Source organism: Heterocephalus glaber, unplaced genomic scaffold, assembly GCF_053883595.1.
Source record: "Heterocephalus glaber isolate CG9 unplaced genomic scaffold, H.glaber_assembly_v1.0 deba00001666, whole genome shotgun sequence".
In the NCBI taxonomy this organism is placed as follows: Eukaryota; Metazoa; Chordata; class Mammalia; order Rodentia; family Bathyergidae; genus Heterocephalus; species Heterocephalus glaber.
The window spans coordinates 15,737,976-15,810,064 of NW_028258406.1; the positions used below are offsets into that span (position 1 = coordinate 15,737,976).

At 39.5% G+C, this 72,089-nt stretch overlaps 1 protein-coding gene across 4 annotated transcripts; it reads left to right on the plus strand.

Annotated features, from left to right (window-relative positions):
* The first annotated feature begins 11,796 nt into the window (after positions 1-11,796).
* On the plus strand, positions 11,797-31,858 carry Cby2 (chibby family member 2). 4 transcript variants are annotated; one of them, XM_004844209.3, is made up of 3 exons: positions 11,797-11,960; positions 12,257-12,337; positions 30,502-31,858. In XM_004844209.3, the coding sequence occupies exons 1-3, from the start codon at positions 11,889-11,891 to the stop codon at positions 31,675-31,677; spliced, it is 1,329 nt and encodes a 442-aa protein (XP_004844266.1). In that variant the 5' UTR covers positions 11,797-11,888; the 3' UTR covers positions 31,678-31,858. The 4 variants fall into 4 exon arrangements, with proteins under 4 accessions (XP_004844266.1, XP_004844267.1, XP_004844268.1 ...); XM_004844210.3 differs by lacking the exon at positions 12,257-12,337 and having other exon boundaries at positions 11,798-11,960; XM_004844211.3 differs by lacking the exons at positions 11,797-11,960; positions 12,257-12,337 and adding an exon at positions 12,979-13,073.
* The last annotated feature ends 40,231 nt before the right edge of the window (positions 31,859-72,089 follow it).

A 72,089-nucleotide genomic window follows, 5' to 3' on the forward strand; every position in this document is an offset into this window, starting at 1 on the left:
GGGTCTGAGGAGGTTTCTGAGGCTGATAAGGAACCTAACATTCCCTACCCATAGAATACAATTGCAAGTTTGCTGATTGTCTTGAAAGAATTTTCAAGACTAGTCAGTAAGAGACATGAAAAGAGTTTATTAGGCAGAGATTTAGAAGTACACACTCAAAGAAATAGAGCGTGGGCCCACAAGAGAGAGAGGTGCATTATTTCGTGGAGCTGGGAACATGTATTCTTCTCTTGAGGAGTAGAAACCCCAGGAAAAGGTGGCCCACTCCCCAGAAGGGTACTAGTCCATTTTATAGCTATGGCCTAGTTTTTCTTTTTAATAGGCAATTTAAACATTCTTTGGATTCTTTCAATCTGTTCCTTTGTCTTAGGATCAAGGTCCTACTCTTTACTCTCTTAAACCAATTTATGGACTTAGTATTCCTGAGAGTTTTGGGTGTGATAGGTCTGAAAGGAAAGGGGCCTAAATTTAACCAAGGGAATGTGGATTCAGATCTCCCTGGTAACTTTGAGTGGGTTCCAGAAGTTGTAGTGTTCTTAAAGTAGGATTTTTAGTGATGATTTTCTTTGTCTCCTATCTATCTATCTATCTATCTATCTATCTATCTATCTATCTACCTATCTCTCTATCTCTCTATCTATTATTTGTTCTATCCTACCTTGGCCTTACAGTTTTCCCTAAGGAAGGAACATTGCCTGAGCTAAAACTCAAAGTATTTAGCTTTAGATAGAATGTAAAATAAAAGTTAATTTCTAAATAAATTTCTCATGATTTTTATATTTGGTATAAAATTTTCCCAAGAAAAGTTTAGGTTCTTAATCCACTTTGAATAGTCAATTTTATTGAGGCCACAAGAGATGCAAAAATGTATGTTTTTTAGGGAAGTTTTGACCAGCCTACAAAAACAATTTAATATCAATTATTTCAGAGAAGAAAATTAGTACAGTTTTAATTTTTAAATTAATGAGATACTTTGGCTATTTAATGTTATCTTTTTTTTTTTTTTTTTCTTTTGGTGCTGGGGATCGAACTTGGGTCCTTGCACTTGCCAGGCAGGCAGCAGAACCACTGAGCTAAATCCCGGGCCCAATGTTATCATTTTTAAGTTTAGGAACTCAACTTGACCTTTCATCCCTGCATTCCCAGTCAAGGTGTCGATGGGGACCTACTGGATTAGGAAGCCAGGCCAATTTTCATTGACTCCACTTTAGTGGTATTAGTCACTTTTTTGTTAGCTAAAGAGACTTCATCAAAGCAGAATGTGAGTACCAAGTGCTACAAAGGATGTACAAGGTGATCTACTGAGATGCCAGAAGAAAACATTACAATTTCTATTTCTATTTATCCCCCCCCAAAAAAATATTAGAAGGAAACTAAGCTCTATTAGTCTGTAATAGATGGACAGGAACTGACATCTCCATGCGGCTTGAACAGTGGCTCTTTTTTGTTAGTTAAGAGGAGTGTCCTGAGGAGCCTGAAGGCCCCAGTGGGCCCCCTTTTTTTTGCATATTGCAATGAGGGATGGCAGTTTAGCTCTTTCAGGTAAAGTGGATTTATAGATGAAGTTACCTGGTCTAAATTACTTATCACAAAATGAACATATAGCTTATGAAGATCTCTGCAAAGAGCTAGTGGGTAGAATAAGGCAAATGTAAGGGAAGAAGAGTAAAGGCTCTCATTTTCAGTGAAGTTACTAAGAAGTTGTAGAAATGCAAATATGTACTCACTCATGAATTATGGCCCTTATCTAACTGTGTTATGTTGTGAGTTATTATGGTTTGAAAAAGACAATGAAGAAGTCTGCTATCCTTTTCACTGACCTAAAAATCACATATACTATTCAAAGTAATATCTTAAAAAATGTTAATAAGTGTAATGGAAAATGCTGAATAGTTCCTTCTGAGGTTTTTTAGTAATGAAAAAAAGCTGGCATATGTCATGGGGAATACTTGTTCTACCTACTGCAATAAATACTTGTGAAATAGCCAGGTATAGTAGCACACACCATTATCCCAGCACTGGGAACCTGAGGCAGGAGGATTGTAAGTTTGAGCCCAGTCTGGGCCACTCAGCAACTTAGCGACTTAGCAACTATTTCTAAGCAAACAAACAAACAAACAAGTAAGAAATAAATGAATAAAAATTTAAAAGGCTGGCTCAGCACATAGCCTGTGGATTCAATGCCCAGTACCACACACACACACATGCACACACACACGTGAAATAATGCATGAAATAATACAGTGACAAAGTTTTTAATGTCATTAATATTTCTATTCCAAATACCTCCCTGTGACTCCAGACCCTTACAAATGGCTGTCTTCTTGAACCCTACCATTGGATATCTAGTTTTCTCCAATTTAACATGATCAGACCGAATTCTACATCTCCATCTCTGAAGAACTTTCCTAGTGGAACGTGCTTCAGGCTTCTCCATCCCATAAATGTCTACAATGGTTCTAAAGTGCTTGGGTTAGAAACCAGGCAGTATTCTGTCCCCTTTCTCTCTTGCCCTATATTCTAATCTGTCAGCAAATCTCACTGGTTCTATATCAAAACACATCCAGAATCTTTCGTTGCCTTCTTACATTAGTACGTGAGTCCATGTCTGATCTGGACAATTGAAATTTGTCTTTTGATGCCTTGCATGTTATTTCTGTTCTCCATGGGGCCAGAAAAATCTTTTCCAACCTAAGTTAGATCATGCCATGTTCTTCTGAGTATCTTCCAATGGATTCAAATCTGCTTAGAATAAAATCCTCAGTCCTTCCTCTACTCCTCAAGGCTCTCTTAATCCTTTGATCTCTCAGGGCTGTCCTCTGACCTCTGACTTTACCACATTCCTTCCCTCACTCTGGCAAGAGGCATACAAGCCTCCCTGTAGTTCAGCTACTCTCAGTAGGCTCCTGCATCAGGGCCTTTGCCCATACTCTTTCTCAGATCACAGAGTCTTTTGCAAGATAAAGGTAATCCAGCACAGCCAGTTCTCCAACTGAGAGAGGTCTTCCTCACTGCCTATAACAGCCGGGTCTACCACTCTCTGTTTCAATAGCCTGAATTTTCTTTGAAGCACTCAACCCTGACATATAAAGTCAGTCCTCCATATCTACTGGTTTCATATCTGTGGCTTCAAATAACCACAGAACAAAAATATTCAGAAAAAGAAATTGTGTCTATACTGAACATGTATAGACATATTTCCATGCTATTCTCTAAACAATGTGGTCTAATAACTATTTCCATAGCATTTACATTGTATTAGATATTCCTTACATTGTATAAGGAATTTTAAATGATTTAAATTATATTGGAAAATAGGTATAGGCTATATGCAAATATTATTTCATTTTATATTTATTTGGTTTTATATAGGAAATGAGCAGCCATGGATTTTGATATCCTGGATAGTTCCCAGTAGATACAGAGTATCTTAGTTAACTTTCTTCATTGTTGGGCCAAAATACCCCACACTGACCAGTGAAAGGAGGAGAGGTTGAGTTTAGCTTACAATTTGTAGAGGTTTCAGTCTGTAGTTTGCTGGCTCCAAGGCAGGGCCATATGGCAGAGGAGAAACAGTCCATGGTAGAGCAGGCAGGAAGCAGCAAGTCTGCCTTCCTTCTTTCCCTTTTATTCTATTCAGACTACATCCTATTGGTTAGTGCCACTAACACCCAGGGTTGGGCTTCCCTCTTCAGTAATACTATCACTCACAACCATGTTGAACCAGTTGGTAAACTAATCCAGTTATCACATACTCATAATCCAGTATCACACACCTATCATCTAGGTGCTTTCCAAAAGCTGCACCTGTGAGGGAGCACATGAGGCTTTGAGGGGACATCTAAATACAAGCCATAACAACACCAATGGATGACTGTATTTGATTTTTAAAATTTATTTGTCCTCTCTTACAGGAATAGAGCTGAATGAAAACTTAATTTTGTTCATTATTTCCTCAGCACCTAGAAGAGTGGCTGGCTTATACCAAGTACCCAATAAATCCTTTTTTGAAAGATAGAATGGAATTAATATTCATCTTTAGCTAGCAAATGTTGCTGGTAGATACAGAAGAAAACTTCAAAGAAATGAGTATAGAAGTAAATCAAGAAGTGCTTGCTATGTAGCTTCCACTTTGATAATAAAATATACAAAGCACTGCTCTTTTGTAAACCAATTATAGAAAACATGCCAGAAAAGATGTGCTTCCAACTGTAAATAACTTCTTTACTAGAGACAATGTGCTTATAGGACAATGGTTGAAAATAGCATTTGACAAAGTGGCTGGAATTAAAAGAAAATGCTGGGATAGGAATACAAGATAGCATCACTCTTGAAATGTATTCACCCTGAATTTATTTATTCATAGTCATAGAAATTTATTATATAGTTGAGCTATTGCTGCAGAGTAGTTGAAGCCAAAACACACAGTGAGCTGCAGGATATCATGGAAGCAATTAATCTAATTTTGAAAACTGACAGAGCTGTGTAAAATTCGAGGATCTTTGAAGTGTATTGTATCAAAATAGACAATAAACTAGAAAATCTCATGCCACCAAGAGTTTGCAGTTATTTCTTTTTATCAAAGGACAAACATTCCACATTTGCTGACCTTTTCTTGTGGTGACAAGTGGCTGTTAGCAGTTGCCGTCTAGGATCCTTTTTGAAAAAAAAAATACAATTGTTTTTTATTTTTCTTGGTAGAGATAGTGGTTTAACAATGAATAATGGAGTTCCTGCTTAAAATATTTCTAAGATTTTGAGCATTTATTGCCCTAAATATGTAAAAAGCTCATCTATAAAATGTTTTGTATCTATACAGTGAAAAAAGTTGGAAAGATTAAGATTAATTTCTTTCTTTCTTTTTTTTTTTTGTACCAGGGATCAAACATGGGACCTTGTGCTTGCGAGGCAGGTGGCAAAACCACTGAGCTAAATCCCTGGCCAATTTGTAGTATTTTTAAATCTCCTAAAAGAACAGTTTTAAGTAGGTTTTGAATCATTTGTCAAAATCTGTCAGAGTATATAATTTGCATATCATAAAATTCCCCCTTTAAAATGTACACCTCAGGGTTTTTAGTCTATTTACAATGTTGTGGGTCCACTACTACTATCTAATTCCAGAACATTTTCATTTTCTTAACCAATAAGTACTGAAGAATATCTGATTGACAACAGGAAATCCAGTAAGGAAATTCTTGCATTATGGGAGGATAGTATTGAACATTTTGATTTAGAAACTGCAGTTGGTTCTATACTTTTCTTTTTGGACCTGCAGATCTTTGTGAGGTATCCTCTTCAGTTATGGCAGCCACTAAATCCAAAAGTTCAAATCAGCTGAACTTAGAATCTGACTTTTGGCTCACTATGCTAAACTAAGATTTTTCAGAAAGAGAAAATTGTATTTAATTGCATTGTGTTCACTAAAAATATGACTATTGATTCTTTTTATGACAGCAGAAGATTTTTATTGTATTATTAGTAAGATAAAATAATATTACTTTAGAGAAGTTATTTCATCCTTGTTCTTCCTGTTAAAATTTCATCTTTGGGTATATTTTATGAATATGCTATAATAATACATTACAAAAAGCATCAAAATTCAAAATTAGGAAATAAACCTGTAGGGGTTTGTACTCAAAATATTTTATTGGTGAGATTTATTATGAAAATTTTATGATACACTTGTAGATTACCAGTGTTCATATATAATTCCTTGGTGCAGTGTTCTAAGTCATCAAGACTAGGTTTATGCTAGAATCTGATGCATAATTAGTGTTCAGGGGAGCTCAGGGAATTTTTAGTTAACAGAAACTCTGGTTTAGAAACACTAAAAGCAATTTTCTCAAATTCTGCTCTCTAATTAGATTATAATCCTTTTAAGAGCCTGAGATGGTGTCTGATTTCTTCTCTCTTCTTTGCCTCTTTTTCTTGTCTTTATCCTGATGCATAGTGTTTTATTTAGCTTTTTATTAGATGCTCAGGTGTTTATTAGAATTGGTTTCAGTTCTGTAGGGAACAGGGAAAGGGGATGTTACTAGAACCTCTGCAGTTAAGTTCTAGTCTCCTGCGAGCCATGGCAGTACATGGTGAATTACAGGAAAGGTAGAAAAATGAGACTGAGAAGAAGCTGAGCTCTGGGTCTGATCAGTGCTGCTCTGGGTGGCAAAGACGACAGCCCCCAGCTTACCGCACATTGGGAGAAACAAATATAACAAATGACTTGCAGAGAGTTCAGTACATCCTGGGTAAACAAGATGTAACAGTCCAATGAGGAACTGAGTAGATGTTTGCTCCTCCCAGGATGTTTTCAGCTCCCAGGATGTTTCTTGCCCCGGAGAATCACAGCATCACTGGATCATTGAGGTCTCAGTTGTGACCGGAGGCCAAAATGGAATTATGTCTCAGAATTCCATAGCTGGGTTGTAGGCGGGAGAACTAGGCTAACCAAATGATTTTTCCCTAAAATTATGTAGCATTGCTCCCAACAAGTTCACTTGAACTTTTCAACCATTAAGTATTCATTGGCTACTACCATGCGTGAAACCTGGCCAAGACAGTTTTGATCTTTTATTTCTTGTGTTGTCCAATTTTGTCCTCACCACAGCCTTAACTTTTAAGAACTATCATGGCCCTTTACTCACCAGAGAAGCAAGTTTAACAAGGTAAAAGAGGCAGAAGTCACACAGCTCAGTGGGATTGGAAATGAGGTTTCAAAGCAACCATCTGACTTAGAGCATGTGCTTTCCAGCTACCCTTGTGACAGTGTCCAGGAGTGGAGGTGAATGTTCCTTCTGACATGGTCACCCTTTGAGTTTGGTTCTTCCTCAGAGTGAGGCAAGTCTAAGCATGGGTCAATTGTTCTGAGACTTGAACACATTAACTCTCTGAGAGAACTGAGAAACTGGGACCCTTAATTAGATCCTGAAGAAATATTTCAATCAATTTATTTGGCTCCCGTTGGAGATCACATGTCACTTGGTAAGTATGATCATTAATTGTGATATGTCAGTTTGATTTGAGTAAGAGCAGCCTAGAAGATTAGTAAAGTTCTGGGTGTGTATGTGGAGGATTTACACGTAGATTAGCAAACACAGAGGGGAAGACCCACCTTGGATAAGGGAGCACCAACCATTAGGCATGTAGCCTGGACAGAATAAAAAGGGAAAGAAGGAAGTGTTACCTTTTTGGAGGAAAGGTCTTTGCCATTAGCTTTGGACATTGGTCTTCAGTTTCTTGCGATCCAAGAAAGAGGCCATGAGGACTGCAACAGGCAGTAGGGGAAGGGCTGCACAAACTGTTTAGAGCTCACATCTTCCCACAGCTTGCCCCAGGTGCTGGACACAGAGCTATAGGAGGTAATGTTTTCTCTGCTAGTTTTCAATCTTGCTTTGCTTTCATTCTTTTCTATCCCCCAACTCACCCTTTCGGAATGGGAATGCTTTTCCTGTGTCACTATATTTCAGCTGTGTATAACTTTTTTAAAACGGGCTCAAAACTAAGAGTTTGCTTGGAGACTCAGAAGAGTCTTTGGACTTGGACTTTTCCCCAATGCTGGAACTGTTCAGACTGGTGAGTATTAGAGATGGACTAAATGCACTTTACATAGAAGATGGACATGAGTCTTTTAGGGGCCAGGGTGGAATGTTGTAGTACTTAAATCTCAGATGTCCCCTCAAAGACTCATGTGTTTAGATGTGGGACTTTTGGGAGATGATTGCATCACAGGGGCACTATAGTCACCACTGGATTTATCCACTGATGAATCCTTAGCTGGATGTGCTGTTAGGAGGTGGGGTCTGGTTGGAAGAAGTGGGTCACCGGGGGCATGACTTAAAAGGGTGGATCTCCTTCTCTGCTCCTCCTTCGCTTTCTCTGCTTTCTGAACACCGTGATATGAGCCACTTTGCTCCCAGGCTTGTCCACCATGCTTTTTCTGGCTTGGAGCCAGCCAATGATGCAAAGAGTGAGACATCTAAAACCAAAATAAACCTCTCCTGCTTTAAATTGTGATTTTAGGTCTTTTGTCCCAGCAATGAGAAAGTGACTAAGACAGTAAGAATTCCATTATTATTAAGGAACAACTAATGAACCTTCATTCTTAGATCAAGTGAATAAACTAATATTAGGGAAAAGAACTTTGAAGGAATTTCTAGTAGCTCTTGGATTTAAACGGAAAGTTTTATAAGGTTCGTATAGAGCTCTAGAGACACCCACGTTTGAATGTTACTTATGAGAACCATTCCTGCATATGGTCTCTTTTTGATTTTACCAAGAGGGATATACTCTCAGAATTATCTCTGGAGGAGGGCCATCAGCACTACAGTATAGCGCCTTCACCTACAATCCTTTTCTTCAACATTGCTGAAATGTGAACGATTCTTCTATCTTATAACAACTATTCACCTCAGCCAGCTGCCTCTTAAGCTGCCATTCAATTTTTCTAACTTCCTTCTGCTCTCAGACCACCCCAAGAGTTGGTCTTTATTTGTTGCCTGGTAGACTTATCAGCACTCTCTCTTGCACTTTCTGGTTGTTTCTGCTTCTTTGGCAGGTGACAGCTATTGGTTTGTTCAAAGGGTAGCTTGGGCCAAGATCTTACTGTATTTGGGCTGCGCCACAGTACAGCTGCCCTCTGTCTCAAATGGCAAAAGTAGCCAAGGTTCTTAGTCATGTCATGCAATTTGGAAATGACAGACGTCATAGCAACTTAGCATCCAGACCCATATTCCTATTCCTTTCTACACAAATGAGAGGGTGAGGAAGGTCAGAATATAACCTCATGCTCACTTCTGATTCCTGGACCAGAAGCTGTGGTTGTATGACTCTCTGAGGAAGGGCAGGGAGTCCTGGGCTCTCTGACAGGCCTCCTGTTGGTTGATTTTCCCCATGTGACACATCATCAGACAGCTGCAGGCAAGAGAAGCCTGGAGAGGCTCAGATGCATGCTTGCCCTTTCCTTTGTCTCTGCTCTACCTGTGTTCAGATTAGAAATCCAAGAGGCATGTCTACCTCTAGGCTCTGTGAAGTGCTAGCCAATTGCAGATGCTCACAGAATGTGGATGGTTGATAATATTGTTAATCTGAGTAATAACAGGCATTTGGGGTGAGCTGTCAAGGAAGCTTCTCAGCACTAGGATACGGATGTGTGTGTCCTACTGAGGAGGAGGAAACCCAGTTAATGGGCAACTGTAGATACTTGTACTGAGGTGGCCCAGGTTAAAATACTCCTCCCTTTAAAGATAAAAAAGCAAGTCAATCTATCAAGGAGGCAAACAACTGAGCCTCACATAAGATGATACTGCATCTCCAGAGGCACTGAGTTTGTGCCAGCTGCTGGAGGTTTGAGTCAAAGGGAGTGAGACAATTTGAATAATTAGCCCCTTCCAGGCCTCAAGTCTAGGTGACATCCACTAATGTTTCCCTGGTGCTTTGTGCAGCTCTTCTCACTGTATCCCAGTGAAAGTGAAGCGGCTTCTCTGAGATGTATATATGAGGGAAAACAGAGTTCTGTTTTCAGACAGTACAGGAGCTAACCTCTTAAAGAATCTGGAGAAATGGAGAGCAAGTGTTGGTGAGGATATGGAGAATTTGAAACTGTTCTCTTGGTGGGAATGTGAAATAGTGCAACTGCTATGGAAAACAGTATGAAGGGTTCTCAGAAAATTAAAATTTGAATTACTTGTGTGATCTAGAAATTCCACTTATATGTATATATTCAAATTCAAATCAAGATCTCAAGGAGCTATTTTTACACTCATGTTCACTGTAGCTTTAGTCACAATAGTCAAGAGATGGAAATAATCCAAATGTTTATGGAAGAGAGAATGAATAAATAAAATGTGACTATATATGTATAATGATATATTCAGACTTTTAAAAGAAGGAAATCCTGTCATATGCTCCAATGTGGATGAATCCTGAAACTCTAAGACAGACACAAAAGGACAAGTACTCTATAATTCTACTCATATGAGATATGTAATGTGGTCAAAATCATAGAAGCAGAAAATAGAAAGGTGTTTACTAAGGACTGTGGGAAAGAAAGAAGAGGAAATAGTGCTTAATAGAAGTTCTACTTTTGCAAGATGAAAAACTTCTAGAGATTTACTGCACAATAATGTGAATATACTCAACACTATTGAACTATATGTTAAAAATGGTTAAGATGTTATGCATCTGTAGCCACAATTTTAAAATTAAAACAAAAACCCTTGGAAAAATTCCTTTATTAAATGAAAATTCTTTGGTAATGCAATTACTCACCTTCTTAGTTTTCCTATAGGAAATAGGAATTTTTCCATAATGAATTTTCTTTTTCCTTCCTTCCTTCCTTCTTTCCTCCTTTCCTTCCTTCTTTCCTTTCTTCCCTCCCTCCCTCCCTCCCTTCCTTCTTTCTTTCTTTCTTTCTTTCTTTCTTTCTTTCTTTCTTTCTTTCTTTCTTTCTTTCTTTTTTTCTTTCTTTCTTTCTTTTTTTCTTTCTTTCTCCTCCATCAGTACTGGGGATTGAACCCAGGGCTTTTGCACTGATCTACATCTCCAGCCTTTTTATTTTTTATTTTGAGACTAGGTCACCAAGTTGCCCAGGCTCTATTCAAATTTGTAATCCTCCTACCTTATCTTCCCAGAGCTCTGGGATTACAGTCATGTGCCACTACATCTGGTTTGAGTTTTCTTAAAACAAGGCTTGTTTGTAACTTGAGTGTGGAAGATTTTCATTGTCTCTGTATCTTCTGACTTGGATCCACCACTTCCTTCCTAATCTCAAAAGCATTATCATGCAGAATTGGGGCTTTCGGGGTTATAAGAGACTTATGATATACAAGAGGAGTCCCACTAATAGCTCCAAAGATGAATGATTTGATAGAATTAAGATCAAAGGGACTGGGTATTATGGTCTGGATGCAGTTTCTACATGTAGTATAATAAAAAGTATATGTGTTTGGCCTTTGCCCTGGTTCCTGGTACAGAGAGTTCCTAAAACCCTTGGGATAGGTTTTACATAATCATAAGTGTTTTACAGAGCTCTTTTGGAACACACCTCAATTTATGCTAATGAAGTGACTATGGCAGGGCCAGGGACTGTTGCCAGAGGAGCCAACCAGGAGATTGAAGAGTTAAAATTTTCAGCACCCCCAATCCCTGGAAAGGTGGAGGGTTTGAGATTGAGCTAAACTATCAATGGCCAATGATTTAATTAACTATGCCTATGTAGTAAGATCTCCATAAAAGTCTCATAGGAACCCCTGGTCTATAGCTGATCAGTTAGAAGTACAAGAAGCCAGGCCTGTGATTGGCATCTGAAGCCAAGGATGTCTTGTGGGGCTGAGCCTCCAGTTTCTGGGGTCTGATGAACTCCAGGTAGGAACTATCAGAATGGAATTGAACTGTAGTACACACCTCAGATTCCATTTCCTCCCTGGGTCTATGTAGAATTTAGTTGTATCCCATCCCCCTTTTTAAAAAAAGTCCTGGGGATTAAATCCAGGGCTTCTGTCTTGAGCTACATTGCTGGCCTTTAAAAAAAAGTTTTATTCTGAGACAGGGTCTTGCTAAATCACTAAGTTGCTTGAACTTGTAAACCTAACTCAGCCTCCCAGAGTGCTGAGGCTACAAGGTGATTTTCCTTAAGTGATCTAACTTCATGTAGAAGACACCACCTGTGTTCTGGAGGAAGGATAGGAGTCTCAGCCTAGCCTGGCAGTGAAGATGTGAGTGACATGGGGTGACCAAGCAGGGGCTAGTGTTTGGGCCATTATGTGTCGCACTGACCCTGACCAGCCATGTGACCACAGCCAGTGCAAACTGTTCCTGCCTGTTGGATGCTTCGGTCCCACCTATGACACTCAGAGAGAAACTATGAGCACTGAGAAGCACCTTACTGTTTTGTGATGTCACCTCTGGAATGTTCTGAGTGCTTTGGTGATCAACTGCATAGGACCTGTACCTGGCATCTCACATTGGTATGGCTTTTTGTTTGGGATACAAATAGCAGTCTTAGATAAGGAAGTAGGTGAAGCTATTTCTGCTTCAAAGATGTCCATAAGGCTTTTAAGTTAACTATAATTCCTGTGCTAATTTTCTGTTCAGAGATCAATAAAACATCTTATCAGATATCATCTACATATACCTTCACACTCAGATTTCATAATTGACAAGAAGGGATTAAATCAGTGGAAAATCGTCATGTATTCCAGTGAGTAGTTGAGGCTGAGAGGGTGAATTTAGAATCAGAAATCTTATTTTCTCTTTTCCATAGCATTCGAGGCCAAATTTTACAGGAAAAGGAGATACCAGATCTGAAAGCCTAGAAATTCCAATCAATGTGGTTCTACCTCAGGTAGGGATAATCACAGAAGTGTAACTCATGAGTTTTAGCCAGAATAACTTATTTCTTAAAAAACTCCAGCAAAATGTCCTCCAAAAAAGCAGAGAAGCCAGGCCTCACATTCTAGCTGTGGTTGACTGTCCACGGCTGTGCACCTAGGGGAGGGAACCTGGCCTCTCTGGGCTGAGAGCCTCTTGCCTTAAATGCAGGGGTTTGGGTTAGATGAGCTGATGAGACCCTCTAACCCAATGCTTTCTATTTTCTATCATACTCTGAAAGAACCTTCTCAAATGAGGTCCTTTGCTGCTTGGTGTTGATGACCACCCTGGATTTCTGAGGGGCAAGGATTAGAGCTGAGGGCTCAGTCAAATGCATGAAAATGAATCCATGAGAAGAAAAGTTAGTATACTGGCCAAAGCGTACAGAGTCATTTGGGGTTGTCTAGAGAATTCAGCCCTGCTATATGCCAAAGACAGAATGTAACAGAGACAGGTATTTCTTGTAGTAGTTTTTGTTTTCTGTTTTGAGGCTGATGAATTGTTGAAGTCCTGGAAAGTTTGGGATTCTCAGGTCTCCTCCTACAACCAGCCAGTTTCTTGGTAGGGTCCTTTTGATTGGATTGTTTCTGTGCTACTGTGTCACAAAGGGGTGGCCTTGCTTTCTTCAGAGTCACCTAAGGCTCCAGGGAAAGACCATGGCCATTCAACTAGAGGGGGCAAAGTGTAGGATGGAGGAAGCCAGTGAAGAGGTAACTACTAAAGTTTTCAGGTAGGGAAGTGTACAAGGAGGATCTGTCACCAGTGGGCATTAAATCTGTGTAATTATATCAGTGTAGACAAATATATTTGGTGGGAGGCAAAACTATAGGAGAAGTAAACATTCTGGATGTTTGTTTTCACATTATCCTGGTAACTTTGTAATGGATAGCCAGTTTCTTATTTGTTTCGGCCCATAAAGCTTAGCCAGAGTATTAGATAACTTTCTCCTGATCATTTGATAGATGACAACAAGCTGTAGGCACCTTTTCAGGTCTGATTCTTTCTAGTTGAAACACAAATTAAGTTCCATTGGCCACTTCTTCCCCCTTGAAGATGGGTGTTGCTCCTTTGGTACCTTCAGAGTCTTTGATTCCTTCTTAGTCTTTGCAGTTTAAGAGATACCAACTTGGGGATGGGGTGGTAATAGGATTTGAAAGTGGTCATGTGCCAGAAAGATTGGCAAGATTCATCCATCTTCCCCTAGCACAACTCCCCCCCCCCCCCCCCGAACAGCCCAGCAGTCAAGGAGGAGAGAAGATGGTTTAAGACAGCTGGAGCTTGTTCTGGAACTGCTCACTTCCTGTGGTGCTGACCTGGTGCAGCTGCTGGGGTCCTTGAAGGCAGGGGGTGTGGAAGGAGGGGAGATTGACCTGGGAATGTGTGTCTCACATCAACAGATGTAGCCTTTGATATACCTGCCATGGTGGCACAAGGTAGGCACCTGCAGGATGCTCTGGACTGGTCCTTTGGGGAAGGGAGAAGTGTCTATGGGTTGATGATTGGAAACCACCCCTGGGGCTGTGAGAGGGCCTGATGTACTCCTTGTATCCGACCAACTGACATAGTGCACAGCTTGGGAGAAAGGACTGATATGGGAAACAAGGGGAGGAAGAAATATTGACTGAGCACTGATGGCATTGTGTCCAAGTCTGAGGTAGAGATTTCACAGGTATGAGAATTGGGACGTCCATGAGTAAGGGCAGAGCTGGAATTAGAGGCTTGAACTCAGATCAGTGCCCATACCCTCTGCTGGGCATACCACCCTGCTGGGCCAGGTCTCAGCTCTGTGAGTCCTCCCTTGCTTCTAAGGAATAGTACCTCTGTACCCCCAACCTTATCTTTTATCCCCAAGGAACTCCTTATATCTGCCCTGTCCAGCATTCTGAGACCAAGTCCATTCATCTTGGAAGGGAATCACCATAACAACTCCATCCCCAGGAAGTGCCTTGGGTTCCCAGCTCCCAGTCCTTCTAGACATTTGGCTTCTCAATTACACTGCAAATGCCTATGATTTACTATTTATTATCACCCGTAGGTCTGCTCAGGTCTTATCGATTTCCCATTTTTCTTCCTCACATTAAATATTTGTGTTTTCTGATCTATTTCCCTCCAGCACATTAACTTGTAAGCCATCAATGTTATTTCCTGCCCAAGTGAACTAATATCCCAATTCCTCTTGTATGTAATGAGTCTGGTTCTCACAGGCACTCTTACTTCCCCACAAGTGTGTTCTGAGTTTCATTAAAGTACGTTTACTGCTAGGTTATTAACAATCTGCACCAGACTAGAATGAGCTCGACCAGCACCTTCCTTGTCCCTTTGTCCTTCCCCATTACCTTTTCTCTTTCCCCCTTGGTTGTGCTCCTTTAGAAACAGTGAAATTCCATGTACATTAACCAACTCCATACTGATATGAATAACTGTTCAGAGAAAGACTTCAGAAGACTGTGTTAAACAATTAGCTATAACTATCACAGATGATATTGTTTTTAAACTCTGCCTTTAGCATTCTATCAAAATCAATTACATTTACTTTCCTTTTACCTGTTGGCATTTGTTAGAACAACCACTGAGTTTATCATGGTATTGAGGTATGTTAATTTTAAAGCATAATGAAACTCAGCCATGTCATTTCATCTGAAAATTAGAGCACATTTAGCGTTTTCTGCCAGGATTTTGGGGGTTTTAAAAGAACATGTAGATGGCTGAATATTCTCTACTAGTAATTCTCAGTAATGCAGGCAAAGTAGACATTTACAAACTTGGTCAATAGGCTTGGATTCTACTGAGTGTGTTTTGGCATTTCTACTGTATTGTGATAGTCATGCTTTTATAGGGGTGGGGAGAATTTCAGTGCATGTCATTGTCCATTTTCTGTTGTTATAACAAAATATCTGAGATCAGGTAATTTATAAAGAATAGAAGTTTATTTGTTGCATGGTTATGGAGGTTGGGAAGTGCAAAAGCATAGTGCAAGCACCAAGTCAACTTCTGGGGAGGGCAGTGTTTCTGTATCATAGAATGGCAGAGGGCATCATGAGTCAGAGCAAATGAGCCACAGAGAGTTCACTTCCATAAAAAGACACTCCTTCAATAACTTATTACTTCATGAATGGATAAATACATTCATGATGCCAGAGTCTTCATGACCAAATCATCTTCCATTTGTAGGTTCCATGTCCAAATACCATTAACATATGACTTCGGAAGTTAAGTTTCCAACACCTGACATTTAGAGGACACATTCATGCATGTCAGCTAAGCCTGGCTGGTCTCATCCCCAAACTCTTTACATGGGAGGCCACCAACTTCAGTAACTGTACCCCAGAAGATTCTACCCACAGACTCCTGTTTCTTAGATATCATGCAGCACCAGTAAGAGACTGGTGCTATCGTTTCCCTTTTTCTCTTTGGCTCTCTCCTTAGAATTAATTGGCTGCTCATCTCCAATGATCCTCATTAGCTATAAGGTCAGTGATGTGACAAGGGCACACAGTTGTTGGTAATTTAAGCCATTTTTCTTCTGGGACCACTCATCTATAAAGGAGATGGCAGAAAGGGGGTCATTCTAAGGAGATTCCTTCCATGGATGGGATTTCAGGGGTCTGTGAGGACAATGTGTGTGCCCAGGACTCCAACACTTACACTTTGTCCTGTAATAGCACATTCCTTGCTCCTAAGCATAGAGGTTCTTTTTTTTTTTTAACTGTATATCCTTTTATTGGTACATTTTAGGTATACAATATAATGACATTCATCATTGGAAATTTGCACCTTTGCATACTCTCTTGGTTCTTATTTTTTCCCCCCTTCCCCTGCCCTCACTTCAACCCCTCCATCCCTCCCTATTTACAAAGACTTTGTTTTCCTTTTTTTCATTTTCTCATTAATTCCATTCCCTTCTTTCCCTTCCCATACCCCTTCCACTTTGCCCCTTTTATTCCGATTTCACATTATCTATTATACTTTTTAGTCCTTATTTACACTTTCAGTTTCTCACACTAGAGAAACTATTCAGTATTTACACATGTGTGTCCTATTTATTTCACTTAAGAGTATCGCTTCAATGTGCATCCATTTAGCAATAAATGTCTCTAATTTCTTGGTTTTTATGGCTGAGTAGTACTCCATTTTATGAAAAAAACATATTTTCTTTATCCAGTCTCCAGTTGATGGGCATTTGGGCTGTTTCCCAGTTTTAGCTATCACAAACTGTGCTGCTATGAACATGCATGCACATATATCACTGTGGTATGGTTCTTTTAATTCTTTGAGGAAGATACCCAGTAGAGGAATAGCTGGGTCAAATGAGACTTCCAGTCCTAGTTCTTTGAGGTATCTCCACACTGATTTCCACAGTGGTTGCACCAGTCGACGCTCCCACCAGCAGTGGAACAGTGTTCCTCTTTCCCCACAGCCCCGCCAGCATTTCTTATTGGTTGATTTCATGATAGCAGCCATTCTTTCTGGAGTGAGGTAGAATCTCAGCATCGTTTTCATTTGCATCTCTTGACTGACCACTGATGTTGAACATTTTTTTCATATGTTTATTTGCCATTTCTGCTTCTTTGTGTGAGAAATGTCTGTTCATTTCAGATACCCATTTTTGGATTGGACCTTCAAATTTGGGAGGTCTGATTCTTTTAAATTCTTTATAGATTTGACATAGTAGGCCTTTGTCTGAGGGATCACTGGTGAAAATTTTTTCTCACATTGTGTGTTGTCTCTTCACACTGTTGGTGGTTTCTCTTGGTGTTCAGAAGCTTTTTAGTAAGAAGAGATCCCACTTGTTGATTGTTTGTGCTAGTTCACTGGCAACTGAGGTTTTGTTCATAAAATCTTTTCCTACATTAATGTCTTCAAGAGTTCTACCTAACCTCTGTTCCAGCCAATTCGGCGTTTCTGTTTTAATATTTAGATCTTTAATCCATTTGGATTTTACTGTAGTGCATGGTGAGAGATATAGGTCTAGTTTTAGTCTTTGGCAAGTTGAAACCCAATTTCTCCAGCACCATTTATTAAAGAGGCTATCTTTCCTCCAGTGAGGGTGTTTGGCTCCTTTGTCAAAGATGAGGTGCCTGAGTGTGTCTGGAGTTGTTTCTGCATCTTCTAGTCTGTTCCACTGGTCCTCAGGTCTGTTTCTTTGCCAATACCATGCTGTTTTTATCACAGTAGCTTTGTAATATCGTTTCAAGTTGGGGGTTGTCATACCCCCTGCCATGTCTCTGTTGCTTAGAATTGCATTTGCTAATCTGGGTCTCTTCTTGTTCCAAATGAATTTTTGGATTGTTTTCACAAGTTCTATGAAGTATGCTGCTGGGATTTCAATTGGGATTGCATTGACTCTATATAGCAGTTTTGGAAGTATAGCCATTTTCATTATGTTGATCCTTTCTAGCCAGGAACGAGGGATGTCTTTCCATTTTCTGATATTGTTTTCAATCTCTGTTTTCATAGTACTATAGTTTTCAGAGAAGAGGTCTTTGGTTTTTTTCATTAGGTTGATTCCTAGATATTTCAGTTTCTTGGATGCTGTTATGAAAGGCATTGTTTGCCCTATTTCTGTCTCAGTGAGTCTGTTGTTCATGTAGAGGAAAGCTATTGACTTTTGTATGTTGAATTTGTATCCAGCTACTTGACTGAATTTGGTTATTAAGTCTAGAAGACTTTTGGTGTGGAGTTCTTGGGGTCTTCTGTACAGAGTATCATGTCATCTGCAAATAATGACAGTTTGACTTCTTCATTTCCTATCTTTATTCCTTTTATTTCTTTCTCTTGTTTAATTGCTGTGACTAATGTTTCCAAAACTATATTGAACAAGAGTGGTGATGGTGGACATCCTTGTCTTGTTCCTGATTTTAGTGTGAAGGATTTCAGTTTTTGACCATTTAGTATGATATTGGCTTTTGTTTTTTCATAGATGGCTTTTATCAGATTGAGGTAGAGAACATCTATTCTAATTTTTTGTAGGATTTTTATCATAAATGCATGTTGGATTTTGTCAAATGCTTTTTTTGCATCTATTGAGATGATCGTATGGTTTTTTTCCTTGGCTTTATTGATATAGTGTATTACATTGATTGACTTTTGTATGTTGAACCATCCCTGCATCCCTGGGATGAATCCCACTTGATCAGGGTGTATGATCTTCTTGATGATCTTCTGCATTCTATTTGCCAGTATCTTATTAAGGATTTTTGCATCTATGTTCATTAGTGAGATTGGCCTATAGTTCTCTTTTTTGGTGGGGTCTTTCTTTCCTTTGGGGACCAAGGTGGTGCTTACTTCCAGTAATGAATTTGGGAGTATTGCTTCCCTTCCAATTTCATTGAAGAGTTTAAACAGTAGTGGCAGTAGTTCCCCTCTAAATGTCTTGTAGAATTCAGCAGTGAAGCCATCAGGACCCTGGGTTTTCTTAGTTGGTAAGTTTTTAATTACGTTTTCAATTTCATTGATTGATATTATGTTGTTTAGAATTTTTAGGTCTTCTCCTTTGAACTTTGGTAATTCATACATATCTAGGAATCTGTCCATTTCTTCTGTGTTATCCATCTTATTGTTGTGTAGGTTCTCAAAGTAGGTATTGATGATCCTCTGGATTTCTGCTGGGTCTATTGTAATTTCACCCTTTTCATTCCTAATTGCATGGATTTGGGCCTTTTTTTCCCTTTTTCTGATAAGGTTGGCTAAGGGTTTGTCAATTTTATTTATTCTTTTGAAGAACCAAATCAGGTTCATTGATTTTTTTGTGTCATTCTCTTAGTCTCCATTGCATTGATTTCTCCTCTGATCTTTATAATTTCCTCCCTTGTATGAGCCTTGGGGTTGTCCCGCTCTTCTTTTTCTAGAACCTTGAGGTTCAGCCTCAGGTTGTTTAATTGGGCTCTCTCTGTTTTCCTAATATGAGTACTCACTGGTATGAATTTCCCTCATAAGACTGCTTTCATTGTGTCCCTTAGATTCTGATATGTTATATTGTCATTGTTATTTAATTGAAAAAACTGTCTGATTTCTTCTGTAATTTCCTCTGTGACCCATTGGTTATTCAGAAGTGTGTTGTTCAATTTCCATGTGTTTATGAAATGTTTTGAGTTTCTTTTGCTATTGATCTCCAATTTCATCACACTATGGTCTGATAATATACTGGGGATAACGTCAATTCCTTTGCACTTATGTAAACATGTTCTATGCGTGAGTATTTGGTCTATGTCAGAGAACAACCCATGTGCAGTTGAAAAGAATGTGTATTCTGATTTTGTGGAGTGGAACACACTGTAAACATCTGTTAAGTTCATTTGTTCAAGAGTTTGGTTGAGGTCTGGTATTTCATTGCTTGTTTTTTGTGTAGTTCATCTATCTCTTTGTGATAATGGGGTATTGAGGTCCCCCACTACTATTGTATTAGTGCTTATATGATTTTTCATGTCTATTAGTATTTGTTTTATATAGTTGGACACACTAGATATTTATGTTTGTCATTTCTTCCTCTTGGTTTGTTCCCTTTACATGGATATAGTTTGCTTCTTTGTCTCTGTTAATCAGTGCTGGTTTGAAACTCACTTGATCTGCAAAGAAGATAGCTACTCCTGCTTTTTTTTGGGTTCCTCTCATATGGAGTATTGTTTTCCATCCTTTACCTTTCCGTCTATGAGTTTCTTTTTGAATTAAATGTGTTTCTTGTATGCAGCATATCATTGGATCTTGCTTCTTGACCCATTCTTCTGGTCTATTTCTTTTGATTGGTGACTTGAGACCATTAACATTGATGGTTATGACTGATCTGTATTGACTTATCAATGTCATGACTTTTTCTTTTTGTTGGATTCTTCCCCTTTGCATTTAATTTCATCATGCTGGATGAATTCATCCTGTTTGGCTTCCTTGGGTTATGATCCTCATTGTCTATTCCTTAGATATTGTCTAAAATTTTTTGGAGTGCTGGTATGTTATTCATGAAGTTCCTAAGGTGCTGTTTGTCATGAAAGTATCTTATTTCTCCATCAAGTTTGAAAGATAGTTTTGCAGGGTACATCAATCTGAGTTGGAGGCTGTTTTCCTTTAGGGTTTGAAATACATCACTCCAAGCTCTTCTTGTCTGGAGGGTTTGCTTTGAGAAGTCTGCTATGATTCTGATGGGCTTTCCTTTGTATGTGATTTGTTTCTTTTCTCTAACTGCTTGTAGAACTTTGTTCTTCTGTTGGGTTTCTGGAATCTTAACAATTATATGCTTATGTGTACATTTTTTTTGATCAAGGCTAGTTGGAGTCCTATATGCCTCACTTATCTGTGTGCCAAGTTCTTTTCTCCTCCTTGGGAAGTTTTCTGCCATCACTTCTGTGAAGAGTTTTTTATGTCATCTGCACTCTTTCCTGTTTTTTCATTGACTCCAATCAGTCTTATGTTATTCTTCTTTGCATCTTCTAGCAGATGCTGGGTTGATTTCTTGTGTTCCCTTACAATTTTGAAGGAATTTTTCTTTTCCTGGTCACTAATTGCAATCTTATCTTCCATATCTAAAATTCTGTCCTTACATTGGCTCATTCTGCTGTGTAGACTTTTAGTGGAGTTTTTAATCTCCTGGAAATCTGTTTGCATCTGTTTTATGGATTCCATTTGTTTCCTATGTTGGAATTTGTTCATATTCCTCATCTCCTCTTTTTTAATCTGTGTCTTCTCTAGATTTATTAATCATATCTATTGATCATATTGCATTAATCATATCTTGCATTAGTCATATCTATGGGCACAATCTGTGCTGTTATGTGAGAAATTATTTCTGATTTCATTTTTTCCAGATCCTCTTTTGTTGCTAGTTCAGGGAGTCCAGGTGGTTGAGTATCAGAGTATTCCATCTCGTTTCCCTTTGGGGTTGCTCTAGGTGATCTGGAAGTCTGGTTCTGAGACTTATTTACGTGTCTTCTCATTTGAATTGGGGGGGGGGATGCTGCTGGTGTCCATGCTGCTCACCTCCTCTGTGCTGGGAGCAGTGGTAGGTTGGCCTGGAAGCCTCCTACTCTGCACTGGGAGCTGTGACACATTGATCCGGAAGCCTCCTCTGTGCTGGGAGCTGTGGCACGTTGACCTGGAAGCCTCCTACTATGCTCTGGGAGCTGTGACGCATTGACCCAGAAGCCTCATCTGTGCTGGGAGCTGTCACACAGAGCTTCTTGATTGCCTTTCTAACACCTGGTGGGAGATGTGATGGGCCTCAGAGCCAAATGTATTGCCCTCCACAACAACTTCATATTTCACTTGCCACAAAGGAGCCTGCCTTTTTGTTCCACACTTACTGGGTCTCTATCTCTGGTTTCCAGAGATCAGGAATGAGATAATCTTTTTCTTCATGGGACACTTGGGCCGTGTGGCATAGGCTTTACCTCCCAGCTCAGGAGAATTTTTTCAGGGTGTTCCAGGCACAGTTCTCTTGTCAGGGCCAAGGTTATCAGAGCAGATTAGCCCAGCCTGTGGTACCAACCCAGTGATACAAGTGGCTGCATACACAGGCTGAGGGTGTCTGTGATCTTTTTTTAAAAAATTAATTTTATTGGTACATTTTAGATATACAATATAATGACATTCATCATTGGAAATTTGCACCTTTACATAATCTCTCTTGGTTCTTATTTTTCCCCCATTCCTCTTCCCTCACTTCAACCCCTCCATCCCTCCCTATTTACAAAGACTTTGTTTCCATTTTTTCATTTTCTCATATGAGTTCCATTCCCTTCTTTCCTTTCCCTTAGCCCTCCTACTTCCCCTTTGCCCATTTTCTTCCTATTTTACAATATCTATTATACCTTTTAGACCTTATTTACACTTTCAGTTTCTCACACTAAAGAAACTATTTGGTATTTACACCTGTCTGTCCTATTTATTTCACTTAAGAGTATCACCTCAATGTGCATCCATTTAGCAATAAATGTCTCTAATGTCTCATTTTTTATGGCTGAGTAGTACTCTATTTTATTAAAAAACCACATTTTCTTGATCCAGTCTCCAGTTGATGGGCATTTGGGCTGTTTCCAAGTTTTAGCTATTACAAACTGTGCTGCCACGAACATGGGTGCACCTATATCCCTGTGATATGATTCTTTTAATTCTTTGAGGAAGATACCCAGTAGGAGAATAGCTGGGTCAAATGAGACTTCCAGTCCTAGTTCTTTGAGGTATCTCCATATGGGTTTCCACAGTGGTTGCACCAGTCTACACTCCCACCAGCAGTGGAGCAGGGTTCCTCTTTCCTCATAGCCCTGCCAGCATTAGTTATTCGTTGATTTCTTGATAGCAGCCATTCTTTCTGGAGTGAGGTGGAATCTCAGCATTGTTTTCATTTGTATCTCTCAAATGATCAATGATGTTGAACATTTTTTCATATGTTTATTTGCTATTTCTACTTCTTTGTTTGAGAAATGTTCATATCAGATGCCCATTTTTGGATTGAGTCTTTAAATTTTGGAGGTCTGATTTTTTTTAAGGGTGTCTGTGATCTTATGCTTGCGTGTGTTTGCTTGACTCAGATGCTATGTTTTGGAGAGCCCTTTTGTAAAGAAACCTATTTAGCATTTGCAGTAACAGTTTAGGCCAGGAATGGTTGTGTTACCAGTCAAGCTGGCTCTCTGGTCTTCATGGCAGTTTACCTACCACTTGTCCTCTTACAACACTAGGAAGCAAGAAGAATGTCAGAGGGCAACATTCAGAGAAGCAAAGAGACTCTCAAGAGCCCTCAACTGTTGGACTTTTGAGCTCAAAGCTACTGGGAATTTGGGACTTCTACTTTGATTGGATTATGGGTTCAAGATGATGAGATGAACAACTAGCATGCTTTTGTGTTGGGATGGATTCCTTTAAGATGGACCTGGAGCTTTGTGCAGTTCATACGGGAAAACTGCTATTTTAGGTTTTACATCATCCAGTAACAGCACTGCACTGGTGCTATTTTGCATGTTTCAAACGTGAATTGAAATGAGGGTATAACTTCACCCTTTGTGGGAAAAGTGGGCCGTGCTGCCATAGGTGCTACCTTCCAGTTTCAGGAAAACCTTTTCATGGTGACCCAGAGTTTTTTTATTAGCTCAGACCTCGTTCCAGGGCCTCTTTTTGTTCTTTTAAGACAAAAGAAATGGCCACTTGTGTAGAATATCAAAAATAGTAGAATATTTTTTCCTCTAAAAAAAAATTATCAAAGAAACATCAAGTTAATGTAAATTTTTAAAAGATAAAATTATCTAGATTCTTAAAATAGTTTTGTTTTTTTGTTTTGGTACTATGGATTGAACTCGGGTCCTTGCGCTTGTGGGGCAGGTAGCAGAACCACTTAGCTAAACCCCCGGCCCTTTTTAATACTTTTATTTAACATTCTCTCCATCCCAAATCCTACATCAAACTGGCACTGAGGAATTTACATAGATTTAAAATTTTAAATTCTTAGAAGGTTATAGGAAATTCACAGCACTCTGTGGTCAATCAAAGCTTCAACAGTCGATCAGACCTTCTCCTCTACTTTATGGACAACCACATCTCCCTTCTTCTTGGAAGAAGTTCAGGAGTTCTTCAACTCACTTTAGTCTGTTGATGGTTGTTATATGACCATGTGGTCAAAACTTTCCCTTTCAGTCACTTTATTCAGAAATGCAGCTGATAATCTTAAAATTTCATTTAATAGGGAAAGTAACTGACATGCAGAAATGAATCAGTAATGAAACATGATTACCCTACTTAACATTCTTCTGTGGATTCCCAAAGCCTTCAGGATAAAGTCTAGACTCCTTAAACTGACAATCATGGAACTTCAGAAGCTGAGCCTCATCTGTTTTTCTGTTATTTTTTTCCAATCCTTCTCCCTTATTCTAGCTCAGACATGTTAAACTATTCTTAGTTCTCTGGGAAAAACAAATTTTCTTTATTTATAGTGTGCTCTTGATATGTGCCTGGCTAGCTCCTGCTCATACCACAAAGGTGTGCTTAGTTGCCTATATCCACTGGGAGTATTATCATAAAGTAATTAATGTCAACTACATCCTATATGTAGCAATAGTTAACCCATTTTCAGTGCTACATGTGTCACATCAATATTTGCTTTTTATCACTAACTTCTTGGTAAATGTTTATATTCACAACTTCCACCTCTTTATCGTCCAATTATTTCTTAATTCCTTGCAAACTTGCTTCAGCGTTACTCAACTGAAAATCCTTTTTTTGAAAGTTACTAATATCTTTACAATCACTTAGTTCACTGGCAATAGTTTATATAAATTCTAAGCCTCTGTAAGGTCTTTAAAGATGCCAAGATTGCTAATCACCCTTTTTCATCTTCCCTCCCTTTCCTTCTGTATTATGCAGTTTTCTTGGGTGTCTTTTACACTTTTCTTCTGCCACTTCCTTTTTTTTTCTCATTTTTTCTTCTTCTAGGTCTCTTTTCTGACTGTTCTTTCATTACTTCAAAGGTCATTTACTGGGCCAGGGATTTAGCTCAGTGGTTTCACTGCCTGCTGCGCAAGCACAAGGACCAGAGTTCATTCCCCGGTACCAAAAAAAAAAGGTCATTTACTAATGCTACATGTTTTTAAATTAGAGATATTCCTCTGGGTTCATGAGATTCAAAACTCCAGCATTAGGATCCTTCCCACTGCCTCAGCTCAACAAAATCATTTGTATATCCAGTTGATTCTAGCTTCTCAAGGAAAAGGAAGTCCAGTAGAAAGAGTATTATGATCCTTAGGTATGACTTAGGTTTGTATCTTAGTTCTATCACTCATTCTTGAGTAGCATGGCATGGAACATTCGGGCCTCAGTTTTTCACCTTAGCTTCTTCATCAGCAAAATGGAACTAATTCAGGTTTGATGCAAAGATTTGAAAGGAAAGCATGCCTGGCACATGCCGAAGACTGATAAATGTGTGCTGAGTGAGAGATCAGCAGGGCAGGGCAGGGCTGATGTTCAGTGAAAGGCAACCCCAAGTGGCTAGGTAGTCCTGACTCCCGGAGGCTCTGGAACTGAAAGCTCTTAATCCTCAAATGACCTCAGAGGCCCAGAGTCCAGCCCATGTCTTTCTGCGCTAGCTCTCTTGGCCCTGCTTTCTCGCCCACCAGAATACACTACTTTTAGGACTTAGTTTTGCTATTTATTTCTCCCTTTCCTCTCTCAGTCCCAGAAGATCCCACAGCGTCTCTCCGCCTCTGTGACACCACCGCCATTAGCGTTCAGAGGAAATTTAGCATTTTGCTTTTCTCATCTGTTATTCTCTCGGCTTTCTCATTCTGGCCCATGCTCGGCAGCCCCGTGGTGTGCTCAGTCAAAAATAGTAGAATATTGGGCTGGGGATTTAGCTCAGTGGTTCCAGCGCTTGCCTTGCAAGCTCAAGGACCCGAGTTCGATCCCTGGTACCAAAAAAAAAAAAAGTAGAATATTAATAGGTTTATTCGATTCAACCTAATATCTCCTCCAACTTTTTAGAGCGTTTTGGTCAATTCATTCACTGGCAAGGACTCATTAAGCCTCCACGCATGTTACATATGTGGTTCCATGATGTTCACAAGACTAAGTTTGTCAGAAAAATAAGGAACAGTTCACTATCCTTAGGTTATTGCAATTTATTCATATAAATAAATGGAAAGGAGAGGAAAGGATGGATTGTAATGATATCAACACATGTACTCCATGGACAATGTGGAGTGCTAGAATGAGCATGGAATTTGGAGACAAATATCCTGATTTTAAATGGTGGCCCTGTCCTTTTGTTATACCATGTTAGGTAGAACCATCTCATTTCTTTTGGGTAAGATATTGTAGATGACTATGGAAAGTTATCAGCATATTATCTGACAATAAGGTACCTATTTAAATAAATGCATGACTATTAAAATTTTAAAGATGCTTAAGTGTTGTAGTTAAGAAACGAAGTCATAAGGTCCCACTGGGTGTGGCCACCTTCTTGGACCTGTAGGGGAGAAAAGGAGAGAGAGCAGGGCTCAGACAGATGGGAGGATTTGATTCCTAATAAAGAAGTGCAGACCTATTTGTTTAGCAACATTTGTGGATTAGGTAATGTGGCCCTGGAATAGAGAAGGCTCAGCTTTGCTGGGGAAACTTTGTCATTTGAGAGAGAGGACAAGTTACCAACCGTGTTGGTAAAAGAGGTCTGCTAGAGCCCTAATGGGGCCTGTCTACCAACACAGATCCATCAGATCAGAGAAAGTTAGACCAAAAAGGCACACGGAGATAATGTTTCCAATTCTACATTATACAGACTTGGAAAACAAGGCTGCAGAGCAAGAGGATGTGACCAAAGTCACCTGATGGCACACAAGGAAGACAAGGTCTCAAATACTAGGTTGTCCAGAGCTGGGAATCCGCCTCAAGTTAAGGTTCTACTTAGTGCGTTTCTACGGAAGGGACAGTTGAAAGGCCTTGGGTACCTAGTTCAGCACGTGTACATGGAACAAAGGCAGTTGGATGGCACAATTTAAGGGCCATCCTGGATACAAAGAGGAACAGGTGTAAGGCATTGGTGGTTCCTCTTTGAAAGTTAGTTGGATCAAGAAGAGTTATTTCTCTGATGGTAACAAAACAGTTACAGAGAAAGGAACCATGAGACAACTGGGGACATTTGAACACTGACTTAGTGTTTGCTGATTTAAAGGGATCATAGTTAAATTTTAAGGGGGGTGACAATGGTATTGTGGTTCTTTAAAAGGATACATGTTAATGTCTTTAGTGGTTGTGGAATTGAGTAGAAGTCTGGAAGCAAGAAGTGTGGTCTTGATTTGATAATTAGCGAGGCTGGGTGATGAGTAAACTGAAATTTATTAGATTATTCTCTCTCCTTTCATATATGTTGGAAATTTTCTATATTAAGAAGTTAAGGAGGGCTGGGGTTAGCTCAGTGGTGCCTCACCTACCTTACAAGCACAAGGTCCTGAGTTCGATCCCTGGTCCAAAGGGAAAAAAAAAAGAAGTTAAGGAAAAAAATAATCTTGACTCTGAAAGTACTGTAAGTACTTTGAAAAATCTATGCCAGTTTTCCTTGTGTATGTTTTACATTGTAAGTAAGAGTATAAATTGAGTTTCCCTTATTCAAACTTCTTGGAACCAGAAGTGTTTTAGATTTTGTATTTTTTGTATCTTGGACTATTTACATACACATAATGAGATATCTTGGGGATGTAATTTATTTATGCTTCGTATATATGTCTTATACATATGGCCTGAAAACACTCTATGCAATAGCTTTAGTGTACTTTAGTATAGCTTTGATTGAAACCTGTCCTAGGAGGTCAGGTGTGGATTTACCTTCTGTGGCACCATGTCAGTGCTCAAAAACTTTCAGATTTTGGAGCATTTTGGATTTTGGATTTTTATCCTCTTGTGATAATATTTCATAGACCAGTGTTGTGAAGATTAAATAAATTCCGTGGGTAGAATGCTCAGGAGCTAGAATAAAATTAGGATTAAATAATTTGCTTTACTTTTCCTTTTCTTTAGCAGGATTAGGATAGGTACTGTTGACTAAAACCACAGTTTTCCATGGTTGTATCTTCTGGATCCAGATCCTGCTGAGAGGGAGCCTTGCCTGGGTTGTGTGGGGATGGAGAGGTCTCCTTGAGATTCTTTCCTTATAGGACTTGGCTACCTTTCCCAGAAACCCAGTCTCCAGGGACCTTCAATATACAAGGAAATGGTCTGGGTTATCTACAGTGAGGTTCAGTCTGATCACAGATCAGCCAGAGCAGCCAATGTGTTTTTCCAATTGAGAAATATGAAATCTCTGGAGGCTAAATTTATTGAAAATAAATAAGATTCTGCTTGCAGAATGCCCTCACACTCTTGCTATCTGGAAGATTGAGCATATCCTTACAAAGTTAATGGCTTGTGCTTATTGCAAAGTTAATGGCATAGAACTGTATCTTCTATTTATCTAGCTCTTTGAGTCTTAAAGAATTTTAATTAACTTTATACACCATGCAAATTACATTTCTCTATATACACATACATAATGTGGATTGCTTGACTTGTTTCTACTTTCTATCTCTGTAAAATTGTGAAAATAACCCAACAAATGATGAATTGATATCTGCACAGTGTTTTGATATACTTGGATGAAATGCTTTTGACATATTTAGAAATAGCTATCATAATCTTATTTTTATTTAAATTCATGACTGCGATTGTAATCTCTTCTCCAGTGTGTTTTCTACCTGCTCACTTCTTTCTGAATACATCTCATAGTTCTTGCACTAGTGAAATCTGCTTTTCTTCATAATAATACCTTACATATCTAAGGCCCTTGGCAATTTAAAATACATTTTTGACTTCATTATCCCATTCAATCTTCACAGCAGTGGTGAAGCAGGGCATATGTCATTGTTCTTGTTTTACAGGTACATGTTGCTGCCTTTTAATGTTGGAAGGTGCCTTTATGACCATGCAGCCTGACTTTCCCTTTTTCACTAGTCAAACATCTGGTCTCAGAGAGAGTGAGAGAGTCTATTAGTTTCATACTGTCCATCAGTGACAGGATCAGGGTGAGAAGGCTTTGACTTTCAGTCTTGACTTCTTGGTCTTTAACCCTGGTATAACCTGGTGTGGGAACTGTACTTTTACCTAGCTTAGAGCTTTCCTGACCACTTGCTGCCAGAATCACCTGAGGGAGCTGGTTGGAAAGGCAGATTCCTGACCCACACTCCAGATCAGGTAAAATCAGACTCTCAAATGAACGATTCAGAAATGTGCATTTCACTTGGATTAGTCTTCTCCACTGGGAAGTGTGACAGCCACTAGCCTGTTGGGTTTAAACCATGTAGCTCTGATCCTTTTTTTTGACTGTGGTGTTGAGATCACAGCCACTGTCATGAGATCCTCTGTATGAATGCCTTACTGCCTTTTGCTGTCCTCATTCCCTCATTTTGAACCCCAGTCAGTCCATGATAAATCCGGAACGGTGTTCTTCTTTCCAAAATTAACAGCCGGGCTCAACTTTGAACCTCACCCTGTATCAAGGGCTAGGTGAATGTTTAAGGGCAGCTGGCAGGCCAGACTCCAGGGCAGCTGAGAATGCAGGATGAGCTTTAATGGACAATGGGGGAAGGCTGGGATGGCCAACAGGACCTACTGTCTTTTGGACACAGGGATTTGGGTGTGTGTTGGGGTGATTCACGCAGCCGCTCTGCTCATGACAAGGTGGGTACACACCTGTGGGCAGGGTAGCTTGGAACAGCATTTGCTCCTCTTCAAGGGTGAAAGAATGTGTTAGAGCCCATGCTTACGGCTTTTGTACTTTACCTCTTTTAATCCTTAAAATATGAAGCAAGAAAGTACAATTATCCCAATTTAAAATTGTAGATACTGAACCTCTGGTGACTTGCCCAAATTCTTGGCAATGGGTGAGCCCAGAACTCAAAATAATTTAGTTGATTCCAAAATCTATGCCTTTAGCCTCCACCATTTACATCTGAATCTCATTATGTGTAGATTTTATATTTGTGAATTTGCCTGCTCACCTAAATATGTAACCCCAGTATCACAGTCACAGCACTTTTATGGCCATTGTTAGACATGCACAGGGTGGTGCCATGTCTCCAGCTGAGGAGCTCTTTGTTGAGAAAATAGAGTTCTTTTTGGAGTTTACTAGTGCCAAGTTTTGAGATTTTTGTGGTTTTTTTTTGTGTGTGTGATTTCACTGTTTAAGATAGCTTCCATGTGTAGCGCTGCTGAACTGTCTGGTGTTCCTGTATCACAAGAGGGCTGAGATGAGCTTATGGAGGAAACTCATGCTAGATAAGCGTTCAGGTGTGAATGACAGTGATTGATGATGTGTTCAACGTTAATGAATCAATCATACATGTTAATTAAAGTGCCTTTAAACACACACACACACATAAAACAAAGTTATGTATTGATTAGCTGGCAAAAACCTTGTGACCAGAGACTTGCAGGAACCTAATTCAGTGTTCCTGGAGGCTTTATAGAGAAGAGCTAGTTGGAAGAATATGCATTGACCTATTGCTTTGTGAGGACCCCAAGCGGCAAACATGACCACTGTGGCCAGGGCAGACTGCTACATGCACTCACTGGAGCGTCCTGGCCTTTTGGTCCACCACCTCTCAGTTGCTCCACTAACGCTGCTCGCTGTTCTCTCCGCAGAAGGGCACAACTGAGCCCTACTTGAGGGTCCACAACCTGTACAGCACCCCTCCCTGCCCGCGCCAGGCCACTGCGCCCGGGGTGAGCCGCCGGATCATCAGCCAGCACTCCTACCCACTCAACCGCTTCTCCTCCGCACCCTTCGACCCCATGGAGGGCCCCACCTCCCAGGCCGACCTGGAGCTGGACTACAACCCTCCCCGCGTGCAGCTCAGCGATGAGATGTTAGTGTTCCAGGACGGGAGGTGGGTGAATGAGAACTGCCAGCCGCAGTCCCCGTACTTCTCTCCGTCCTCCTCCTTGCACCACAAGCTGCACCACAAGAGGCTGGCCAAGGAGTACCTGCTGCAGGAGGAGAGCAGGTGCCTGCGGGAGGAGAACCGAGCCCTGCGCGAGGAGAACAGGGCGCTCCGCAGGGAGAACAAGATCCTGCAGGTCTTCTGGGAGGAGCACAAGGCCACGCTGGGCTGCAAGGACAGCCAGCCCCCCTCGCCTCTGCTGCGCAAGGAGAGCGCGTCCCAGGAGGCGGTGCAGAAGGAGCCGGCGGCCCCGCCGGCGCAGCGAAGCACGGAGAGCAGCTCACTGAAGCTGCTTCTGGAGGAGAACCGCACGCTGCAGCAGCTGCTGGCTCAGAGCCAGGACTACTGGGCCCGGGTGGAGGACAAGGCGGGCGCCGCGGAGAGCGGCACACCCGGCCCCTCTCCACTCGAGGAGCCCCACAGCCCGGGGCTGCTGCCCGACCAGGGCCCGGGCCTCTCCTCCCCCTTCGAGGAACCCAAAGGTCCCGGGACCCCGCAGGAGGACGCCCAGAAGCTGCTGTGCGCCCGGCGGGAGCTGATGGGCAGCCTCTCGGAGCCATCCAGGGAGGAGGAGGGTAAGGCGAGCCCGGGGCCACTGCAGCTGCTGAGGGAGATGGGCCAGGCGCTGCAGACCCTGCGCGAGGAGAACCGGCTCCTGCAGGAGGAGAACAGGGCCCTGCACGTGCTGCGGGAAGAGCCCCGCGCCTTCCAAGCGGAGAACAAGGCCTTGTGGGAGAACAAAAAGCTGAAGCTGCAGCAGCGGCTGGTCATCGACACTGTGACCGAGGTCACCGCCCGCATGGAGATGCTCATAGAGGAGCTGTACGTCTTCATGCCCACCAAGAACAAGGATCCCAAGAAGCCCAGCAGGGTCTGAAACCTTCATAGCAAAGAAGGACACCGAGTTCAGGCATAGAACATCCACTGGGTGAAAAAGAGTTCCCTGCTTTTGCTTGTCCCCCGCGGCCACGGACCACCAGCTTGCAGGTGACAGCGGGCGTTTGGCCTCCTGAACTCAGAGAAGCAATAAAGGCTGTGGAGCCTGAGGGCAACCAACACTAGTGCGGCTCTTGCTTCTTTTTCCTTGTTTTTAGAGAAATGTTAGGTTCATAACAAAGTTGAGCTGAAAGGACAGAGAACTCCCCAAGGTATTTCTACTCCAGCACAAGCATAGCCCCCTCCACTATCAACATCCCTCATCAGAGTAGTACCTTTGTTAAAATTGTTGAATTTGCATTGATACATCATCATCAGCCAAAGTCCATAGCTTATATTAGGGTTCACTTTTGGTGTACATTGGGTTTAGACAAGTGTATGACATGTCCACAACTGTAGAATGATTTGAACAGGATCATCTCACTGCCCTACAGATCCTGTGTTCCCTTTATTCACATCCACCCCTTCAAATCCCTGGAAATCACTGATCCTTTCACCACCTGCATAGCCCTGCCCTTTCCAGAATGTCATGTAGTTAGAAATGTACAGTTGGTAGCCCTTTCACATTGTCATTTTTCACTTGACTATGCATTTAATTTTCCTCACATCTTTTCTTAGATTGATAGCTCATTTCTTGTTAGTGCCGAATGCTATTCTGTTGTTTGGATGCACCACAGTTTATTTACCCATTTGCTTTCTTAAGGACATGTTGGTGGCTTCCAACTTTTGACAATTAGGAAGCTGACTTCTTTTTCTTCTCTCCTTTCTCCAGCCTCTTATTTCCACCTTCGCCTTTTCATTTCATCCTTTTTCCTTCCTTCTCTTCTTCCCCTTCTACTCTTTTTCCTATCTTTCTTTGTCATCATAACCATCATTTATTTCTAAGAATAGGGAGAGGTCCATGGGAGAAGTCCATGGCTTTACAACTGTGCTACTGTTGGCACTTGGTGCTGCATAACCCTTTGTGGTGGAGACTGTCCTGTGAGTTGTATGGTGTTTTCCAGCATCCATGGCCTCTACAGATGCCAGTAACAGCCAACTGACCTCCAGTTATGACAACCAAATATGTTTCTAGACTTTGTCAAGTGTATTCTGCAGGACAGAAATCTCAACACTGCTGTAGTATTCTCAAAGTGCGTTCCTTGAAATCCTGGTCTTTGAAATGCTCTGAGAAAACAAAGGTTTCCGTGAGGGAAATCCTGCTACACTCTCCACCAGCAGATTCATAATCCTACTTTGATGTAAAGTAATGTGCTTATCTTTGGTGAAACTAGAGTTGTCCAATTCTATTTGAGATTAGACTTCCTCTTTATACTATTTTTGTTCATCATAGAATTTGGGCAGGAGTCTTCTCTGCTCTCCTGACTCTAGGCTCACCTTCTACCACTGGGTTTACTCTTCCCCACCAAACATAAGAGCCAGGGGAAGTGGCTACTACCAAACTCATTGGAAGAAGGTACAGGGACTCAAGATTTGGCATCCTGGTCTTTCATTTTCATTTTGAAGTTGGCCGTACTTCAGAAACATGTCAAAAGGTAGCCTCCAGTGACTATACAAAGGAGTTTGGTTTCCAAACTTTGCCCTATAGTGGAATTATCTGAGGGTTTTTTGTTTTTTTTTTTTAACAATACTGATTCTTACACTGCCTCAGACATTCTGATTTAGTGGTGGGTGTGATTGGACATTGGGATGTTTAGGTGTCCCACAGGTGATTCTAATGTACTGCAGACTCATTGTAGTAGAGCAGTTAAACCTTCTGATTCTCAGTATAGTGATCCATTCACTACTAGTGGATATAAATGCATAGGTATACTGGAGGAAAAGTAACCTATTTTGCTAACAGAAAAACTGATTCTTGTGTAGACATGAGTTTGAGACTGTAATATCCTTATTCCTAGTACCTTGCTAGTGCTAGCTAAATTTCTGAGACTTGAGCACACTCCAGAAGGTGAGCAAAAGGTAGTGACTCATTCCCCTGTGGAGCTCTTTGCACCTTACTTTTCACTTGATGTGACACTTAGTATCCTGGAAGATGACACTATTAATAATTTCTTCTGTTGTAATGGAAATGGGAACTCTGGGTGACTTGCCAGTTAGGAAGCTTGGAAGAGCCAAAAACTGGGAATTCAACAGACTGACTAACTGCAGATCTCAAACTCCTATTAGGTCACATTGCTGATTTCCTAGTCTCTGAATTGGGTTTAAAAATGGTTTGGGAGCCTATTTTCCAGATTTTGGAACTTGTCAAGATTTACCCAAAATAGAACGCTAATCTGAAAGGAAGAAGAGCCATATGATAGTATTTCATCTTACCAGTCAGTAACTGCACATCTAATCTGTACACGGGGTGGAAAGTGATGAATGTGCACTTGAAGATTGAGTGATTTATTCCACTGTTATCCCCAAAATCTAAAAAATTGGAAGTTGCTATTGATGGGCCTTTGTGCCTTTGTTGTTTTTTCCTCCCATATTTCATAAATTCATCATTAAGGGCCTCATGGAATACCAGATCTTTTTTAAGTCAGTGTAACAACCCCAGGGTGAGGGCTTTTTTTTTTTCTTTTATCTTTTTGACAAAACCAAATTGTTTCTATTATTCTAGACAACAGAAAGACAAAAGACACATTCTCTCCACATTCATGTCGCAAATATTTAACTTGGCTTAATTTATATAACAGCAGTTGAATGTTTTCCCACAGGCTAAGGGAGCTCAGAGAACATAATACTATTTAACAGTGTCAACTTTCTCTCTCAGGCAAAATCTAAATGAATGAAAAATTAGCAGGACAAGTCCTAAAACATCATTTTTATGGAGTGGGGAAGACATATTTCAAAATAATCATTCATTTATTGTACAGTGCAATCTGTCATAGTTGGTGGCATCTAACCTTTGGTAGATGAAATTTCATTCTTTTTTAAAAATTAATTTTATTGGTACATTTTAGATATACAGTATAATGACATTAGTCATTGGAAATTTGCACTTTTACATAATCTCTCTTGGTTCTTATTTTTCCCCATTCCCCCGCCCTCCAACCCCTCCATGCTTCCCTATTTACAAAGACTTTGTTTTCATTTTCTCACACTAATTCCATTCCCTTCTGTCCTTTCCCTGACCCCCCCACCTCCCCTTCCCTTTTGCCACTTTTCTTCCTATTTTACATTATCTATTACATGTTTTAGTCCTTATTTACACTTTCAATTTCTCACACTAGAGAAACTATTCAGTATTTACACGTGTGTCCTATGTATTTCATTTAAGAGTATCGTCTCAATGTGCATCCATTTAGCTATAAATGTCTCTAATTTCTCATTTTTTATGGCTGAGTAGTACTCCATTTTATTAAAAAAACACATTTTCTTTATCCAGTCTCCAGTTGATGGGCATTTGGGCTGCTTTCAAGTCTTAGCTATTACAAATTGTGCTGCTATAAATGGGTGCACATATATCACAGTGGTATGATTCTTTTAATTGTTTTGGGAAGATAACCAGCAGGGGAATAGCTGGGTCAATTAGGACTCCAAGTCATAGTTCTTTGAGATATCTCCATACTGATTTCCACAGTAGTTGGACCAGTTTACACTCCCACCAGCAGTGGGGCAGGGTTCCTCTTTCCCCACAGCCCCTCCAGCATTTGTTATTGGTTGATTTCATGATAGCAACCATTCTCTATGGGGTGAGGTAGAATCGTATTGTTTTCATTTGCATCTCTTGAATGACCAGTGATATTGAACAGTTTTTCATATGTTTATTTGCTATTTCTACTTCTTTGTCTGAGAAATGTCTGTTCATTTCAGATGCCCATTTTTGGATTGGGTCTTTAAATTTGGGAGGTCTAATTTTTTTGAAGTTCTTTATAGATTCTAGATAGTAGACCTTTGTCTGAGGAACAACAGGTAAAGATGTTTCCCCACATTGTGGGTTGTCTTTTCACACTGTTGGTGGTTTCTCTTCCTGGGCAGAAACTTTTTAATAAGAAGAGGTCCCACTTGTTGACTGATTGTGCTAGTTTATAGGCAACTGAGGTTTTGTTCATAAAATCTTTTCCTACACCAATGTCTTCAAGAGTTCTACCTAACCTCTGTTAAAGCCAGTTCAGCATTTCTGTTTTAATATTTAGATTTTTAATCCATTTTGATTTTATTTTAGTGCATGGTGAGAGATATAGGTCAAGTTTAATCTTTGGCAAGATGAAACCCAAGTTTACCAGTACCATTTAATAAAGAGACTATCTTTCCTCCAGTGAGGGTGTTTAGCTCCTTTGTCAAAGATGAGGTGCCTGAGTGTGTCTGGAGTTGTTTCTGCATCTTCTAATCTGTTCCACTGGTCCTCAGGTCTGTTTTGTTGCCAGTACTATGCTGTTTTTATCACAGTAGATTTGTAGTCTAGTTTCAAGTTGGGGGTTGTTATACCCCCTGCCATGTCTCTGTTGCCTAGCATTGCTTTTGCTATTCTGGGTTTCTTCTTGTTCCAAATGAATTTTTGGATTGTTTTCGCAAGGTCCGTGAAGTATGCTGCTGGGATTTCAATTGGGATTGCATTGAATCTATATAGCAGTTTTGGAAGTATGGCCATTTTCACTATGTTGATCCTTCCTACCCAGGAACAAGGGATGTCTTTCCATTTTCTGATATTGTCCTCAATCTCTGTTTACAGAGTACTATTGTTTTCAGAGAAGAGGTCTTTGATTTCTTTTGTTAGGTTGATTCCTAGATATTTCAGTTTCTTGGATGCTGTTATGAAAGGCATTGTTTGCCCTATTTCTCTCTTAGTCAGCCTGTTGTTGGTGTAGAGGAAAGCTATTGATTTTTGTGTGTTGACTTTGCATCCAGCTACTCTACTGAATTTGCTTAGTAAGTCTAGAAGACTTTTGGTGGTGTTCCTGGGGTCTTCTATACAGAGTATCATGTCATCTGCAAAAATGACAATTGATTTCTTCGTTTCCTATTTTATTCCTTTTATTTCTTTCTCTTGTCTAATTGCTGTGGCTAATGTTTCCAGAACTATATTGAACAAGAGTGGTGATAGTGGACATCCTTGTCTTGTTCCTGATTTTAGTGTGAAGTATTTCAGTTTTTGACCATTTAGTATGATATTGGCTGTTGATTTTTGATAGATGGATTTTTATCAGATTGAGATAGAGACTGTCTATTCCAATTTTTTGGAATAAATGCATGTTGGATTTTGTCAGATGCTTTTTCTGCATCTATGGAGATAATCATATGGCTTTTGTCCTTGGCTGTATGGGTTTAGTATATTACATCGATTGATTTGCATATTTTGAACCATCCCTGCATCCCTGGGATGAATCCCACTTGGTCAGGGTGTATGATCTTCTTGATGATCTTCTGCATTCTATTTGCCAGTATCTTAAGGATATTTGGATCTATGTTCAGTAGTGAGACTGGTCCATAGTTTTCTTTTTCAGTTGGGTCTTTCTTTGCTTTGGAGATCAAGGTGATGCTTGCCTCCAAGAATGAATTTGGGAGTATTGCTTCCCTTTCAATTTCATTGAAGAGTTTAAACAGTAGTGGCAGTAGTTCCTCTCTAAATGTCCTAGAGAATTCTGCAATCAGGACCATCAGGACCTGTGCTTTTCTTATTGGTAAATTTTTAATTACATTTTCAATTTCATTGGTTGATATTGGGTTGTTTAGAATTTTTAGGTCTTCTTCATTCAACTTTGATAATTCATACTTATTCTAGGAATCTGTCCATTTCTTCTGTGTTGTCCATCTTATTGGCATATAGGTTCTGGAAGTAGGTATTGATGATCCTGTGGATTTCTGCTGGGTCCGTTGTAATTTTATCCTTTTCATTTCTAAATGCATGGATTTGGGCCTTTTCTTTCCTTTTTCTGATAAGGTTGGCTAAGGCTTTGTCAATTTTCCTTTTTCGTTCGAAGAACCAACTCTTGGCTTCATTGATTTTTTTCTATCATTCTCTTAGTCTCCATTGCATTGATTTCTGCTCTGATCTTTACAATTTTCTCCCTTATCTGAGCTTTGGGTTTGTCTTGCTCTTCTTTTTTTAGAAGGTTGAGGTTCAGCATCAGGTTGTTTAATTGGGCTCTCTCTGTTTTCCTAATATGAGTATTCACTGCTATGAATTTCTCTCATAAGGCTGCTTTCATTGTGTCTCATAGATTCTGATATGTTGTATTGTCATTGTCATTTAATTGAAGGAACTGTCTGATTTCTTCTTTAATTTCCTCTGTGACCCATTGGTTATTCAAAAGTATGTTGTTCAATTTCCATGTGTTTATGAAGTTCTTGCAGTTTCTTTTGCTATTGATCTTCAATTTCATCACACTATGGTCTGATAATATACAGGGGATAACTTCAATTCCTTTGCACTTACCTAAATATGTTCTATGAGCGAGTATGTGGTCTACTTTGGAGAACAACCCATGTGCAGTTGAAAAGAATGTTTATTCTTTTTTTTTCTTTTTTTTTTTGCATTGAGAAGTACCAATTTTGTTGTTTGGAGTTTCCTGAATGTGTAGCTTCTGATTTGATGGCAGAATAACAAAATGAGCCAGATGATTTTAATAATAAAAAAGAGTTTACAGGTTACTTAGTTGTCCATGGCATAAAAGCACAGTATGACCTTGAGACAGATTCAAACTGCTATGAAGGATGGAGACAGCTTGCATCCTGCATCAAGCTAACTGCCTCCTCCTTTTGGAATGATGGCTTTTAGTACAGAGTAGAGAAGTGCAACAGATACTTAAAGGGGAAAACAAAGATTCCACCAAAATAATATTTTTTTTCTGGTACCGGGGATTGAACTCAGGACCTTGCACTTGCCAGGCAGGCATGGCAGCACTGAGTCACAAAGAATGTGTATTCTGATTTTGTGGGGTGAAACACTCTAAACATCTGTTAAGTTCATTTGTTCAAGAGTTTGAGTTCTTGTATTGAGTTACTAATTTTTTGTCTAGTTGTTCTATCTGTTTGTGACAGTGGGTCCCCCACTACTATTGTATTAGTGCTTTTTAAATTTTTCATGTCCATTAGTAATTGTTTTGTATAGTTGGACAACTTGTGTTTGGTGAATATATGTTTATGATTGTCATCTCTTCCTGTTGGATTGTTCCCTTTACAAGGATGTAGTGTCCTTCTTTGTCTCTCTTAATCAGTGTTGGTTTGAAATCTACTTGATCTGCAAAGAAGATAGGTACTCTTGCCTTTTTTTGGGTTCCTGTCATATGGAGTATTGTTTTCCATCCTTTACCTTTCAGTCTATGAGTTTCTTTTTGAATTAAATGTGTTTCTTGTATGCAGCATATTGTTGGATTTTGCTTCTTGAACCATTCTGCCAGTCTATTTCTTTTGATTGGTGAGTTGAGACCATTAACATTGATGGTTATAACTGATACTTATTGAGTTAACATTGTCATGACTTTTTCTTTTTGTTGGATTCTCCCCCTTTGCATTTAATTTCCTGTCATGCCCAATGGATTCATTCTGCTGGGCATTCTGGGATTGTGATCCTCATTGTGCTTTCCTAGGATATTGTCTAAATTTTCTTTTCCCCATTAAGTTTATTGGTACATTTTAGGTATAAAATACAGTTACATTCATCATTGGGATCTTGTACCATTACATGAATTTCTTGGTTCTTATTTTTTCCCCCTTCCCCTGCCCTCCCTTCATCCCCTCCATCCTTCCCTATTTGCAAAGACCTTGTTTCCATTTTTTTCCCTTCTCATGTTTTTTCTTCTCCCTTTTTTCCCTTCTCCTACCCCTCCCAATTCCCCTGCTCTTTTAGACCTTTTCTTCCTGTTACACAATATCAGATATACATTTTTCAAATTACAATATTAAGATCTAGGAGACATTACCACAGATTTTACAGAATTTAAAAAGATATAGAAAGCATATTTCAAAAATCTGTTTTGAAATAAATTTGACAACTTCTAAGAAGTACCTTGGAAGACAAATTAATGAAACTAACTCTGGAGGAAATATAAAATTTGAATAGCACCTATTAAAGAAAGTATATTCCTAGCTTGAAAACCTACCTATATGACAACAGCAGGCTCATAAACATTTTAACTGATAAATTCTATCAAACAATTAAAGCAGAAAAAAGAAGGAACACTTCTCCCCTCATTTTAGGAACTCAACATTGTGCTAATCCTAAAACTGGATAAAGATAATAGAAGAAAAAAGTATGAACATAGATAGAAATTTGTTTAACAAAACAAACTATTCGAAGTCAGATCTGGCAGTATGTAGAAAGTGGTTTTGTTACAGGGATGGCAGTGTTGGTTCAGCATTGGAAGATCCACCCCCAAAAGTCATCATTTGAACAGAGGAAAAGAAAAAGCCATATGATCCTGTCACTAGTTGGAGAAAAAGTATTGGACTAAATTCTACAGCTGTTCATGGTAAAAGCTATCAGGAGCCTAGAAGTAGAACAGAAGCTTCTCAACAGATTAAAGACATGTACTCCATACTTCCAGCGAGAACACCTTATATGAATGGAGAAGATACAATGCTTTCTCCTTAAGGTGGGGAACAAGGGCAGATATGCTTACTCTTTATCTGTCCATTAAACTTTGAAACCTAGGCCCCACCAAAATAGTCAGGCAATAAAATGACACAACTAGGATAGGATTGGCACAGCAGATGCAAAATCTTTATATGTAGATGAAATGATCATCTACAGAGAAAATACTAAGAAATCTCTAGGATCCCCTAGAACTTGTATTTGAATTTATCAGGATTAGAAAACACAAGGTATATATAAAAATTCAGGTCTGTGTATACTTACTATAAATGAAGAATTGGATATTGAAATTTAAAAGTTATGTAGGAGTATAAAGGACCTAGAAAAGTTTAAACAAAAACAAAAACAACAAAAAAAACAGTGTTGGAAGATGTTTAGTACCTAATTTTAAGACTTCTTCTAAAGCTACAGTAATCAAGGCAGTGTTGGTGTGAGGAAAGACATAGATCATTTGAATAAAACAGAGAATCTAGAAATAGAACCACACATATATGGTCCACTGAGTTTTGAAAGATTATTTAACATTAGCATTTTATAGAATATAAACTCAATTCAAGAGCCAAGGAAGAGATAGTGTCTTCAGCAAAGGGCACTAGAACACCTGGTATCTGTATATAAAAAATTAACCTCAACACATTTTTTCCATGTATGAAAATAATTTGAAGGGATCTATGAACCTAAATAAGAAAGCCTAAAAGTATAAAACTTTAAGAAGAAATTATAAGGGAAAATATTTATGAATTCAGGACAGGCAAGAACTACCTAGGATACAAAAAACATGATGTATAAAAGAAAAAAATTGATAAAGGAGATTCCATCAAAATTTAGAACTTTAAATGACATCATTAAAATGAAAAGTAGTCCCTAAACAGACCATATTTACAATGCATATAACCTATGACCACAATATATAAAGAATGCCAGAGTCCAGCTCCAGCAGGTTCAGGTCCTGAGAGGAGGTGTGGAGTCAGCGACGAGAGAATGAGACAGACACTGAGTGGAGGGTCGGCAGCTCAGCTTGCCTGTCTGAGTTATACCAAAATCACTTTCCTTATATATGTTTTGATTACACAAGGCTTTTGGTAAGCATGTGAGTCCATGCACAGTGTGTTTTCATACAGAATTAAAGAAAAGCTGATATCATCTAAAAAATTATTTTAGACCACCCAGTTCTAAATACTCCTCCGGGTGCTATGTGAACCCTTGCTAACTTATCAGATTTACATCTGAGGAACAAAAAGCATTTTAGAAAGGTCAGGCTACCTCATTAGGCGAAATTTCATCAGATCTCATTGTTGTGTGCCCTGGGTGTGTTGGCCAAGGGTGACCAGGTGCCAGACAGTGGGGCGCCTGCATCATGAATTTGTTGATGTCCCAATTTCCCTCTGTACAGTCAGGGCATATGGATGTCACGTCCCCACTACTCATGGAGGTATGAGCGAGGGGCTTTTCTGTAAATGGATTTACAATTTCTTCCTGTAATCCTGGCCTAGTAACCATTTCCAAAGTAATGACTTTTATCCTCTCAGTGATTTCCTGGGGAGTACAGCACCGAGGTAATCACTACTACCGCGGAAAGCGAAAGCAAAAGACGGAGTCGTGGTTTCAGCCATAGTCTCGGTTTCACTGGAGCTGTGTCAAGCAGTGAGATTGTGACCATGGCCTGCACCAAAAGAATTCTTAGAGCTTATTAATAGACAACCCAATTAAAATGTAGACATAAGAAGATGATAAATAACCAGTATAGCACAAGGAATGGTGTGCAACTCTAGAATCAGAAAAATACTAATCAGTACAATAATAAGATTGAATTGAATTATACACTCATTAGGGAGGTGAAGTTAAAAGTTTTAAAAGCCTTGTCATGACTTTTTCTTTTTGTTGGATTCTCCCCCTTTGCATTTAATTTGTCATGCCCAATGGATTCATTCTGCTGGGTTTCCTGGGGTTGTGATCTTCATTGTCTTTTCCTAGGGTATTGTCTAAAATCTTTTGGAGTGCCGGTTTGGTATTCATGAAGTTCCTGAGGTGCTCTTTGTCATGAAAATATCTTATTTCTCCATCAATTTTGAAAGATAGTTTTGCAGGGTACATCAGTCTGAGTCAGAGGCTGTTTTCCTTTAGGGCTTGAAATACATCACTCCAAGCTCTTCTTGCCTTGAGGGTTTGCCTTGAGAAGTCTGCTGTGATTCTGATGGGCTTTCCTTTGTATGGGATTTGTTTCTTTTCCCTCACTGCTTGTAGAATTTTATTCTTCTGTTGGATTTCTGGAATCCTAACTATTATATGCCTATGTGTAGATTTTTTTTGATTAAGGCTAGCTAGAGTCCTATATGCCTCACTTATCTGTATGTCAAGTTCTTTTCCCCTCCTTGGGAAATTTTCTGCCATCACTTCTGTGAACAGTTTTTTTATGTCATCTGCACTCTCTCCTGTTTCTTCATTGACTCCAATCAGTCTTATGTTATTCTTCTTTCCATCGTCTAGTAGCTGCTGGATTGATTTCTCATGTTCCTTTACAATTTTAAAGCAATTTTTCTTTTCCTCCTCACTAATTGCAATCTGATCTTCTATATCTGAAATTCTATCCTCACATTGGTTCATTCTGCTGCTCAGACTTTCAATGGAGTTTTTAATCTCTTGGAAATCTGTTTGTATCTATTTTATGGTTTCCATTTGTTTCCTGTGTTGGGATTCCATCATGTTCCTCAGATCCTCTATTTTTTTTCTGTGTCCTCTCTAGATTTATTAATCATGTCTTGTACCATGAGCAAAATCTTTGCTGTTATCTGAATAATTATTTCTGATTTCATTTTTCCCAGATCCTCTTTTGTTGCCAGTTCAGAGAGTCCAGGTGGTTGAGTATTAGAGTTTTTCATCTCATTTCCCTTTGGGGTTGCTCTAGGTGATCCAGAAGTCTGTTTTTGAAACTTGTTTATGTGTCTTCTCATTTCCACGGGGTGGGGGTGGGGTGCTTCTGGTGCCCACATGACTCACCTTCTCTGCCCTAGGAGTTTGGGCTGGTAGTGGGGGAGCTTCCTTCTGGGTGCTGGGACCAGCTGAGCTTCTCTGCCCTAGGAGCCTGGGATGGCAGCAGGGGAGCTTCCTTCTGAGTGCTGGGACCAGCTGAGCTTCTCTGCCCTAGGAGCCTTGGATGGCGGCAGGGAGCTTCCTTCCGGGTCTTGCCTAAAAATTTTGGAGTGCTGGTTTGTTATTCATGAAGTTCCTAAGGTGCTCCTTGTCATGAAAGTATCTTATTTTTCCATCAATTTTGAAAGATAGTTTTGCAGGGTAAATCAGTGGAGGTTGGAGGCTGTTTTCCATTAGGACTTGCAATGTGTCACTCCAAGTCTTCTTGCCTTGAGGGTTTGGGTTGAGAATTCTGCTTTGATTCTGATGAGCTTTCCTTTGTATGTGATTTGGTTCTTTTTTCTAACTGGTTGTAGAATTTTCTTCTTCTGTTGGGTTTTTGGAATCTTAACTATTATATGCCTGTGTGTAGATTTTTTTTAGATCCATGCTATTTGGAGTCCTATATGCCTCACTTATCTGTATGTCAAGTTCTTTTCCCCTGCTTGGTAAGTATTCTGCCATCACTTCTGTGAAGTTTTTTATGTCATCTGCACTCTCTCCTATTTCTGCTTTGACTCTGATAAGTCTTATGTTTTTTTTCTTTGAATTGTCTAGCAGATGCTGGATTGATTTCTCATGGTCCCCTACAATTTTAAAGAAATTGTTTTTTTCCTGGTCACTAATTGCAATGTAATCTTCTATATCTGAAATTCCTGTTCTCACATTGGCACATTCTGCTGTGTAGACTTTCAATAGAGTTTTTGATCTCCTGGAAATCTGTTTTCGTCTCTTTTATGGATTCCATTTGTTTCCTATGTTGGGATTCCATCATGTTCCTCAGCTCCTCTATTCTTTTATCTGTGTCCTCTCTAGATTTATTAATCATGTCTTGCCCTATGGGCAGAATTTCTACTGTTATCTGAGAAATTATTTCTGATTTCATTTTTTCTAGATCCTCTTTTGTTGCCAGTTCAGGGAGTCCAGGTGGTGGAATATCAGATTGTTTCATCTCATTTACCTTTGGGGTTCCTTTAAGTGATCTGGAAGTTTGGTTTTGAGGCTTATTTATGTGTCTTCTCATTTCACAGGTTGGGGGTGTGCTGCTGGTGCCTTCGCTGCTCACCTCCTCTGTGCTGGAGCCAGTGGTGGTACAGTGGCCCTGAAGGTTCCTCTCCTGTGGGCTGGGGGAAGTTCTGTTCCTTGGCACTGGGGGTGGTTTTATGGTGGCCCAGAAGGTTCACCTCCTTGGTGCTGGGGGTGGCTCTGCTCCTTGGCACTGGGGGCATTGGTACAGCAGCCTCTGAGAGTATTATTGGGAGAAGAGTTTGCAGAGGTTTCAGTCCATGATCAGCAGGTTCCAAGGCAGGGTGGCAGAAGGGCAACAGATCATGGCAGCGGAACACAGCAAAATCAACAAGGGACCTAAAATTTAATTCTTGAAGGAAAGTTTTCTCCAAGCATCTCAGCCCCTTTTTAGCTCTATGTCTGCCTCCTGGTCCAGAGTTACATCTTTCTCTAATGGCCAGTGATATTTTCTCTTTGCAGAGTAGTTCTTGACTCTGAGTCTCTCTGATTTGCTTTTAGACAGCTAAGCATTCTGTTTTCTGTTTTCTCTCATTTGGTCTTTGACTTGTCTGGCTTTCTTTGTTACTACATCCAAGTTCAATTCTCCTTCTGAATTCACTTAATCCTGTCCCTATGTCTTGCTAGTGCCATAAGTTGAGAAGAACATTCACAATCTAAAACAACTAGGTAGTAGAAACTAGAACTCCAGAATTACTTTAGGGAGGAGATTTCAATAGGACAGCTAGATGCAAGGTGCAAGGATAGCCATTGTATTAGTTATTCTAAAGATATAATGAAATACCTGAGGTAGGTATTTACACAAGGTGTGATTGAAACATACAGTGAATGTTTAAATTAAAAAATTACAGTAAAAAGTTACAGTAAAAGACAAATTTTCATTAATTCATCCTAAAAAGGGTCCCTTTCTCTTCAAACACACTTATTCTATCTTTCTTGCCACTTCCTGAAGCAGTTCTGGAAGTCTTCTTTCCTGAATGTGTTTGGTTGCATTGTTCTGAATCTATTCAGAAATTTACCTTTTATGGTCATTCTGACTTTGGGCAAAAGCCAGAAGTTTCATGTCAGATTGGGTGAAGGTGGATGTTATGGCTTATATCTAGATGTCCCCAGAAAGCTTCATGCATGGGGCTTTTGGAAGGTTACTGGATCATGAGTGTGTGATGCTGAATTAGGGTGTGACACTAGGATTAAGAGTATTAAATTGGCTTAGCATGGTTTTGGGTGTGGTTAATGGAAGCCCCACCCTTAGTGTGGGTGGTATCACCCAAAAGGTTTATAGCCTGGATGGGACAAAAGGAAAAGGAGGCTTGCTGCTGGCTGTCTCCTGCCTGCTCTGCCATGGACTGTTCCTCCTCTGTTATGCTCCTTTGCCATGCCACCCTGCCTTGGAGACACCTCACCATGGACTGAAACCTCTATAGACTATGAGCCAAAATAAAGCTTTCCTCCTTTAACTTTTGATGTTGGGTATTTTGTCTCAGCAACAAGAAAAGTAAGTAAGAAAGTGTGTGAAGACACCCGATAATGGTTTTAAAGACCTGTTTGTCCATTTAATGGTACTCAGTAGTAGCATGCACCATATCTTTTTTTTATCGTACCTCATAAAGACATGAAAGAGGACTTCCAGAACTGCTTCATAGAAAGTGGCAAGAACAATGGGATAAATGTTTTTGAAGTGGGAGAAATATTTTGAGGGGGATTAATGGCAACGTATCTTTTACTATAAGAAAAGTTTTAGCATTCACTGTATCTTCTGATCACACTTCCAAAACAAATGCTTACAAAAAGAAAGAGGTGTACTTATCTCACCTTTCTGGAAGATCCCAGTCATAGAGCTCACATCATCTTGGCTCTGGTGAGGACTCATGGCAGATGGTAGCACAAGGGCAGGTGCAGATGTGGACAGATCCTATTGCCAGATAAGCCAAAGAGGCTGAGAAGTGGCCAGGGTTGTTCTTTTACAACAACTCTCTTTTCAGAGCTATATAAAATGTGTTAAAATACCTTTAGTGACCTGTGAGCCCCTCACTAGACCCCCAGCTTTTAAAGGTCCCACCACTTCTTAATATCACCACTCTGGGCACCAACCCTCCAACACATGAACCCTTGTGGCTATACTCTAGCCATGTCTAAACTATAGTACCTAAGTTTAGCAGAATGTGCCAATAATAGGAACCAGAATTTTAAAAACCTGAAGAATGTTTTGTATGTTTCTGTATGCTCAATTTCCATTCTTGACCTTTTTTCACACTGCCACACTCTGCATGTAGTCAGTGTTTGCCAAAGTCCAGTGTTAACTCTGAGCAGCACAGGAAGCAGCAGAGAGGAAGGGAGACTAGGACTAGGTGTCTGATGGAGGAAGTCAGAGACTCTTAAGTCCTCATCTCCTAAGTTAACATCAGTTTATTGTTCTCACAGTTGAATTTCTGACTTTTCAGCTAGGAAATGAGTTTTCCTGAGAAGCAAAGTAATTTTCAGGCTATTCTGGACATATCAAGAGCAGCTGCTGGAAACTGGCTTTCTTTCCATTCATAATTTTGAACCTCAGTCACACTGTGTTTTGCTTGTGCTTGGAGCTACACACCCCTTTCCTCATTCACATGCAGGTCTGCTTCAATTGGAGCTCTTACCAGCTTCTCTGGGTAAACAGTTCTTTCCAGATTCCTTACTCTCTTTGTTCACTCAAACAATGGCCTTTGTAACCAAGAACAAAGTTAGGAGCAGGTGACAGATTATTTTTAATGCTGTCAAGACTAGCGGCTGTTTAATTTATGACATTTTTCTCTCTTGAAGCCTGCCTTTATTCTTTGCAGTTAGGATGATTCAGAGCTCTCCATTGGAAATTCTTGCTCAGTGGAAATGCTAAGTACAAATCTTTTTCAGAAACAGGTCACTAGTCAAAGGGATGTTTTGTGGGATGGAAAAAGAGTTTCTTGGTTTCTAGTTATTTTCTGTGAGCCCATGATCTTGTGGTCTCCATCTTTTCTCTCGCTTTTACTCATTCATGCAATCACCAGGTAACTGTTGAATCTATCCTATTAATAGCTCTTGAAATCTTCTGTTTTGCTCTTTTCCCATAGGTCCAAGTCTAGTCCTGATCACTATTGTCTGCAGGCTGTTAAAACTCTGACTTGATCTGTCCACAGGGTTACTTCTAGCCCATTTTTGTATGTTGCAACAAGACTGTAATCATGGTATTTCCTTCCTTAAAATTGATCATCTAATTTGCTGCAAACTCAAATCTTCTCAGAGTTGACGTTGATGTGTGGTGAAGTGGAAGTAGAATAAAGATTTATAGTAGAAATTTCCTCATAAGCACATAGGCAAATATCAGTTATATAAATAGATAATAGCATATTGTGCAGCTTTCACAGGTCAACTGATGACCAATCTTTACTTATTCTCCTCAACTTTCTTTTTTTGGAGAGAGGGGTAAAGTTTCTCTAAGTAAATACTAGACGTCACCTATAAATAATTCATTAAAACAAAATGTTTTAATGTTATGTTAGCTATCCAAATTAATCACAAATTTGGAATATCATCCAATATCCAGTCCATAATAAAAATTCTCCCATAGGGCTGGGGATTTAGCTCAGTGGTGCTACTGCCTGCCTCACAAGTGCAAGGTCCCAAGTTCGATCCCTAGTACCAAAACAAACAAACAAACAAAAACTCTCCCATTGTCTGATTTAAATGAGATAAATAAATTGGATTTCTTACTTTGCTTTTAAGTCTGTTTTTTAGAAGGGCAATTTTAGGACAGTTCTAGGGGCATCCAAAATTTGTTAGATCTCAGATGATACATCTGAGATTAGCCCTGCCAAGGAAATTAGACAGCCAGAATGATGTACTCAGTGTAGGTGTATGCCAATGCAGCTTTCTGAACTTTGTCTGTGCATTCCAGGAAATAATGATGGTACTATTTAGAGTATCTAACATTACACTGATTTAAATCTATTCAGAAAGCTGCTCTCTAGAGCTAGGAGGTGATGTAACCCATATTACCCAAGGGGTTCAGCATCGTTTATTTCAAGAATCAAAAGCCTAACCATTATTTTGGGATCTCATCTCTTGTAAAGAGTAGAGGCAAAGGAGCTAGTTCTGCTGAGGAAAACTTTAGTCCTCTAAAATCTGATAGATGGTGTATTAGTCACCTTTCCACTGCTGGAGCAAAATACCTGACATGCAAAACTTAAAGAAGAAAAGGTTTATTTTAGTTAAAGGGTTCAAAGGTTTCAGTCCATGGTTGACTGGCCCCAAGGCAGAAATATTGCAGTGGAAGGGCACAGCAGAGGAAAGAAGTTCACTCCATGACAGCCCAGAAGCAGAGAGAATAAAAGAGCCTGAGAGGAAGGGCCCAGGGACAACATAGAGCCCCCAAAATCATCCTTCCATGACTCATTCTCTTAACTAGGCTCCAGTTCCCAATAGCCCATTCAGCTAGGAACTCATCATTGAACTAATAGTTGATGAGATTAGTGCCCTCATGGGCCAACCAAAGCCTACTTTTGAATATTGCTGCACTAGAGATCACGCCTTCAACAGAATGAGCATTTTGGGGACATTTTATATGCAGACCATAACACACCCAGAAAGAATGTTTTACCAGTTCTTTGAGAATTCCATGGTCCAGTCAGGTTGATAAATAAAATTAACCATCACTCAGTGTAGCAAGGAAAACTGTGATCTTACAGCCCAATTCATTTGTCTGATTTTAGGAGCTCTTGGGATTTAATGATGTTTCAAATTAGCTAATTTTTCTCCAAGATTATCTAAAATTAGTGTCTAAAACTGATCTCAAAACAGATATACTATAATGTAGTGGGAAAATCTGTCTTACATAGGGAAAGTGGAATGTGGACCTATAATAAAGATACTATTATAGATAGGACTGGGAAAACGGACACAAATCTTATTCCAAGTGTAAATATTGCCCAGGTTACCAAAGTTCTCCTTTTCTATGGCTGTGCAGCTGCTAGAAACTTCTCAGTGTCTTTCCTAATGGCCAGGAAGTAGAGAGAGCAAGGGAGAGTCAGAAAAAGTGATGTTTTTCAAAGTCATGCCCCAGGGCAACACTATCTAACTGCTCTTTTCTTAATAGCTCATTCATCTATGAACTTACCAATGGATTAATCTACTGATAAGATTAGCAACTTAATGATTCAATCACCTTCCTAAAGGCTCATCTTTGAACACATAAGCTCTGGGGAGAAATTTTTCTCTAAACCATACAAATGGCAAGGTGGCCTGAAACTAAGGAAAATTTAATATCAAGCTGTCACACAGAAAAGCAGATTGATCCTTCCCTCCCTCCTTCCTTCCCTTCCTTCCTTTGCTCCATTGTGTCTTTTTATGAGTGTTGGCTCTGGCATTTATACAGGACTTTGGGAAAGAAGAAAAGATTCTAAATGTCCTTAGTGTTTTCCTTGCTCATCAGAAGTAGGAAGTCTTAAAAAGAAAGCCTCTAGTTCAATAGGTGTGGTGTAATGAATGAAGAAAGATCTTAATCTTTTTAACCAAACAGATTTATGTAGTTATGCTTTCCTTCAACCCTGGGCCAGAAACCAGGGAGCTATCCTACACTCGTTTTCTCCCTTATTTCCCATGGGTATTAAATCACTAAATTTGGTCAATTTTACTTCCTCCCTGTTCCTTGAACTTGTTCTCTTTATCTGTTTGATTGCTGACCCAGTTAAGGCATCAATGGCTCTTGACTAAACTATTATGGTCAAATCCTAAATGAATCCATTTTTCACACTGTAGCCATTTGAGCAATTTAAAACACAGCTCTGACTATTTCATGGGGAGTTAGTTCGTGCACCCAGCATATCTTAATTCTTTTTACATCCCCTTCCCTCCATCTTTTTTTTTTTTTTGTACCGGGGATTGAACTCGGGTCCTTGCACTTGCAAGGCAGGCGACAGAACCACTGAGCTAAATCCCCGGCCCCAGCTCTGACTATATCATAACCCTCCTTCAAAGCTTTTAATGGCTCTTTATTTCTTTTAGTGAACTTCCTAACCAGTATGTTGGATTTGATTATAGATGTAAAGGTAGATTTCATTCCTTAACTCAAAAGGTGGCCACTCTATTGGAGCCTCTGATTTACTCCCATGTTCCTTGCAGGTGCCATTTACTGCTTATGCCATGATGAGAAAAAGGCTTGTGGAATAGAATTCAAGCTGCTCAGATCACATTCCTCCTGCCAGGTCTATCTTCTGCTACCCATTGCCTTGTGCAGTAGTAATTTAGCCACCTGGGTACCATTCTTTGCCCATACAATTCTCTCTACCTGGAATATTCTTTGAACTCTTTGTATCTCACAATTTTTACTTATCCTTCAAGATTCAAATCAAGGATTGTATATTCAGGAAGCTTTCCTAGAAAGTCAAGATGAAGTCAAAGGTCCTCTTGTTTTGTGTTTTGCTACCCTCCCCCCACTTCAACCATGAACATGTATCTACCCAGTCACTCAACATATTATGAAGAATTAGCTTGTTTATGTATCTGTCCATCCTCCCAGCTTGAAAGTTCCTTGAGGACAAAGTTAACCATGTAGAAATTCCCACTACCCTAAATAGTTCCTGCCATCCATTGAGTGCTCAATACATGAAAATGTCAAGGGAATATGTGGAGGGCAGTGATGATTGTCATTTATCTGCTGTCAGTTTAGCTGAAAACCTTGTGGTTTCATGACCTTGGCTAATAAGGTCATACTTAAATAGTTCATCAGCACTGGATGATGAGACTCTAAGTTCAAAATATCAGACTATTCTGATAGGCAATACAATTAAGACTGGATATAGTTGCACATTCTTCTCTAACTCTCAGCAGTCTTTGTTGTTTTTAACAACAGATGAGAAGAAATATGTCATCCCAAGCAGAGAGGCAGAGAAGTGAGAATTACTTTATTAGAAAAGATAGCATTCAACACTGGGATGCATGGTGGCTTCTATCACCACCTCAGTAGCCCTGAGGATTTAGTGCTATTTTAGTTGTTAGAGTTTGTAGATTATTAGTTGGTAGAAAATAACCATTTCCAAGATTGTGTATGTGTAGAGACCAGTACATAATCAATATTAGAAAACTGAACACACATACACACACACTCATACTCATACACACATCCTTGAAGTTGGAAGACAGATTTCCTTTTATAAATCTGAATTGTCTGATTTGTTGGAGCTCAATGGCCGCAGAAGCTTTCACTTGGGGATCTGTGATTTGAAGTCTTGTCTTCAGAGATGACTTGCATAGGTCTCTAACAAGACACCATATTTAGATCACACAGCTTCTTCACCAGCCGTTCTTGGTGGAACAATGATCAGAGAAGAAGGCAGTGATACTTATTTGAATGAAAACAGGGACAGAGGAATTTTATCTATGATTTTTAAAGGGTTTTTTTTTTTCGGTAGGGAGGAATTATCTTTGACTTCAAGCATGTAATACAACATAGGAAAATATAATCATAAAATACATCTGTAGACCATCTAATATGCACAGTAGAACCTTACAAAATGTATTAAAATTATCTACAGAAATAGAACCAATAGGAATAGGAGGTGGGGCTGTTCCATTGCTCCCAGCGCAGAGGAAGGAGCTTCCAGGCCACCGTTCCACTTCTCCCAGCTCAGAGGTAGGGGCTTCTGGGGTGCTGTTCCACCATTCCCGGTCCAGAAGAAGGGGCGTCTGGGCCACTGTTCCACTGCTCCTAGCCCAGAGGAGGTGAGCCACCCTGGTGCCAATAGCATCCCTGCCCTGTGGAAATGAGAAGACACATAAACAAGTCTCAAAACCAGACTTCCAGATCAACTACAGCAACCCCAAAGGAAAATGAGATGGAACAATCTGATACTCAACCACCTGGACTCCCTGAACTGGCAACAAAAGAGGATCTGAAAAAAATGAAATCAGAAATAATTTCTCACATAACAGCAGAGATTGTGCCCATAGTGCAAGGCATGATTAATAAATCTAGGGAGGAGCTGAGGAACATGATGGAATCTCAACATAGGAAACAAATAGAATCCATAAAACAGATGCAAACAGATTTCCAGGTGATTAGAAACTCCATTGAAAGTCTACACAGCAGAATGAACCAATGTGAGGACAGAATGTCAGATATAGAAGATAAGATTGTAATTAGTGACCAGGAGGAGAAAAATTGCTTCAAAATTGTAAGGGACCATGAGAAATCAATCAAGCAGCTGCTAGACAATGCAAAGAAGAATAACATAAGACTGATTGGAGTCAATGAAGAAACAGGAGAGAGTGCAGATGACATAAAAAATGTTCACTGAAGGGCAGAAAACTTCCCAAGCAAGGGAAAAGAGCTTGACATGCAGATAAGTGAGGCATATAAGACTCCAAATAGCCTTGATCAAAAAAAATCTACACATAGGCATATAATTGTTAAGATTCCAGAACCCCAGCAGAAGAACAAAGTTCTACAAGTAGTTAGAGAAAAGAAACAAATCACATACAAAGGAAAGCCCATCAGAATCACAGCAGACTTCTCAAGGCAAACTCTCAAGGCAAGAAGAGCTTGGAGTGATGTATTTCAAGCCCTAAAAGAAAACAGCCTTCAACCCAGATTGATGTACAAAACTACAAAACTATCTTTCAAAATTGATGGAGAATTAAGATACTTTCATGATAAAGAGCACCTTAGGAACTTCATGAATACCAAACCAGCACTCCAAAAAATTTTAGACAATATTGTAGGAACAGACAATGAGGATCACAACCCAGGAAGCCAAGTAGAATGAACCCATTGGGCGCGACAAGAAATTAAATGTAAAGGGGGAGAATCCAACAAAAAGAAACAGTCATGACAATGATAACTCAATATGTATCAGTTATAACCATCAGTGTTAATGGTCTCAATTGACCAATCAAACAAACAGACCGGCAGAATGGGTCAAGAAGCAAGATCCAACAATATGCTGCATACAAGAAACACACTTAATTAAAAAAAGAAACTCATAGACTGAAAGGTAAAGGGTGGAAAAAAATACTTCATGCAATGAGAATCCAAAAAAAAGCATGAGTAGCTATCCTCTTTGCAGATCAAGTAGATTTCAAACCAACACTGATTAAGAGAGACAAAGAAGGACACTACATCCTTGTAAAGGGAACAATCCAACAGGAAGAGATGACAATCATAAATATCTATGCACCAAACATTATTGCACCAAACTATATAAAACAAATATTAATGGACATGAAAAATCATATAACCACTAATACAATAGTAGTGGGGGACCTCTATACCCCACTGTCACAAAGAGATAGATCAACTAGACAAAAAATAAGTAATGAAATACTAGAACTCAATCAAACTCTTGACCAAACAAACTTAACAGATGTTTATAGAGTGTTCCAACCTGCAAAATCAGAATACACATTATTTTCAGCTGCACTTGGGTCGTTCTCCAAAATAGACCACATACTTGCTCATAGAACATATTTAAGTAAGTGCAGAGGAATTGAAATTATCCCCTGTACATTATCAGACCATAGTGAGATGAAATTGGAGATCCATAGAAAAAGAAATGGCAAGAATTTCATAAACACATGGTAAATGAACAACCCACTTCTGAATAACCAATGGGACACAGAGGAAGAAATTAAAGAAGAAATCAGACAGTTCTTTCTATTAAATGACAATACAACATATCGGAATATATGGGACACAATGAAAGCAGTCTTATGAGGGAAATTCATAGCACTGAATGCTCATATTAGGAAAACAGAGAGAGCCCAATTAAACAACCTGATGCTGAACCTCAAGCTTCTAGAAAAAGAAGAGCAGGACAAACCCAAAGCTCATATAAGGGAGGAAATTATAAAGATCAGAACAGAAATCAATTCAATGGAGACTAAGAGAATGATATAAAAAATTAACAAAGCCAAGCATTGGTTCCTTGAAAGAATCAACAAAATTGACAAACCCTTAGTCAACCTTATCAGAAAAAGGAAAGAAAAAGCCCAAATCCATGCAATTAGGAATGAAAAGGGTGAAATTACAACAGACCCAGCAGAAATCCAAAGGATCATCAATACCTACTTCCAGAACTTATATGCCAATACGATGGAAAACACAGAAGAAATGGACAGATTCCTAGATATGTATGAATTTCCAAAGTTCAATGAATAAGACCTAAAAATTCTAAACAATCCAATATCAACCAATGAAATTGAAAATGTAGTTAAAAACTTAACAACTAAGAAAAGCCCAGGTCCTGATGGTCCTGATTGCAGAATTCTCTAGGACATTTAGAGAGGAACTACTGCCACTACTGTTTAAACTCTTCAATGAAATTTAAAGGGAAGCAATACTCCCAAATTCATTCCTGGAAGCAAGCATCAACTTGATCCCCAAAGCAGAGAGAGACCCAACTGAAAAAGAGAACTGTAGGCCAACCTCATCAATGAACATAGATGCAAAAAACCTTATGAAAATACTGGCAAACAATGCAGAAGTTCATCAAGAAGATCATACACCCTGACCAAGTGGGATTCATCCCAGGGATGCAGGGATGGTTCAACATATGCAAATAAATCAACGTATATCAATACAGTATGTCAATAGAGCCAGGGACAAAAACCATATGATCATCTAATAGATGCAGAAGAAGCATTTCACAAAATCCAACATGCATTTATGATAAAAACCCTACAAAAATTGGAATAGACAGTCTGTACCTCAATCTGATAAAAACCATCTATGAAAAACCAACAGCCAATATCATACTAAATACTCAAAAACTGAAATACTTCACACTACAATTAGGAACAAGACAAGGATGTCCACTATCACCACTCCTGTTCAATATAGTTTTGGAAACATTAGCCACAGCAGTTAGACAAGAGAAAGAAATAAAAGGAATAAAGATTGGAAATGAAGAAGTCAAATTGTCATTATCTGCAGATAACACAGTACTCTCTATAGAAGACCCCAAGAACTCAACCAAAAGTCTTCTAGACTTAATAACCACATTCAGCAAAGTAGCTGGATACAAGGTCAACACATAAAAGTCAATAGCTTTCCTCTCCACGAGGAACAGACTGACTGAGACAGAAATAGAGCAAACAATCCCTTTTACAATAGCATCCAAGAAACTGAAATACCTAGGAATCAACCTAACAAAAGAAATCAAAGATCTCTTCTCTGAAAACTGTAGCACTCTGAAAAGAGATTGAAGATGATATCAGAAAATGGAAAGACATCTCTTGCTCCTGGGTAGGAAGGATCAACATAATGAAAATGGCCATACTTCCAAAACTGCTATATAGAGTCAATGCAATCCCAATTGAAATCCCAGCAGCATACTTCATGGACCTTGAGAAAACAATCCAAAAATTCATTTGGAACAAGAAGAAACCCAGAATAGCAAAAGCAATGCTAGGCAACAGAGACATGGCAGGGGGTATTACAACCCCCAACTTGAAATTAGACTACAAAGCTACTGTGATAAAAACAGCATAGTACTGGCAGCAAAACAGACCTGAGGACCAGTGGAACAGATTAGAAGATGCAGAAACAACTCCAGACACACTCAGGCACCTCATCTTTGACAAAGGAGCCAAACACCCTCGCTGGAGAAATGATAGCCTCTTTAATAAATGGTGCTGGAGAAATTGGGTTTCAACTTGCCAAAGACTAAAACTAGACCTATATCTCTCACCATACACTAAAGTAAAATCCAAATGGATTAAAGATCTACATATTAAAACAGAAACGCTGATCCAACTGGAACAGAGGTTAGGTAGAACTCTTGAAGGCATTGGTGTAGGAAAAGATTTTATGAAGAAAACCTCAGTTACCTGTGAACTAGCCCAAACAATTAACAAGTGGGATCTCTTCTTACTAAAAAGCTTCTGAACACCAAGAGAAACCACCAGCAGTGTGAAGAAACAACCCACAATGTGGGAAAAAATTTTTACCAGCGGTTCCTCAGACAGAGGCCTACTATCTCGAGCCTATAAAGAATTTAAAAGAATCAGACCTCCCAAATTTAAAGGTCCAATCCAAAAATGGGCATCTGAAATGAACAGACATTTCTCACACAAAGAAGCAGAAATGGCAAATAAACATATGAGAAAATGTTCAACATCACTGGTCATTGGAGATATGCAAATGAAAACAATGCTGAGATTCCACCTCACTCCAGAAAGAATGGCTGCTATCATGAAATCAACCAATAAGAAATGCTGGCGGGGCTGTGGGGAAAGAGGAACACTGTTCCACTGCTGGTGGGAGTGTAGACTGGTGCAACCACTGTGGAAATCTGTATGGACATACCTCAAAGAACTAGGACTGGAAGTCCCATTTGACCCAGCTATTCCTCTGCTGGGGATCTTCCTAAAAGAATTAAAAGAATCATACCACAGTGATATATGTGCATGCATGTTCATAGCAGCACAGTTTGTGATAGTTAAAACTTGGAAACAGCCCAAATGCCCATCAACTGGAGACTGGATAAAGAAAATGTGATTTTTTCATAAACTGGAGGACTTATCAGCCATAAGAAAACAAGAAATTAGAGACTTTTATAGCTAAATGGATGCACATTGAGGCCATACTCTTAAGTGAAATCAATAGGACACACATGTGTAAATACTGAATAGTTTCTCTGGTGTGAGAAACTGAAAGTGTAAATAAGGACTAAAAGGTATAATAGATAATGTGAAATAGGAAGAAAATGGGCAAAGGGGAAGGAAGTGGGAGGGGTAGGGGAAAGGAAAGAAGGGAATGAAATTAATATGAGAAAATGAAAAAATGGAAAAATGTCTTTGTAAATAGGGAGGCATGGAGGGGTTGAAGGGAGGGCAGGGGAAGGGGGAAAAATAAGATCCAAGAGAGATTATGTAAAGGTGCAAATTTCCAATGATGAATGCCATTATATTGTATACTTAAAATGTACCTATAAAATAAAATTTAAAAAAAGTCTCCACACCTATGAGCACATGAGGCTTTGGGAGGACGTCTAGATACCAGCGATTACATACTGTCCCTGGCTCCCCAAAGACTCATGTGTGTCACTTTCCACAAGACATTTAATTCATCTATAAGTGCTGCCAAAGTTTTAACAGTTTCAGCTTTGCTAAAGAGTCCAAGTTGAAAATCTCCTCCAAGATTTAAGGCAAATTCTTAGCTTTGAACTCCTGTACAAACAAAAGAAAGCTAAATGTTTCCAATATACAGTGGCACAAGTTAAACATTCCCACTCCCAATGATATAAATAGGGGCATAGAAAGGAATGGGAACAAAGCCAGACTGAAATCCAGCAGGGAAAACATTAAATCCCATACTTGCATGTCCACCATCCAGTGAAATCTGTGGCAAGATGTGAACTCCAAACAGCTTGGGTGGCTCTGTCCCTGTGGCACTGCAGGTGGTTTCAGCTGTCAAGGATTCTTTCTCTCTTGGACCAGCTTTGCTTATTCCTTGCAGCTCTCCTCAGATGATCCATGTTCCTTCCTTCTCCAACCTTCTGGAATCTACACTGTACCTTCAACTTCATGCTACCTTCTGAAGGGCACACTGCCTGGCCTCCCAGATCTTCTACTAGAATCTGGGTGGAAGCCTTCTGACCCCACAACCCTTGCATTCTGCATGCACTTATGACCAGCACCAGGAGGAGAATGCCAAAGTCTGGTGCCAATTAGAGCGGTAGCCATACTTCCTTCTGTCTTGGCTGGAGGGGTCGAGTGCCTGGATTTCTGAGCACTCTGAACACATCTGGAGGAACAAATTCTCTAGGTCACCACCATTCTGAAACATGATGCTTGGGGGTTCTCTTCTCAAAGCAAAGTCTTGCACCTTTGCAATTTTGAGGCTTCATAGGGTGGAATCCTGCTTCTTCTTGTGATGTCTTCAGGCCATCTTTCCTATTGTCCTATTCTTTTTCAACAACCAAGTTCTTCTCTGCTCCATCTTTATAGTCCACAATTTTACCAGAGCTTCCTTGCTGGCCAAACTCAAAACATTTTATATCATTCTACTGGGCCCTTTGCTCTTGATTCTCAACATAAATCTGGTTAGTTGCCCCCAATAGTACCATGCCATCACTTCAACATTAGACTGCTTTGAAATTTCTTCCACCAGTTTGATTACTCCCATGCCTTTAATCTCAGTCTCAAGTAAGGTCTCTGGACATGAGCAAAATGCAAATTTTCTGCCAAAGCATAACACACATGATTTGGAATCCAACAACCAATGCAGTGCTTGTTTCTAACTAAAACCTCCTAAGTTGGTCTTTACCAGCTACGTTTCTATCAGTATTCTAATCCTCTGAGCTCTTACCTGAATCTCCCATCAAGTTGAACTTATAGCATTCCAGAGCATCTTCTTCAGTGGGCATCTCCAGACCTTTCCAAACTCTTCCTGCAAGCCAATTCCAAAGGCTCCTGAACCACATGGTCAGGTAGCATCACAGCAATGACCCCATTTCTTGGCATCAAAATCTGTCTTTGGTACTTTTCTCATTGCTGAGACAAAATACCCAACACCCAAAGTTAAAGGAGGAAAGGTTTATTTCAGCTCACAGAGGTTTGCAGAGGTTTCAGTCTATAATTGGCTGGTTCCAATGCAGGACGACATGGCAGAGGGGCATCACAGAGGAGAAATACTCCACGGTGTGGTAAGTACAAGACAATGAGAAGCAAACAGCAATCAGTAAGCCCGCCCTTTTTCTGTCCCAGGCTACAATCCTATTGATTGGTGTCACCCATACCGAGGGTGGGGCTTCCATTATTCACCCCCTTAATCCCAATATCACACTTTTTTAAAAAAAATTAATTTTATTGGTACATTTTATTGGTACACTTTAGGTATACAATTCATTTGCATTTATCATTGGGTGTTTGTACCTGTACATGATATATCTTGGTTCTCATTTTTTTCCCCATTACCTGTGTGCCCTTCACCCCCTCCACTCTTCCCTATTTACATAGATTTCATTTCCATTTTTTAAAATTTTCTCATAGTTTTTCCTTTCCCCTTCCCCTCCCTTCACTCCTTCGTCTTTGGACCTTTTTTCCTATTTCAATTATCAATTATTCATTTTAATCATTTTAACTTGTTTACACTATCAGTTTCTCAAACTAGAGAAACTATTCGGTATTTACACATGTGTGTCCTATTTATTTCACTTAAGAGTATGGCCTTGATATGCATCCATTTAGCTATGAATGACTCTAGTTTTTCATTCTTTATGGCTGAATAGTACTCTATTTTATTAAAAAACCGCATTTTCTTTATCCAGTTTCCAGTTGATGGGCACTTGGGCTGCTTCCAAGCTTTAGCTATTACAAAATGTGCCGCTATGAACATGGGTGCACATATATCACTGTGATATGATTCTTTTAATTCTTTTAGGAAGATCCCCAGCAGGGGAATAGCTGGGTCAAGTGGGACCTCTAGTCGTAGTTCTTTGAGGTATGTCCATACTGACTTCCACAGTGGTTGCACCAGTCTGCACTCCCACCAACAATGGAGAAGGGCTCCTTTCTCCCCACAACCCTGCCAGCATTTCTTATTTGTTGATTTCTTGATAGCAGCCATTCTTTCTGGGGTGAGGTGGAATCTCAGGGTTGTTTTCATCTGCATCTCTTGAATGATGAGTGATGTTGAACATTGTTTCATATATTTGTTTGCTGCTTTTACTTCCTTGTCTGAGAAATGTCTGTTCATTTCAGATGCCCATTTTTGAATTGGGTCTTTGAATTTGGGAGGTCTGATTTTTTTCAGTTCTTTATATATTCTAGATAGTAGTCCTTTGTCTGAGGTACAGCTGCTAAAAATTTTTTCCCATATTGTAGGTTGGCTGTTAGGTCTGTTGGTGGTTTCTTTTGCAGTGCAGAAGCTTTTTAATAAGATGAGATCCCAGTTGTTGATTCTTTCTGCTTGCTCCTGTGATGCTGAGGTTTTGTTCATGAAGTCTTTTCCTATGCCAATGTCTTCAAGAGTTCTACCTAACTTATCTTCCATCAAGTTTAGTGTTTCTGTCTTAATATTTAGAGCTTTAATCCACTTTGATCTTAGTTTAGTGCATAGTGATAGGTATGGGTCTAGTTTCAATCTTTGGCAGGTTGAAATCCAGTTTATCCAACACCACTTATTAAATAGACTATCTTTCCTCCAATGAGGGTGGTTGGCTCCTTTGTCAAAGATGAGGTGGCTGAGCATGTCTGGAGTTGTTTCTGCATCTTCTAATCTATTCCACTGATCCTCAGGTCTGTTCCTTTGCCAGTACCATGCTGATTTTTATCACAGTAGATTTCTAGTATAGTTTCAAGTTGGGGATTATGATACCCCCAGCCATGTCTCTGTTGCTTGCAATTGCTTTAGCTATTCTAGGTCTCTTCTGGTTCCAAATGAATTTTTGGATTGTTTTCTCTAGTTCTGTGAAGTATATTGTTGGAATTTCAATTGGCATTGCATTGAATCTATATGGTACTTTTGGAAGTATGGCCATTTTCACTATATTGGTTCTTCCTACCCAGGAGCAAAGGATGTCTTTCCATTTTCTTGTATCCTCTTCGATCTCTTTTTTCAGAGTGCTGTAGTTTTCAGACTAGAGGTCGTTTGCTTCCTTTGTTAGATTGATTCCTAGATATTTCATTTTTTTGGATGCTATTGTAAAAGGAATTATTTTCCTAATTTCTCTCTCAGTGAGTCTGTTATTTGTGTACAAAAAGGCTATTGTTTTTTGAGTGTTGACCTTGTATCCAACTACTCTACTGAATCTGTCAGTTAAGTCTAGAAGTCTTTTGGTGGAGTTTTTTGGGTCTTCTATGTAAAGTATGATATCATCAGCAAATAATCACAGTTTAACTTCTTCTTTTCCTGTCTTTATTCCTTTTATTTCTTTCTCTTTTCTAATTGCTGTGGCTGTTTCCAGAGTGACATTGAACAGCAGTGGTGATAGTGGGCATCCTTGTCTTGTTCCTGATTTTAGTGTGAAAGTTTTCAGGTTTTGATCATTTAGTATGATGTTGGCTGTTGGTTTTTCATAGATAGCCTTAATCAGGTTGAGATAAAGACCTTCTATTCCAATTTTCTGTAGAGTTTTTATCATGAATGGGTGCTGGATTTTGTCAAATGCTTTTTCTGCATCTATTGCGATGATCATATGGTTTTTGTCCTTGACTCTGTTGATATAGTGTATTACATTTATTGACTTATGAATGTTGAACCATCCTTGCATTCCTTGGATAAATCCGACTTGGTGAGGGTATATGATCTTCTTGATGACCCTCTGTATTCTGTTTGCCAGTATCTTCTTGAGGATTTTTGTATCTATGTTCATTAGGGAGATTGGCCTATAGTTCTCTTTTTGGGCTGGGTCTTTCCCTGATTTTGGAATCAAAGTAACACTTGCTTCCAGGAATGAATTTCAAAGTATTGCTTCCCTTTCGATTTCCTTGAAGAGTTTAAAGAGTAATGGTGATAGTTCTTCCTTAAATGTCTTGTAAAATTCAGCAGTGAATCCATCAGGACCTGGGCTTTTCTTTGTTGGTAAATATTTTATTACATTTTCAATTTCACTCACTGTAATTGGGGTGTTTAGAATTTCTATATCTTCTTCATTTAACTTTGGCAATTCGTATGTATCTAGGAATCTGCCCATTTCTTCTGTGTTTTCCATTTTATTGGAGTAGAGGTTCTCAAAGTAGGTATTGATGATCCTCTGAATTTCTGTTGGATCTGTTGTGACTTCACCTTGTTCATTCTTAATTGCATGGATTTGAGCCTTTTCTTTCCTTTTTTTGATAAGGTTGGCTAAAGGTTTATTGATTTCATTTATTGTTTCAAAAACCCAACTCTTTGATTCATTGATTTTTTGTATTATTCACTTAGTCTCCATTGCATTGATTTCTGCCCTGATCTTTATAATTTCCTTTCTCGTACGAGCTTTGGATTCATTATGCTCTTCTTTTTCTAGGAGCTTGAAGTTCTGCATTCGGTTATTTATCTGAGTTTTCTCTGTTTTCCTAATATAGGCATTCACTGCTATGAATTTCCCACATAGAACTGCTTTCATTGTGTCCTATAATTTCTGGTATGTTGTTCTGGCATTTTCATTTACTTGTAGAAACTGTTTAATTTCTTCTTTAATTACTTCTGTGACCCATTGGTTGTTCAAGAGGGTGTTATTCAGTTTCCATGTGTTTGTTGGGGTTTTGTGGTTTCTTATGTTATTGATCTCCAATTTTATTGCCCTATGGTCTGATAATATACAGGGGGTAACTTCAATTCTTTTACATGTACTTAGACATGTCCTATGAGCTAGTATGTGGTCTATTCTGCAGAATGACCCATGTGCAGCTGAAAAGAATGTGTATTCTGATTTTGTGGGGTGGAACACTCTATAAACATCTACTAAGTTCATTTGTTCAATAGCTTGGTTCAGTTCTAGAATTTCCTTGCTAACTTTTTGTCTAGATGATCTATCTATTTGTGATAGTGGGGTACTGAGGTTCCCCCACTACAATTGTGTTAGTGTTTATTTGGTTTTTCATGTCTATTAATATTTGTTTTGTATAGTTGGGGGCATTTGTATTTGGTGCATATATATTTAGGATTGTCATCTCTTCCTCTTGGATTGTTCCCTTCACAAGAATGTAGTGACCATCTTTGTCTCTCTTAATTTTGGTTTGAAATCTACTTTGTCTGCAAATTAGATTGCTACTCCTCCTTTCTTCTGGGTTCCTGTGGTGTGGAGAACTGTTTTCTATCCTTTTACTTTCAGTCTATGAGTTTCTTTTTGAGTTAGGTGTGTTTCTTGTATACAGCATATTGTTGCATTTTCCTTTTTAATGCATTCTGCCAGTCCATTTCTTTTGATTGGTGAATTGAGGCCATTAACATTGATGGTTATATGGGCCCGGGATTTATCTCAGTGGTTTCACTGCCTGCTGCGCAAGTGCAAGGACCTGAGTTCAATCCCTGGTACCAAAAAAAAAAAAAAAAAAAAAAAAAAAAAAAGGAAAAAAGAAAACATTGGTGGTTATAATTGATAGATATTGATTTATCCTTGTCATGATGTTTTACCTTTGTTGGCTCTTTTATTTCTTATTTTTTCCCCCTTTCCCTTTAGTGTCTTCCTTGCCTGGTGGCTTCCCTCTTTTGGTCCTCATGAAGTTGTGACCTTCATTGCTTTTTTCTAGGATATTGTTTAGAATTGCTTGTAGTGCTGGTTTTGTGTTCATGAAATTTCTCAGGTGTTCTTTGTCATGGAAGTATCTAATTTCCCCATCAATTTTGAAAGATAATTTTGCAGGATACAACAGTCTAGGTTGGAAGTTATTTTCTTTCAGGGCTTGAAATACTTCACTCCAGGCTCTCCTTGATTTGAGGGCTTGTGTTGAGAAGTGTGCTGTGGTTCTGATGGGCTTTCCTTTGTAGGTGATTTTTTTTTCTCTAACTGCTTGTAGGATTTTGTTTTTTTGTTGGGTTTCTGGGATCTAGAGTATTATATGTCTAGATGTAGATTTATTTTTGATAATGGCTAGTTGGAGTTCTATATGCCTCACTTATCTGAATGTCCAGTTCTCTACCTCTGTCTGGGAAGTTTTCCACTATTACTTCTGTGCACAGTTTTTTATGTCAATTGTGCTTTCTACTGTTTTTTCATGGACTCCTATCAGTCTTATGATATTCTTCTTTGCATCGTCTAGCAGTTGTTGGATTGATTTCTCTTGGTCCCTTACTGTTTTCAAGAAATCTCTATTTTCATGGTCTCTAACCGTGATCCTGTCTTCTCTATCTGATATTCTATCTTCAGATTCCCTTAATCTGCTGTGGATACTTTCAGTGGAGTTTTTGATCTCCTGAATATCTGTTTGAATCTGTTTCATGGATTCCATTTCTTTCTTATGTTGGGTAATCATGGTTTCCATTTCTTTCTTATGCTGGTTATTCATGCCTTCCAGCATGTTTCGGAGTGCATGTATTTTTTATCTGTTTCTGTTCTAGATCCTATAATCATGTCTTTCACTCTGCTCACCATCTCTGCGGATATCCGGGAGATTATTTCTGCTTTGAATTTTTCTAGAGCCTCATTCATCTGTTTTGTTACTTCCTGTGCTATCAGTTCAGTGTATCCAGGTGGTTGGTTATGGGACTTTTCCATCTCATTTCCCCCAGGATTTACCCTTGGTAGGGTGGAAGTCTGAGTTTGTGCCTTGGTTAAATATCTTCTCATTTTTGTTTTTGGTACTGTCCTTGGTTTAACTCCTGGGTTGATGGTTTGAAATTGCTTATTGTAGGTATTTTGTTGCTTATAATTAGAACCCTTATGGAATGATTGCTTCTCAGAGGTGTCTTCCAGATATAGCTTGGTCTTTAAGTTTTGAGTCTGTAATGACTCTAAGGCTATCTCATTTTCCTTATACTAGGAAGGTTCATTGACTAGATCAATACCAACACCTTAGCCCAAATGATACAATCAGCAACACCATTGCATCAAGTACATCTTTGAAAATGACATTTTGTGGTAGTTATTAATCTATCACCTTTAGCTGTGTGAATTAAATCAAGATTGAGGACCAACCCAACATATAGTGAATAAACTCTTCAATATAACAACTTTAATCTTTGGGATGAGGAGTTAGAAGGGGTTGGGCAGGGAGGGACAGATGGGAAGAAGGATAGGGGAAGGTTAGTAGTGTAGTCAGAGGATACAGGTGAGAAGGAAAAAGAGAATACTAGGAAAATAAAGAAGAACTCTGAATGAGGACCAAAACAGGGCCAAAAAGGGAAGATGAACAATGTGGGAGAGCAAGAGAGTGAGTGTAAGAGAGAGAAAGGAAAGAGAAAAGAAAGAAGCAAAGAAAAGAAAACAAAAGAGAGAAAAACATATTTGCAAAGAGTAGGGAAAAAAATTAAAAATAAGAGGAGCAAAAGAAAAGAAAAGAGAAAAAAACCAAAATAATAAAACTAATTTTGGGACTAAAAAATAACTATGAAGATGAAGGGCCTCTTTCAGGGTATGTCTCTGCTGTCACAATAGACATCATGGGTTGCAGTGTGCAGATATAAATCAATGAGTCTCAGCAAGCTAGTCGCAGATCCATGAGATTCAGGCAGATTTCTGGCTGCAAGTCCCAAGTTGAGCTCCCTGTCCTCCTGTAGGGTTGAACTCTGCAGGGTTGTATTGCAGGTTCCAGCTGCCCTTCCCCTGAAGATAGTCCCGGTCGTGATGGGAGGTGAAGATGACTCCAACTTACCCAGTACAGTGGTCTGGTGGTCTGGTGTCTTCTGCGTCTTTGTAGTGTGGAACCAGGTGGCTGTACAGAGGAGTGTGATGCGGGGTGGGGGGTGGGGGGGTGGGTGTCCAGTGGATTGCTGCCAGGGCGCGGGCTCATTCGGGACATTCTGTGTGACTCGTGATGTTACTACGGCATCTGCAGACCTGCCTGTATGCAGCGGGCTGATTAGGTACATTCCACGCGACTCATGACGTTGCTATGGCGTCCACAGATGTGCCTGTCTGCATCCTGCTGATTCGGCACGTTCCGGGGGACTCCCGACCTTGGTAGGACATCCGCAGACCTGCCTGTCTGCAGCAGGCTGATTCGGTGCATTCCGCATGACTCACGACATTGCTACAGCCTCTGCAGTTGTGCCTGTTTGCAGCGGGCTGATTTGGCACATTCTGGGCAACTCATGACACTGCTATGGTGTCGGCAGACCTGCCTGTCTGCAGTGGGCTGATTTGGCGTGTCCTGTGTGACTCGCGACTTTGCTATGGCTTTGGCAGACCTGCCTATCTGCAGTGGGCTAATTCCGTGCATTCCGTGCGACTCAGGACATTGCTACGGCATCCGCAGACCTGCCTGTATACAGTGGGCTGATTCGGTCCCTTCTGTGTGACTGGAGACATTGCTATGGCGTCCACAGACCTGCCTTTCTGGAGCGGGCTGATTTGGAGCGTTCTGCAGGACTCAGGACGATGCTAGGGCCTCCTCAGACCTGCCTGTCTGCAGCGGGCTGATCCAGAGCGTTCTGCAAGACTCAGATGTTGCTAGGGCCTCCTCAGACCTGCCTGTCTACAGCGGGCTGATTCAGTACATTCCACATGACTCACGATGTTGCTATGGTGTCTGCAGACCTTCCTGTTTGCAGCGAGGTGATTCGAAGCGTTCTAAGCGTTCTGCATGACTCGTGACGTTGCTACGGGGTCCGCAGACCTGCCTGTCTGCAGCTGGCTGATTCGGTGCATTCTGCGCGACATGCGAGGTTGCTATGTTGTCAGAGAAGAAGTCTTTGATTTCTTTTGTTAGGTTGATTCCTAGGTATTTCAGTTTCTTGGATGCTGTTGTAAAAGGGATTGTTTGCTCTATTTCTGTCTCAGTCAGTCTGTTCCTCATGTAGAGGAAAGCTATTGACTTTTGTGTGTTGACCTTGTATCCAGCTACTTTGCTGAATGTGGTTATTAAGTCTAGAAGACTTTTGGTGGAGTTCTTGGGGTCTTTTATAGAGAGTATCATGTTATCTGCAAATAATGACAATTTGACTTCTTCATTTCCAATCTTTATTCCTTTTATTTCTTTCTCTTGTCTAATTGCTGTGGCTAATGTTTCCAAAACTATATTGAACAAGAGTGGTGATAGTGGACATCCTTGTCTTGCTCCTGATTGCAGTGTGAAGTATTTCAGTTTTTGAGTATTTAGTATGATATTGGCTGTTGGTTTTTCATAGATGGCTTTTATCAGATTGAGGTAGAGACCATCTATTCCAATTTTTGTAGGTTTTTTGATCATGAATGTGTGTTGGATTTTGTCAAATGCTTTTTCTGCATCTATTGAGATGATCATACGGTTTTTGTCCTTGGCTCTATTGATATAGTGTATTTCATTGATTTATTTGCATATGTTGAACCATCCCTGCATCACTGGGATGAATCCCACTTGTTCAGGGTGTATGATCCTCTTGATGATCTTCTGCATTCTATTTGCCAATATCTTCTTAAGGATTTTTGCATCTGTGTTCACTAGTGAGATTAGCCTATAGTTCTCTTTTTCGGTTGGGTCTTTCTCTGCTTTGGGGATCAAGGTGATGCTTACTTCCAGGAATCAATTTGGGAGTATTGCTTCCTTTTCAATTTCGTTGAAGAGTTTAAAGAGTAGTGGCAGTAGTTCCTGTCTAAATGTCTTGTAGAAGACATTTAAAGAAGAACTAATAGGGCCAGGGATTTAGCTCAGTAGTTCTGCCACCGGACTCACAGGCACAAGGTCCTGAGTTCGATCCCTGGAACAAAAAAAAAAAAATAAAGAAGAACTAATGCCATTACTCTTTAAACTCATCAAGGAAATTGAAAGGGAAGCAAGGCTTCCATACACATTCCTGGAAGCAAGTGTGACTTTGATTCCAAAACCAGAGAAAGACCCAACCCAAAAAGAGAACTACAAGCCAATCTCCCTAATGAACATAGATGCAAAAATCCTCAACAAGATACTAGCAAACAGAATGCAAAGGGTCATCAAGAAGATCATACAACCTGACCAAGTTGTATTTATCCCAGGGATGCAAGGATGGTTCAGCATTCGTAAATCAATAATTTAATACACTATATTAACAGAGTCAAGGACAAAAACCATATGATCATCTCAATAGATACAGAAAAGGCTTTCGAAAAAATCCAACACCCATTCATGATAAACACCCTACAGAAAATTGGAATAGAAGGTCTATCTCAAACTGATTAAGGCTATCTATGAAAAACCAACAGCCAACATCATACTAAATGGTCAAAAACTGAAAACTTTCATGCTAAAATCAGGAACAAGACAAGGATGCCCACTATCACCACTGCTGTTCAATGTAGTTCTGGAAACATTAGCCACAGCAATTAGAAAAGAGAAAGAAATAAAAGGAATAAAGATAGGAAAGGAAGAAGTTAAACTGTCATTATTTGCTGATGATATGATACTTTACATAGAAGACCCAAAAAACTCCACCAAAAGACTTCTAGACGTAATTGACAGATTTAGTAGAGTTGCTGGATACAAGGTCAACACTCAAAAAACAACAGTCTTCTTATACACAAATAGCAGACTCATTGAGAGACAAATTAGGGAAATAATTCCTTTTATAATAGCATCCAAAAAAATGAAATATCTAGGAACCAGTCTAACAAAGGAAGCAAAAGACCTCTACACTGAAAACTACAGCACCCTGAAAAAGGATATTGAGGAGGATATAAGAAAATGGAAAGGCATCCCTTGTTCCTGGGTAGAAAGAATCAATATAGTGAAAATGGCCATACTTCCAAAACTGCTCTATAGATTTAATGCAATGCCAATTGAAATTCCAACAATATGCTTCACAGAACTAGAGAAAACAATCCAAAAATTCGTTTGGAACCAGAAGAGAGAATAGCAAAAGCAATTCTGGGCAACAGAGACATGGCGGGGGGTAACACAATACCCAACTTGAAGCTATACTTCAAAGCTACTGTGATAAAAACATCATGGTACTGGCAAAGAAACAGACTCAAGGATCAGTGGAATAGATTAGAAGATACAGAAACAACTCCAGACACACTCAGGCACCTCATATTTGACAAAGGAGCCAACCACCATCATTGGAGGAAAGATAGCCTATTTAATAAATGGTGTAGGAAAAACTGGATTTCAACCTGTCAGAGATTAAAACTAGACCCATATCTATCACCATGCACTAAACTAAGATCAAAGTGGATCTAAATATTAAGACAGAAACACTAAACTTGCTGGAAGATAAGTTAGGCAGAACTCTTGAAGATATTGGCATAGGAAAAGACTTTATAAACAAAACCTCAGTAGCACAGGAACTAGCAGAAAGAATGAACAACTGGGATTTCATCTTATTAAAAAGCCTCTGCACTGCAAGAGAAACCATCAACAGAGCTGACAGCCGACCTACAATGTGGGAAGAAATTTTTAGCAGCTGTAACTCAGACAAAGGGCTACTGTCTAGAATATATAGAGAACTGACAAAAATCAGAACCCCCAAATTCAAAGACCCAATTCAAAAATGGGCATTTGAAATGAACAGACATTTCTCAGACAAAGACATAAAAGCAGCAAATAAACATATGAAAAAATGTTCAACACCACTGGTTGTTTGAGAGATGCAGATGAAAACAACACCAAGATTCCACCTCACCCCAGAAAGAATGGCTGCTATCAAGAAATAAACCAATAAGAAATGCTGGTACAATGTACCAATAAAAGAATTTAATACAAAAAAAAAAAAAGAAATGCTGGTGGGAGTGTGGAGAAAAAGGAACCCTTCTCCATCGCTGGTGGGAGTGCAGACTGGTGCAACCACTATGGAAATCAGTATGGAGATACCTCAAAGAACTAGGGCTGGAGGTCCCATTTGACACAGGTATTTCCCTGCTGGGTATTTTCCCAAAAGAATTAAAAGAATCATACCACAGAGATACATGTGTACCCATGTTTATTGTGGCACAGTTTGTAATAGCTAAAGCTTGGAGACAGCCCAAGTGCCCATCAACTGGAAACTGGATAAAGATGTGTTTTTTGTTTTTATAAAATGGAGTACTACTCAGCCATAAAGAATGAGAAGCTAGAGTCATTTATAGCTAAATGGATGCATATTGAGACCATACTCTTAAGTGAAATAAGTAAGACACACATGGGTAAATACCAAACAGTTTCTCCAGTGTGAGAAACTGAGACTGTAAATGACTAAAATGATTAATAACTAATAATTGATACTTTGAAATAGGAAAAGGTCCAAAGGGGTAGGTGTGGTGGGATGAGATGCGGAAAGGAAAGAATGGAAAGGAAAAATTATGAGAAAAGAAAAAAAAATGGAAATGAATTCTATGTAAATAGGGAAGGGTGGAGGGGTGAAGGGCACACAGGTAATGGGGAGAAAATAAAAATAAAAAATACATCATGTAGAGCTCCCCGCCTCCATCCCAGGCTCCTAGGGCAGTGAAGCTCAGCTGGTCCCAGCACCTGGAAGGAAGCTCCCCACCTCCATCCCAGGCTCCTAGGTCAGAGAAGCTCAGCCGGTCCCAGCAAAATGTACCAATAAAGTTAATGGGGAAAAAAATACATCATGTGCAGGTACAAGCACCCAAAGATAAATGTAAATGTATTGCATACCTAAAATGTACCAATAAAAGAATTTAAGTAAAAAAAAGTCTTGTAGAATTCAGCGGTGAAGCCATCTGGATCCGGGCTTTTCTTAGTTGGTAAGTTTTTAATACGTTTTCAATTTCATTGATTGATATTGGGTTATTTAGAATTTTTAGGTCTTCTTTATTCAACTTTGGTAATTCATACTTATTCTAGGAATCTGTCCATTTCTTCTGTGTTTTTCATCTTATTGGCGTATAGTGTCTCAAAGTAGGTATTGCTGATCCTCTGGATTTCTGGTGGGTCCATTGTAGTTGCACCCTTTTCATTCCTAATTGCATGGATTAGGGCCTTTTCCTTCCTTTTTCTGATAAGGTTGGCTAAGGGTTTGTCAATTTTGTTGATTCTTTCAAAGAACCAACTCTTGGCTTCAGTGATTTTTTTTGTATCATTCTCTTAGTCTCCATTGCATTGATTTCTGCTTTGATCTTTATAATTTCCTCCCTTATATGAGCTTTGGGTTTGTCCTGCTCTTCTTTTTCTTGATGCTTTGAGGGATAGCATCAGGTTGTTTAATTGAGCTTTCTCTGTTTTCCTAATATCAGTATTCACTGCTATGATTTTTCTCTTATAAGGCTGCATTCATTGTGTCTCATAGATTCTGATATGTTGTATTGTCATTGTCATTTAATTGGAGGAACTGTCTGATTTCTTCTTTTTCAGAAGTGTGTTGTTCAATTTCCATGTGTTTATGATATTCTTGCAGTTTCTTTTGCTATTGATCTCCGATTTCATTGCACTATGGTCTGATAATATACCGGGGATAACTTCAATTCCTTTGCACTTACCTAAATATGTTCTATGAGTGAGTATGTGGTCTATTTTGGAGAACGACCCATGTGCAGCTGAAAAGAATGTGTATTCTGATTTTGTGGGGTGGAAGACTCTGTAAACATCTGTTAAGTTCATTTGTTCAAGAGTTTGAGTTCTAGTATTGAGTTACTTATTTTTTTGTCTAGTTGTTCTGTTTGTGATAGTGAGGTATTGAGGTCCCCCACTACTATTATATTACTGCTTATTTGATTTTTCATGTCCATTAGTATTTGTTTTATATAGTTGGTTGCACTAGTGTTTGGTGCATATATGTTTATGATTATCATGTCTTCCTCTGAACTGTTCCCTTTACAAGGATGTAGTGTCCTTCTTTGTCTCTCTTAATCAGTGTTGGTTTGAAATCTACTTGATCTGCAAAGAGGATAGCTACTCCTGCTTTCTTTCGAGTTCCTGTCACATGGAGTATTGTTTTTCACCCTTTACCTTTCATTCCATGAGTTTCTTTTTGAATTCAGTGTGTTTCTTTTATGCAGCATATTGTTGGATTTTACTTCTTGACCCTTTCTGCCAGTCTATTTCTTTTGATTGGTGAGTTGAGACCATTAACATTGATGGTTATAACTCGTATGTATTGAGTTATCATTGTCATGACCTTTTCTTTTTGTTGGATTCTCCCACTTTCCATTAAATTTCTTGTCATGTCAGATGGATTTATTCTGCTGTGCTTCCTGGGG

What these genes read in the sequence shown, in the direction of transcription:
- Cby2 (XM_004844209.3), top strand. Translation starts at nt 11,889, where the DNA reads ATGTCACCTCTGGAATGTTCTGAGTGCTTTGGTGATCAACTGCATAGG. An exon ending in GTACCTGGCATCTCACATTG is followed by an intron (nt 11,961 to 12,256) that starts GTATGGCTTTTT and finishes TCTTTTCCATAG; the next exon opens with CATTCGAGGCCAAATTTTAC. An exon ending in TCAATGTGGTTCTACCTCAG is followed by an intron (nt 12,338 to 30,501) that starts GTAGGGATAATC and finishes TTCTCTCCGCAG; the next exon opens with AAGGGCACAACTGAGCCCTA.